Source organism: Lampetra planeri, chromosome 1, assembly GCF_965212315.1.
Source record: "Lampetra planeri chromosome 1, kcLamPlan1.2.h2, whole genome shotgun sequence".
NCBI lineage: Eukaryota > Metazoa > Chordata > Hyperoartia > Petromyzontiformes > Petromyzontidae > Lampetra > Lampetra planeri.
The window spans coordinates 34,011,921-34,084,009 of record NC_136107.1 but is presented as its reverse complement, the minus strand read 5'-3'; the positions used below and the strand labels follow the sequence as shown (position 1 = coordinate 34,084,009).

Genomic DNA, 72,089 nt, shown 5'->3' with positions numbered 1-72,089 from the left:
AGTTTGATGTTGTACATTGTGCTGTCAATAGTGATGTTGTGTACGTGATGATGATTCACATTAATTATACAAGCAGTGTTTAGAGCAGATGAGTATAGGGAGTGGTGGTGCATTGGTTTGCGCGCTGCGCTCCAAATCCAGCCGTCTCAGCTCCATCTCGGCTACAGCGATAATATCCGTAGGCGAGCGATACGATGGACCGGTTCTGGCCCTCCTCTAGCGCCACTTAGCCCTAAATCATGATTCCGATGCGGTGTGCGAACATCAGCATCAGAGTCATTAAAAGATGCTTGCTCACATCACCAAATAGTACGTTTGATCACACGGCGGGAATATTGGCGTGTGCGTGAGCGTTGACTCATCTCAGCCTTGAAAAGAGGACCCGATGCTGCGTGTGAAAAGCAATTGTTGGGAAAACAAAGGTAGCCGGGCGTGGTGCTATCTCCACCGCCAATCTCTCGTGCCCCGTGCCGACTTTCATTGGTGCTTTGCTAATAGTATCTGCCCCAACAGCCCTGTGTAGGCTATGCGGGAGTGTGTGTGTGTGTGTGGGGGGGAGGGTTATTTGTCTTGTGTATGTTAGAGAGAAAGTGAGTGTGTGTGTCTACATTAGCGCTGGGTAGACAAAGCCGGGGGGGGGGGGGGGGGGGTTGCGCCTTCGTCTTTGTGTGTCTGCCGTGTTATTGAATCCGCCGTGACGTGAAGGACGGCCCCGTGTGACTTAACCAGCGATGAATGGGTCTGGTCCGTAACGCTGATACAGACTGGCTTTCAATTAACAGTTCATCTATAGAGGTCGAATGCAACTTCACGCGCGAAGGTCACCGCCGCTGCGCAGGCGAGCGAGCAAATGCAATTGATTCGTCACTCAGAGCAGGCGACGGTTCAGCCGAGGCAATACAATGAAGGGGCATTCCAATACTCTTCGCCCTGGTTACCATTTCATAATCGCGATGCCGTGTGGCGGGTGACGAGCCAATGATCCCGAAGAACAATTTGTGCTCATTAACGCGTGCGCCCGACCTGCTGCCGTGCCACGTGGTTGAGCGTCATCACAGGGCCGTGAACGAAAAATACAGAAGAACAACTGGGAAATGCAGCGTTACCCGTTGTTCAAACGCACAATCCCCAATGGCAATGCCTTAAAAAGAAGAATACATATAATAGGTGACGTTTTGGAGCTATGGCCCTGCCCAGCACGAGTATTTGGAGTTTATTCTGTTTTGTTATTTGTGTGCTGAGCACCATTGCTAACGCACAAGGATCAACGCGTGCATTGTTTAAGCTGTCGCGCCGGGTTGTGAGTCCAGTGAGGTGACCACTACACCGCGACAACCACCCATCATCCCCCGCTGCATAATTCACTCGCGTTGTTGAACTACTTACCGGATTAATAAATCGTTGGATTGAACAAAGAGTTTCCCTCCCACCTCGCCTTGCGTATAACCTACGCGGCATATTGCAAATCTCATTTTCGGAAAGCGATAATGAATCTCAATGGGTCTCTCTCGCCTGCCAGAGGGCGGCAATGATTGATCAATTATTTCAAGGCAGAGGGCAGTTCCTTAACAATGCTATGCGGATTTTGAATGCAATGCCAGTGTACCCACGCTCGCAGTCGCCCTCGGCCAAAAACATATCATTTACTTTATGTACAACCCCCCCCCGCCCACACCAACCCACACCCGTCTTTTAAATGAAACCATTTGCGTAGAAGTGGCTATCGAGTGTGCAGGTGGTGCAACTGCGCCAATGCCCATAGGCGTCGGTCCACAAAGAGAAGGGGGCGAGTGGGGGATGTAATTGGACAGGTGACCCCATATGTAAATACTTGTATCAGGGCCCGTGTCAAGCACACCACGCTATTGCACTCAAACAAAGACCCATGGAATTACACAGAGACCCATAGAGTTGCACAGAGACCCAAGGACTTACACAGGAACCCATGGATTTGAAAAGAGACCCATGGACTTACACAGAGACCCATGGAATTAGACAGGAACCCATGGATTTGGACAGAGACCCAAGGACTTCCACAGAGACCCATGGAATTACACAGAGACCCATGTATTTACACAAAGACCCATGGACCTACGTATAGATACACGTATGATGTGTGTGCGTGATGAGTGGTGAGCGTTTCCATGGCCAATTACGCACACACTCGCCTTCACCACCACCCTCCTTCACAGCCGTACACACACTGCTCACCCTTTAATACGACTCTCCAGCTAAATCTCGAAAGACAAAGATCCAGCCGTATAGCCTTTACAGACTGTTGGGGCAAGTGATGTTAGCGAGCACCACCTATGAAGGCCCGCACTGTACACGAGGGAGGTGGGGTACATAGCACCACACCCGGCCACCTTTGTTTCCCCAATGCTGCGTATTACACGCTGAACCGGATACTCCTTGAAGGCTGTGGCTGAGTCAACACCCACGCACACGTATGCACACAAAATGCGAAGATTCGTCCGCGTAATCTTGTCGGCTGTTTGGAGCAAGTGATGTTTGCGAGCGTCTATGTCTGATGATCGAAACAGCGCTTGAAAGGGAGATTTCGTCAGCACCGCATTACGCCCGGCCACCTTTGTCTCCCCAAGTGCCGATGCTCACACACCGCATCAGCTATTGTAAAGGCTGAGCATTCTCAGCGAAGTCCAACAACCGGGTCATGGATATCACTCGCCGCTACTGATAGTCGTGGCCGCGAATGAAAACTCGACTCGTTTGATTCCGAGCGAAAGTCCGTGGATAATTGCGTCACCACTCCTTACGCTCGATCGTGTTTCGAACTCCGCTCATCTTCAGCTCCGCACTGCATTGTCATCTCCCAGTTGCACATTCGCGCTCGCATCTCCCTTCCCGTGTACTCTCCGCCCCCTCATCTCCCCTCGCAAGCACTCGTCCACATCTCGCTCCCCACGAACTCTGCTTCCCCAGCTCCCCTTCCACGTCAATCTCCCTCCGTCACAACTCACCGATCCCAGATTATTTTTCACAACAACGCTCACAGTTCAGCTGCTCCTCCCCGACACCTCGCCCATCTATCTCCCCGTTCGCTGCTCTCTCTCTCCTCTCTCCTCAGCTCTTCTTCCAACCTGCTCACTCCACACCGTCTGTCTCTCTCTTCCTCTCCCCACAACACACCTCACGCACCGCTCTTCCCCACCACCTTCGTTGGGACATTTTACATTGAACGCGTGGGGTCGAGGGAGTCCAGTAATGAGACGGAGCACGTGGCTCCCCTCCCTCACTCGCTCGCACACGGGGACGTCTTCACGTCTGACCCGTCAGGACTTCGTGGTGCGACACACAGACCTGGTAGATTTACACAAACGAGAGTACAGGCAAAATAAATACAATAAAGATGAATCGCAGGCAGCCCAGCATTGCGATTTCTTACAAAATGGGGAGGTCTCCCATCCAGCAGTGGATCAACCACAGGGTTGTACAGTATGTGTGCATGTGTGTTGAACTTCTTTGGTGCCGTACGTAGCCAACCGTGCTAACCGAAGATGCACGCACTTGGAGCATGGTTACTGTTCTCGCGAACTTTCACTCGCGGATGCCTCCACCCGTGGTGAGGATTCGGTCTGCCAGACGGTAGCTCACAACAATTCACCCACCCACCCACCCACGCACTCACCCCACTCACTCACCCCACTGCAGGTCACGACAATTCACCCACCCACTCACCCACTCACTCACCACACTCACTCACAATATCGCTGATCACCTAAGTTCACCCACGCACTCACCACACTAAATCACCACACTGCAGCTCACAACAATTCACCCACTCACTCACCCACTCACTCATCCCACTGCAGCTCACAACATTCACCCACCCACCCACGCACTCACCCCACTCACTCACCCCACTGCAGGTCACGACAATTCACCCACCCACTCACCCACTCACTCACCACACTCACTCACAATATCGCTGATCACCTAAGTTCACCCACGCACTCACCACACTAAATCACCACACTGCAGCTCACAACAATTCACCCACTCACTCACCCACTCACTCATCCCACTGCAGCTCACAACATTCACCCACCCACTCACGCACTCACCCCATTCACTCATCCCACTGTAGGTCACGACATTCACCCACCCACTCACGCACTCACCCACTCACTCACCACACTGCAGGTCACGACAATTCACCCACCCACTCACGCACTCACCCACTCACTCACCACACTGCAGGTCACAACATTCACCCACCCACTCACGCATTCACTGCCCACAATCACTCACCCCACTGTAGGTCACGACAATTCATCCACTCACTCACCACACTCATTCACCATAACGCAGATCACCTCAGTCCACCCACTCACTCACCAAACTCACTCACCACAGTGCAGCTCACAACAATTCACCCACTCACTCACCACACTCAATCACCATAACACAGATCACCTCAGTTCACCCACTCACTCACCACACTGCAGCTCACAACAATTCACCCACAAACTCACCACACTCAATCACCATAACACAGATCACCTCAGTTCACCCACTCACTCACCACACTGCAGCTCACAACAATTCACCCACTCACTCACCAAACTCACTCACCACACTGCAGCTCACAACAATTCACCCACAAACTCACCACACGCACTCACCACACTGCAGCTCACAACAATTCACCCACTCACTCACCACACTCACTCACCACACTGCAGCTCACAACAATTCACCCACTCACTCACCACACTCACTCACCACACTGCAGCTCACAACAATTCACCCACTCACTCACCACACGCACTCACCACACTGCAGCTCACAACAATTCACCCACTCACTCACCACACTCACTCACCACACTGCAGCTCACAACAATTCACCCACTCACTCACCACACTCACTCACCACACTGCAGCTCACAACAATTCACCCACTCACTCACCACACTCACTCACCACATTGCAGCTCACAACAATTCACCCACTCACTCACCACACTCACTCACCACACTGCAGCTCACAACAATTCACCCACTCACTCACCACACTCACTCACCACACTGCAGCTCACAACAATTCACCCACTCACTCACCACACTCACTCACCACACTGCAGCTCACAACAATTCACCCACTCACTCACCACACGCACTCACCACACTGCAGCTCACAACAATTCACCCACTCACTCACCACACTCACTCACCACACTGCAGCTCACAACAATTCACCCACTCACTCACCACACTCACTCACCACACTGCAGCTCACAACAATTCACCCACTCACACACCACACTCATTCACCATAACACAGATCACCTCAGTTCACCCACTCACTCACCACACTGCAGCTCACAACAATTCACCCACTCACTCACCACACTCACTCACCACACTGCAGCTCACAACAATTCACCCACTCACTCACCACACGCACTCACCACACTGCAGCTCACAACAATTCACCCACTCACTCACCACACTCACTCACCACACTGCAGCTCACAACAATTCACCCACTCACTCACCACACTCACTCACCACACTGCAGCTCACAACAATTCACCCACTCACTCACCACACTCACTCACCACACTCACTCACCACACTGCAGCTCACAACAATTCACCCACTCACTCACCACACTCACTCACCACACTCACTCACCACACTGCAGCTCACAACAATTCACCCACTCACTCACCACACTCACTCACCACACTGCAGCTCACAACAATTCACCCACTCACTCACCACACTCACTCACCACACTGCAGCTCACAACAATTCATCCACTCACTCACCACACTCACTCACCACAGTGCAGCTCACAAAAATTCACCCACTCACTCACCACACTCACTCACCACACTGCAGCTCACAACAATTCACCCACTCACTCACCACACTCACCACACGCACTCATCCCACTGCGAGTCATCTCACGTCTCATTCTGCGTCTCCTCTCGCATCGCTCCCACGTTGGAACTCCGACACGTTGTCTCACCCCCCCACTCCCCAAGCTCGAACCTTGCGAAATTCAACAACCCAATTAACCCTTATATATGCCAACATGTAAACACCCTCTTCTTGGTTCTTTCGGTAAAGTCACGTAGAAGGGAAGTAATACAATAATAAAAATAAAACATAATAAAATCAAATAATTCTCACGACGTTTCGGCTACAACGCAAGCAGCCGTCTTCAGGTGAAGAATGAGACACTGCCAAGCTAGGAGCTTATATATAAGCTGAGTTGGAGGTGGAAGAAGAAGAGAGCCTTAACAAAAGAATGTGCATATCAAGAGGAATTTAGCATATTCATGGGAAATGCGTAGGAGGTGGGCGAGGGGGTTTCAAAGTCATATTATGCCCATGCATTATGCAGGATCAGCAGCACCAAAGGGAGGGGGGGTAGCATTAACAAAGGGAGGGCATGTTAATAGTATGTAGAAGCAATGAAACATGTGAATGGGAAAACGGTGGCAGGGGATCCGCAGCGGAGCAAATAATGCCTTCCCTGTGGAGAACACAAGATACACAGTTAATGCCAGTGAGTGGACTGCGGTCTGAAAGTCACCATAAACGTGAACAACAATCAGTTAAGATCCGAAGTGGTTTATTACGTCCTTCCAATGATTGCTGAGCCAGAATCCATCTTCTCGGTTGAAATTGTCTCTGTGTTTGTATATGTGGATCGCCTCATGAACGAATCCCTCATGGTAGCCAGATGGCTTGCAGAGAACCTCTGTCTTGGAGAAGGCAATGTCATGTGAGCCCACTGAATTGTAACAGTGATCTGCCACGGCTGAGGTGTTTGTCCTATCGTGTTTCAGGTCAGCTTTATGCTCACGGATGCGGTCCGAGACATGTCGTTTGGTTTCTCCAATGTAACTGCTACCACAGAGGCAACTTAGTTTGTAGACCCCAGGGTACTGTATGTATGGAACCACGTCTTTTACAGACGGAACCAGATCACGGATTTTATGTACTGTGTTGAATCGTACCTGAATCTTGTGTTTAATCAGGATTTTGGAGATATTTTTTGTGACCCCAGCAATGTAGGGTAAGGGGATGGTTTTGAAAGGCTCCTCAGCAGGGTCCTTCTTGACGGTTGGAGTGATGGCCTTGCGGATTGTGTAGTCGGAGTAACCATTAGCCTTATGAGCTTGGCGTACGTGTTTGAGTTCACTGGCAATGTGTTCCTGGTCGAAGATGCATTGGGCTCTATGGTATAGAGTCTTGATGAAGGAGTTCTTCTGGGATGGATGGTGGTGGGAATCCGGTTTTAGGTAGGCATCCGTATGGGTGGCTTTCCTGTAGACAGAATGGCTCATTGAACCATCAGGTCTCCTTTTAATTAGGACATCCAAAAAGGGTAGCTTGCCATCTTTTTCGACTTCCATGGTGAATCTGATGGCTGGGTGTATGGAGTTGATGTGGTCGAGAAATTGGTCTAGAGCAGGCCGGCCATGTGGCCAGATGACAAAAGTGTCATCTACGTACCTCTTCCATAAGGTCAATTAAAAAAGAGGGATGACATTGTCATCCTCTCAGCCAACAAAGGCAATGCCACTGTCATCATGGACAAAACAGAATACAACACCAAAATCCAAGAACTACTCAACGATGGCAGCTATACAAAAATAAAAAGAGACCCCACCAACAGCCTCGTCACCAAAACCAACAAAATCATTTCTGCTTCAACCGCATTAATTGATCAGACCAAACAGTTCTCGTTGAAACCTTCTGCAGCCAGGCCACCAATATTGTACGGCTTGCCAAATATACATAAAGAAGATACACCTTTTCGTCCCATTGTCTCTACTATCAACTCCCCCACTTACAAACTGGCTCGTTTTTTGTCTGAAATCCTACGGCCTTTCACTGGAAAAACCACCTCTGCGGTACAAAACTCTACTGACCTGGTATTGACAATCAAGGGGATTTCCCTGTCCCCAGACGACCTGCTTGTCAGTTTTGATGTGGTTTCCTTGTTCACCAAGGTTCCTGTGCCTGACACCATCGCAATCATTGAAGACTTGGTTCATCAAGGACTGAATACTGGGGTACCCCCCCCTGGTGAGACACTGCTTAACCAATACATACTTCACCTGGAATGGAACCTTCTACAAGCAAACTGAGGGCACCCCAATGGGCTCCCACCTATCTCCGGTTGTAGCCAACATTTTCATGGAGAAATTTGAGACTGACGCCATCCAGACTGCCACTCTACACCCGACCTTATGGAAGAGGTACGTAGATGACACTTTGTCATCTGGCCACATGGCCGGCCTGCTCTAGACCAATTTCTCGACCACATGAACTCCATACACCCAGCCATCAGATTCACCATGGAAGTCGAAAAAGATTGCAAGCTACCCTTTTTGGATGTCCTAATTAAAAGGAGACCTGATGGTTCAATGAGCCATTCTGTCTACAGGAAAGCCACCCATACGGATGCCTACCTAAAACCGGATTCCCACCACCATCCATCCCAGAAGAACTCCCTCATCAAGACTCTATACTATAGAGCCCAATGCATCTCCGACCAGGAACACATTGCCAGTGAACTCAAACACGTACGCCAAGCTCTTAAGGCTAATGGTTACTCCGACTACACAATCCGCAAGGCCATCACTCCAACCGTCAAGAAGGACCCTGCTGAGGAGCCTTTCAAAACCATCACCTTACCCTACATTGCTGGGGTCACAAAAAAGATCTCCAAAATCCTGATTAAACACAAGATACAGGTACGATTCAACACGGTACATAAAATCCGTTATCTGGTTCCGTCTGTAAAAGACGTGGTTCCAGACATACAGTACCCTGGCGTCTACAAACTAAGTTGCCTCTGTGGTAGCAGTTGCATTGGAGAAACCAAACGACATGTCTCGGACCGCATCCGTGAGCATAAAGCAGACCTGAAACACGGTAGGACAAACACCTCAGCCGTGGCAGATCACTGTTACAATTCAGTGGGCTCACATGACATTGACTTCTCCAAGACAGAGGTTCTCTGCAAGCCATCTGGCTACCATGAGAGATTCGTTCATGAGGCGATCCACATATACAAACACAGAGACAATTTCAACCGAGAAGATGGATTCAGGCTCAGCAATCATTGGAAGGACGTAATAAACCACTTCGGATCTTAACTGATTGTTGTTCACGTTTATGGTGACTTTCAGACCGCAGTCCACTCACTGGCATTAACTGTGTATCTTGTGTTCTCCACATGGAATGCTTTATTTGCTCCGCTGCGGATCCCCTGCCACCGTTTTCCCATTCACATGTTTCATTGCTTCTACATACTATTAACATGCCCTCCCTTTGTTAATGCTACCCCCTCCCTTTGGTGCTGCTGATCCTGCATAATGCATGGGCATAATATGACTTTGAAACCCCCCCCCCCGCCCACCTCCTACGCATTTCCCATGAATATGCTAAATTCCTCTTGATATGCACATTCTTTTGTTAAGGCTCTCTTCTTCTTCCACCTCCAACTCAGCTTATATATAAGCTCCTAGCTTGGCAGTGTCTCATTCTTCACCTGAAGACGGCTGCTTGCGTTGTAGCCGAAACGTCTTGAGAATTATTTGATTTTATTATGTTTTATTTTTATTATTTTATTACTTCCCTTCTACGTGACTTTACCGAAAGAACCAAGAAGATGAATTCCTGCAGTCACGAAAGCTTTAAATCGAAATGTAAACACCCTGTTTCTTGCTCGCCGCTTGCCATATCTGCCCTTTGGGCATGCGCTTCACAGCAACCGTCATGTAAGATACAAACACCCGGGCAGCTCTGGGGCTCGTGTTGGAATTTCCTACTCGGGCAGAAGACTCCCCAAGGCTCCGTTCCCTGGTCTTGTTGACCCAACGGTTCGGAGCAGCAGGACTCTGCAGCCAATGTTGACCGTGGACGTCCTCGCATCTGGACTATAAACGCAGAGGGTTTTAGAAGAAATCTACGACGGAAAAATACACACCGCTTCGCCAACTCGCACTGATCGGCGTGATGAAGTATGGCCTCAAACAAACTCTCCATGTCGGGCTGTACGCCATTACGTGCCTTAGGCAGCGAACTGGAGCCTGGCGCTTGATGATGACGTGAATAATAATTATATCTTGACTTAAAGCTTTCGTGACTGCAGGGATTCATATTATTGGGTCTTTCGGTAAAGTCAAGTAAGATAGGTTCAAAGAAAATAATACAAATTAAATTGTATTTTCTACCTACGTGATTTTACCGAAAGAACCAAAGAATATGGATTCCTGCAGTCACGAAAGCTTCAAATCTAGATTAAAATTATAACAAAATAATTGTATTAAAGACCCAATAATATAATAATATAAACGACATCGATTCGTAACGCCCCTCCGCACTGTTCGCTTCTGGCTCTCGTAGAGAGAGACAGAGAGAGGACGACTCAGAGGCGCGGGGGGGGGGGGAGGAACCGCAGACGAGTGGCAGCGGGGAGGCAGCAGCAGCCACGCGATAAGCCGGCGCTACCCACAATTTCCCGATCTCTGCGGTCCTCTATGTATTCGGGTGTCATCGGCCAAAAATTGGAGCGCGCAGAGAACACCCACGCGTGCGAGGGGGAAACATTCTATCCCATACGGACCGAGCAGGTGGAGCCCGCATTTTTGCTGTACCGCCGTCACCGGACGAGCCAGGGAGCCCGGCTCCTCCTCGACGCACGCGGGAATGGAGATGCACCCCATCTGTGTGCGGTCCGCCAACCATCGCTGCCTCCACAGTGCTGGATTACAGACCACCTGCAGAGCCACCACCGTCACGGTCGTTAAGCTGATGGTCAATATTGCATCAAAGGAAGACCGTGGAAAAGGTTGAGACTAAAGAGTTCCGAGGTCACTTACCGACCGAGAGCCATGACAGGCAGTGGTTGAGAGCAATTGGGGAGGCATTCTGTTCGACCTACAGGCTCACAGCTGCCAAATAGAATCAATGACGATTGCGTTTCAGGTAAATGCACTGCCAAACTGTGACCGAGGAAATATCTGGTGAGCATCTCGACACGTGAATCGTTTCTGCATCGCGAGCATCACGGCGACTTAGAATCGAGGAGGAACATCGCAATTCTAAGAGCGGAGCGCGGAGGGTCACGTGTCCCCTTCTCAACAACGGCATCGAGTAGAAGTGGTCAGGAAGAGATGACCGTGTGTGTGGCATTGACTGTGCTCACCTCTTGACCTTGACCCTGATACATCAGAAGATGTGAATATATATTACGAGCCAATGAGCGTTGTTACAGTTTTTTCAACGTTTCCCACAATGGGTGGCTGATGTGATGTGCAATCCCCTCTCTCTCTCTCTTTTCCCCTTGTCCAAACACGACCTGTTTCCCAATCTGTGGTATTCGCTCATATTCCATCACTCGGGGATTTGCAGATGGCTGAGAGGCATTACGCAGTTTCGTCGGTGTTTCAGGTCAAGTGACAACCTCTCAAAACGGGCTGCATTCGAACGCATTTGGAGTGGGGAGCGTCTCTTTGTTGCGGACTGATGTTGCATCACTCATTCATGTTCCCACGTTCGGTTCTGGAGTTCTAGGCGGAACGACGGAGGTCCACCCGTTCAATAAATCGGTAGGGAGGTGGCCCGGTGGCACAGAGGTCACAGAAAATAGCCTGTACCTTGTGGAAACATAGGTTCGAATCCAGGCAGCCGCCTGTGACTAAACCGGAGGTAAAAATTTAAATAAATTAAATCACGACGTTTCGGAGGCAACACAAGCTTCCGTCTTCAGGTGGAACCGTCACAGCAAAATTACTGAGTCAAGTAATTTTTTTTTATTTTCTCGTAAGTTTATGGTATCAGCCCCGATCAACAATGACTGCACACACACACACAACACGCACAAAACAACGCAGACAATTAGGTGGTGATATTAGTTTGACTTAATTCCGCTTAGGAGAATAAACATTGCTTTTGGTGGCAGATCAGATGCAAACGTGCTTCTACGCCACTTGCCGTGCAGGTCCGCTAAATGGGTCTCGCGAGTAAACACGCAGAGTGGGGCCAACGTTAGAAGTCGTTCATCAACTTTTGCATGTTTACTGAATCAGAGGTCAGCCCTGTGATACCCGCTTCCCGTGGGCCGTTTTCTAACAAGCAGTTGGTTGTTGTTGTTGTTGCTTCGCCGCTTGCGAAAGATCTGGCCGGATTCTTCATCCCATGACGGAACACGCATACAGCGTCACGACGCATTAGTGAAAGAGAGAGAGAACACGAACAAAGGGGGAGGGGGGTGGGGGAGGGAATCAGCGCCGAGAAATACACAGCGGTGCGCTGTACAGTATTGTTTCCGCTCCGTAAATACAGATCACAGGCGGGAGACAAATGTTGATCTCACGACTTCGGTATCGTGCGCGCGCGCGTGTCCGTGCGTTGCTTGTTTGGCATGCCGGCTTCGGTGCTGGTCAACCCACCCGCTCGTGTGCCGCGTCCACTCAACGTCAGTGCTACGGGGACGTCCATAAGTGACGTCACGCACCTAGGGGGGGGGGGGGGGGGTTCAGATATTTGTGACAATGTGTGACGAGGGGGGCTGGGTTGAGAAATGTGACGTCACGTCAAAATGCGCAACTTTAAATAAATATAGACAACACGTTCTACTTAATTAAATATGCTTTTTAATAAATGTTTTCTCCGACATCATCATAGTGCAGCGGCACATTAAATACGCACTACAATGACAATTGCTTAAAGCGATTTGAAGCATGTTTTATTTTGACGTCTAATTTGAGGGGGGGGTCTGACTTTTTGTGACTCCGAGTAACGAGGGGGGGGGGTCAAAAATCGTCCAAAATCGCGTGACGTCATTTATGGACGGCCCCTACTCGCCAACATCACTTACCCCGTAAGTCTGTTGGGGCTATAGGCGGGACCTGCGTCTTTGTGCGTGTTCGTGCGTGTGTCAATATTCCGAGAGGGAAAGCCTGTTTGCACGACCTTATCTCTCGCGCCCTTGTGGGTTTAGCCCAATTCACCCGATTGGGTGCGTCCACGGTTACTGTGCGCGTGCCGTGCGTGTGATGGTTTCGTTCGTGCAGAGAATCGGGGCGCCTAACGCGAACCCTGCCGTGTTCCGTGTTGACCTTCGCAGGTGCTCGCTGACAGCGCTTGCCGCGGATCTTTGTCGATACAAGAACGCGTGCGCGTTTGCGTACGTGTACATAACTGTGTGAAACTGACACGAAGCAATAGTACGGTGATATGAATGGTAATGATGATGATTTAAGGCTTTCGTGACTGCAGGGATTAATATTCTTGGTTCTTTGGGTAAAGTCACGTAGAAGGTAAATAATAAAATAATATTTATATAAAACAATATAAATTCTCACGACGTTTCGACTGCAACACAAGCAATCATCACCAGGTGTGAAATCCACAGCAAGAAAATAAATAAAATTAAATGTTCTTGCTGTGGATTTCACACCTGATGATGATTGCTTGTGTTGCAGTCGAAACGTCGTGAGAATTTATATTGTTTTATGTTTTTATTATTTTATTATTTCCCTTCTACGTGACTTTACCGAAAGAACCAAGAATATGGTAATGATGATGATGATTATTATCATCATCATCATCATCAGCATCGTTATCGTCGGACTCCTTTAACCCCTTCCCAATCCCTGCAGGCAGCAGCCGCGATGGCCTCGGCGCTCGTCGAGAGGGGCCCCGTGGACGCAGCGCTCCTCTCCTTCGCCTTCAACCTCACGCCGTGCAACTCGAGCGGCCGCGACCTCGGCTCGGCCGCGGTCGGCTTCGGCGTCGCGACGTCCGCCGGCGGAGCCCACGGCGGCTCGGGCGAGCGCTGCGTCGCCGGGCGGGGTGACCGCCCGGCCTCGTGCGGGAACCCAGCCGCGGGCGTCGTGGGTGTCGGTGACGACGACGACGACTCGGCCGCCGCCGCCGGTCACCGCCACGACCCCCTCCACGCCGCCAGCCTGGCCCTCTCGTGCCTCTACGCGGTGTTTCTATTCCCGGTGGGCGTCCTGGGCAACTCGCTCATCATGGCCGTGAACGTGCGCGCACGCGAGCGCGGCCGCCTGCGCCGCAAGCTCAGCGTGCCCGACCTCTACTTCGTGAACCTGGCCGCCGCCGACCTCATCCTGGTGCTCGGCTCGCCCATCGAGGTGTTCAACGTGCACACGGGCTACTACGACGCGCCGCTGCTGTGCGCCGGCGTCGCGCTGTGCCTGCAGGTGAGCCTCTACAGCAGCGTCTTCTTCCTCACCTGGATGAGCGTCGACAGGTGCGTGGCGCTCTCGGCGTGCGGGGGCCGCGCGGGACGCGCCCCGATGCGCCGCTCGCAGACGGCGCGCGTGGCGTGCGCGCTCATCTGGGTCGCGTCGGTGCTCGCCACCTTCCTGCCGCTCGCCGCGTCGCAGCTGCGATGGCGTCAGGACAGCGACGCCAACGACGGCGGCGGCGGCGGTGGCGGCAACGACAGCGCCGCCAGCGGCAGCAGCAGCAGCGAGCCGAGGTTCTGCTTCGCCGAGAGTTCCGCGTCGCGCTGGCTCGAGGTGACCCTCGGCTTCGCGGTGCCCTTCGCGATCATGGCCGCGTGCTACGCGCTCATCGCTCGCGCCCTGCGCGGCGCACGCGACCCGATCCTGCAGGGCGGGCGCCCCTCGCTGCCGCGCAGGAGGCACCGCAAGGCGCTGCGCATGATCGTCGCCGTCGTGGTGGTCTTCTTCGTGTGCTGGCTGCCCGAGAACGCCGTGGTGTTCGTGTCACTCCTGGACGAGACGGGAGTGACGGCCACGGGTCGCGACCCGCGGTACGCGCGCTACTACCCGCTGCTGCGGCACGCCGTCAACCTCATGGCCTTCTCCAACAGCTGTCTCAACCCCGTGGTGTACGGCTTCCTCGGGGAGACCTTCCGGCACAAGCTGCGCGAGAGGAAGAAGCTGCTCGTGGACACGTGCTCGTCTAAGAGGAGGAGGATGGGCGCAGGAGGAGGAGGAAGAGGTGGTGGGGGACACCTCGTCGGGCACATCTCCCGCTCGGAGCGGCAACTGTACACTGTGCAGGCGGGGCAAGACCAGCTGGGTCACCAGCAGCAGCATCAGCAGCTGAAACTCCAGCAATGTCTCGTAGCTCCATCGGAGACCCTGGGAGCACCCTCCGTCATCGCGATCCCGTTGCGAATCGGTGCCATGGATGTCGATAAAGGATGAGCGTCCCTCGAGAGGAGATGGCCAATGTCAGCTGCGCTCAGATGCGCCGCTTGCAATCGAAGCGTCATTATCATCTGCGGCAATGACAGCGATGAGCGGCGTCTATCCGGGCTTGACAGATGCTGCTGCTGCTACAAGCTACTGCTGTTGGGCTGTCCTCGAGAGACGAAAGTGAACTGGTCGATTCAAAATAAAGAGGGCTTCTAATGCTGGCATTTCTTTCCTGAAGGAGCCCAGTCGGCCAAAACGCCGAGATCTTCATTAATGCCGAGTGACAGTATTAGACGCCAGCTATTATTCTTGTTTCGGCTGTTACCTAATTTACGAGTTCATTAGAGTGGCAATTTGATAATGTACTCAAAAGACACGCCGACACAATCGCGTGAAGCGTATGAAAAACAATTATCTCGCGGATTGAATTTGTTAATTTATTCATTAATTCATTGATTCGCACGCGCGTAATGTCATGCATTATCTTACTATGTGGGATGTTGTGCTCGGCCTATATGGCGATTCAGAAATCCCTATACACAGTCATCACCGATTACCTACCACCACCACCTCGTCAATGCATCGTTCCTATATTACGATCTTTATACAGCATGAGCACAACTCCTGTTTGTGTCCGCACATATGAATAACGTCAACGTTTAGTCCATTGGTCTCGTAGATTTTCCGACCAGTGCTTATTTATATGGCAGCATTTGTATAAGTAAACGGACGGTTTCGACATGTTGGGTTTCATCAGCAGTCAGTCGTGTTCATCAGGCACTGCTGTAACCAGGGATGTAACAATTCAATGAATTGTCATGATTCGGGCGGTGATTCGACTTGAGAATCAATAAGTGTGTTGTTTAACAACACAACATTGTGGTGGATTGTAGTAACGCCTCTAGTGGTTGCGGACTAACTGCATACAAACATATACGAATATAAAATACTCTACTGTAATCAATTTGCACGTGTGGAATTTGATGGATTTATATTCAGCGTAAGAATATGGTTTCATCAATGCATGACTACATCCTTATTCTTTCCCGCAAACAATAATAACGGCAATATTCTACGCAGGAGAGCATCAATCAGGCTAAACACCCTTTTTTCTTCTTGCAAGAGTGTCGCTGATGCATTGGGCTGTTTGGCCCATTCCATTAGTAACGAGAGCGTGGCATCGTGTGGGAGGAAACTGGAGCACGGGGAGAAACCCCACTGCGCATAAAGACCACGGGTGACACGAAGCACCAACTATCGCCTGTCCACCTCCCAGGCTAACGCCTACAACAGCTGGACATATTCTTAGGTTTTTTTCGGCAAAGTCACGTGGGTAAAAATTTGTAACTAATAAAAGTAAAATAAAAATAAAATAAAAATCACGACGTTTCGGAGGCAACACAAGCCTCCGTCTTCAGGTGGAACCGTCACAGCACGATAGCTGTATCAAGTAAGAAAAATTCCAAGAAAACAGTCGTTGTATATATACTGGTTGAGGGTGGGAGGAGCCAAGGTAGGCCCTGGATATTATTATTGAGGTTCGGTGCGGCTGAAGCACGCTGCTAGGAATGAGCCTTTGTTGTGTAGACTGATTGAAAAAAGTTATTAATGTGAGGCTGATGTAAAGGTGCGTGTCAGCCTGCTGTGACGGTTCCACCTGAAGACGGAGGCTTGTGTTGCCTCCGAAACGTCGTGATTTTTATTTTATTTTACTTTCATTAATTTAAATTTTTACCTACGTGACTTTACCGAAAAAACCTAAGAATATGAATCCTTGCAGTCACGAAAGCTTCACATCTAGAAACAGCTGGCAAGCCCTGGTGGTTCAACTCATGCGAGAACTATTACCAGGCTCACTAACCTCTGCTTAACCTGGTCGACAGCCGACGAGTTCGTGTTGATTGTGGCTGAATTGATCACAGTCAATATCAATAACCATTGCTTGTCACTTAAATCCGACGTCTTATCTATGCGACGAACACGTGCAAGGCTGATATGAGTTTATAATCCCCAAATAATTAAAACTTTCCGTCGCTGTCAATAATGGTGGTTTGGAGGGGTTACGCCATCGCATCGAATATGGTGATGACGATGGTTTGTGTGTGTGTGCCTGTGTGTGTGTGCCTGTGTGTGTGTGCCTGTGTGTGTGTGTCTGTGTGTGTCTGTGTGTGTGTGTCTGTGTGTGTGTGCCTGTGTGTGTGCCTGTGTGCGCCTGTGTGTGTGTGTGCCTGTGTGTGTGTGTGTGCCTGTGTGTGTGTGCCTGTGTGTGTGCGTGTGTGTGTGTGCCTGTGTGTGTGTGTGCCTGTGTGTGTGTGTCTGTGTGTGTGTGCGTGGGTGTGTGTGCCTGTGCGTGTGTGTGTGGGGAGCGGGAGTGTAGCGGTTAGCGCGTTGCGCTATGAACCAGGCGACCCGGGTTCGATTCCCACTCACGGCCAACACCAGTGACAATTATCTGAACCGGTCCTGGGCCTCCCCTAGGTCGACTCAGCCTCAAATGAGTACCTTGTGCGGTGTGTTAACATCGCCACTAGGGAGAGAAAGGCTGCCGGGCGTGGTGCTGGCCACCCACCCCCTCTTGTACCGTTCCGGCCTTCATAGGTCCTCGCGAACAGCACTTGCCCCTACAGTCTATTAAGGCTATACGGGGGATCTTTGTGGCGGCGCACGCCTGTTATTCAGTGGCCAGGCATTGGCAGTACGGCAAGTGCGTTCGTGAACCCGTTTGACTCTCAGCCATGAGTCAGCCACGGTGACGGGATGTTAACTACCTTTCCTGATATGCAGGAGGTCGTAGGTTCGACCCTGACGCCTATATATCTTGATTTTGGATGTTTTCCCCGTGGTCGTGTGGATTTTTCACCGGGGTCATCTGGGTTTCCCTCCACATTTGTAAACACGCGTTTGGAGTATTTGGCTGCTGCTATAAATGTCCACGTGACAAGCCACTTGGTTGAGATTTCATTTGTGACCAGGTCGCTTCTGAAAAATATATATATAGCTCGGTGGGCCTGACCTGGTAAAATAAAAAATAAAATTTAGTTTTATATAGCTTAGTTTGTGCGATAAACCCTCGTATGTGTTATGGAATAATCTCCAGGTGCCCTGATTTCCCCAAAGGCGTGTATAAAACGCTCCAAAATGTAAAACAAACAAGTAAATAATGAATTGCCCATACTTCCCAATGCAGCAAGAGGTAAAGGTGCAGCCACTGCAATTGCTTCGTCACGCCACTGCTGGCGAAGTATACGCCTCGACGGGAGGTAATTCCATGGAGCCCCTTTCGAGGGTGCTTGGCCTACTCTTCCACACTGGAGGGACATCTCGGAAGAAGGTAGGTGTACCCACACTTTACCCCACCGCACGCGACCTGCCAATCGACTTACCGCGTTGTGCCCATTTGTACTGCGAATCAGACAGAGTCGGTGGGGGGTGGGGGGGTTTCAAGAAACTCGCTTCAACTGCCGCGCAGCGAGAGAGAATCCAAGTCCAGTTCGCTCACCATCGCAACTACGCCGGCATCCCCATATGCAGTACCCTCCGGCAGCAAATGAGCATCGATATTCAACGAGACTCATTTGCATAAAAAAATTTATTGCACGATTTATATTATAATTGTTGTTATTATTATTCACTGTAAGTCGTCACCAGGACCGGAGGAATGGAAGCACTGCCCTTGATGTTGTAATTGTTGTTGTATTATGTAAAATAAATATAATGGACTGGCTTGGCAGTGATGCACAGGCGGAGATGATTTAAAAAAAAAACTGCACATTTGTCATCAGCACTGCCTTATAACAGAGAGATGCATAACGATGGGGTGATATTGTTGGCAGTGACCGTTATTCAGAGCGGAGAGAGTGTGCAGACATTGGCTCACTCGTGCCAATCAATCGGTCTGCTCTCTCTCTCTCGGCTCGACAGAAGGGCAATTGCTCAAACTCTAACCCAAGGTTTTCCAAACACAATTTCTCACGATCCTCCATCGTTCGCCTTTCAACGCTGTACCAATCGTCTGTCTCCAAATACTAAATAAACATGATTTACATGCTATATGCACCCGATGATTGGTGAACAATAACTCCAAGTAATACACAGGGTGCTGATTAACATTAAGGATAGAGATCGTTTGTGTGTGTGTATAGACGGTAGTGTAGCAGGTAGCGTGCTGCGCTACTCGAGTTCGATTCCCGCTTACGGCCACCAACACCATTGGTGATTATCTGAACTGGTTCTGGGCCTCCCCTAGGTCGACTCAACCGTAAATTAGTAACTGGTGCGGTGTGAAAACATCAGCATTGGGGATACAAAGGTGTCAACGCATAGTTCTGGCTACAACACCCCCTCGTGCGCTGTTCCGACCTTAATAGGTGCTCGCTAACAGCACTTGCCCCAACAGCTTGTTCAAGGTTATAAGGGGGATCTCTGTCTGTCTACGCGTGCCAGCGGTCTCGGGTTAAATCATTGCTCCCGACGTCACGCCGGGTGGTCAGCAAACACCAAGCGTGTGTACGGACCTCATTTGAATTTCATCATCAGCCACATTGAATCCACTGCTGGATGAAAGCCTCCCCCGTGCTGTCACGATTCTCTCACGATTCCGTGATATAACAATCCCCGATACGCGAGCTGATTTCATCACTCCACCTTTATCGGTGGATGTCATCTCGGACGCGTTCCATTCCCTGGCTGCCGTTCCGTCATTATCCTTGACCAATCAGCCATCGTCCCTTCTCGCCTTGACCGTGTCCTGCCCACGAGTCTGAATCGTCACTCTTCTGCGTACGTTCTCTGATCTGCGTGTTCCCCTTTGCTCATCCGAGTTGACTTTAAAGCCACACTTCTCTGCGCAATTCTTCAGGTTTTTTGTTCCATTTGTATTGCTTGTTTAGCGAGCATGCTCCTTCTGAACCACGTCTCAGCAGGCAGCATGACATGCCTTATAGTTTTATTGGACACTTTTGTCAAGGCGCATGGGAATTGTTACTTTTGTCGACGATCAAGTTCAGCTTTCCAAAAGCACCGCTGTGAGTTTGAAAGGAGGCATCTTTGTTGTGACCTCGGAGTGACAGCACCAGGGCGGGTCGCGCCGACTCCAGTTCGGAAATCGCAGGCGCGCGCAGAGGTGCGAGTTCAACGCTTGCGAAACGCAACTCAAAAGCAAAATAAATAAAATAGTTGTGGAAAATGTATGACTAAAAAAAAAGCACCCAACGCGAAATACAAACTATTGCCCTTGGGATCCATACACATTTGAAGCACGGCTGGACGTGCTTGACATTCGCTGGAAGATGATTTATTTATTTTATTTACCAAAAAGAAAATCTCCAATTCGACTTCATAAATCGCAGCTCCACTGACACGCGGGTGAATTAGTCATCGAGTGCGAGAAGGCACGAATAGGGCACAGGAGAAGCGGGAGGTAGGAAAGTTCGACAGATGAGTTAACATCACGCAACGTTCTACACAAATGGGGCGGCTCCCCCCCCCCCCGCCCCACGCCGAATGTCTCACTCGCCAGTACCAACTGCAACATCAAGGCTCGTTATTTTTGTTTGTTTGTTTGTTTAAATCTCAACGCAAAAAACAACGCAACGTGAGATGCGTTCGCATTTAGCTTCAGATGATATATACACATAGCGTTGCGTTTATACGCGTGTGCAAGCGGTGCAACTACACCAGGGCACGGGCCACATGGACCCATGCACCGCGCTGTTAAGAGGAGGGAATTTGACCGGGGGGGGGGGGTGGACCCCCAATTGATTCCTTGGACCCGGGCCCACGTGCCAACCATGCTCGACCACTGGCTGTGTAAATCCAAATTCCAATGTATTGCTAGTCTTCTTTAGAAAAACAAAAACGTGATTTAAATAACGTATATTTTTATTAGAAATATCAATAATTAGAAACCACTGAAATGTTGACATATCAGTTGGTAGCAAATCATGGCACCTTTATGCCAGTGTCAAAGTATGAAAAATAAAATAGCTCTTACCCCTTCTGGCAATAAAACAGGTGTTTAGATGTTCTAACGCCAAATAGATACATTTTGCAAGGAATTCAGTCTGCATTAACCACACTTATTTGTACACTTTCAAAGACAATGCATATATTATCAGAGTCTTCTTGGTTCTTTCGGTAAAGTCACGTAGAAGGGAAGTAATAAAATAATAAAAATGAAACATAATAAAATCAAATAATTCTCACGACGTTTCGGCTACAACGCAAGCAGCCGTCTTCAGGTGAAGAATGAGACACTGCCAAGCTAGGAGCTTATATATAAGCTGAGTTGGAGGTGGAAGAAGAAGAGAGCCTTAACAAAAGAATGTGCATATCAAGAGGAATTTAGCATATTCATGGGAAATGCGTAGGAGGTGGGCGGGGGGGTTTCAAAGTCATATTATGCCCATGCATTATGCAGGATCAGCAGCACCAAAGGGAGGGGGGGGGGGTAGCATTAACAAAGGGAGGGCATGTTAATAGTATGTAGAAGCAATGACACATGTGAATGGGAAAACGGTGGCAGGAGATCCGCAGCGGAGCAAATAATGCCTTCCCTGTGGAGAACACAAGATACACAGTTGATGCAGGTGAGTCGACTTATCAGAGTGTTTGTTTGCATGTTCGCGACAAATACGTGTGATTAATGGAGACGTATTCCTTGCAAAAGGTATCTTTTTGGTGTTTGAACACCTTCACACCTGCATTATTTCCATAAAGGATAAAAACTATTCTTATTTTTCAGGCGATAGCAATTTGTCCTACAGCCTACAAACTAAAATGCACAATGGTCGCCGCTGCATGGGTGATGTCACGCGGTAAACTTGTTTTTACGTGTTGTTGTCATTTCATAATTTGTATTCAAACTCTGCTCTCTTAGTGTCGTGTCAATAACCATTTTGAATCCTCGCAGGTCATGGCCCAATGTGTGTGGGAATGGCTCGCGGAAGGGAACATCACAGAGATACTTCTGAGATCCCTTAAAAGTGGAGAGAATTGTTCGTCGCATGGCAGTCAACCCAATGCTCTCTTGTGTAATTCCCACAGCAGGAATTTAGCCAATATCAGTCGCACGCCAAATAATATGCTGCTGTTTTTTGTTCAGTCACCAGAGACCGAACTGAGCCCGTCAGCTCACTGCAACTTGAGAACGCGGTTTAATTGCTGGCAGCTGAAACCTAGACACAAACCAGAACATCTCAGCGGTGCACCCGCGATGTCCTAACCTACGATTCCCCTGACCGACCCTCCTCCTAATAAGAGCGTCTTCAAAACATTACTGCGCGAGGTCACAGACCGTCGGGCACATGGCGTGACGATGATGATTTTAGATTGTGACGATGATGATGATGATGGAATGTTTCCTTTACCTCTGTGTGCCCTGCCTAATTAGGGGCAGCGTGTCTGTGTGTGCTGTTTGCGTGAGATGGGATCGAGTGTGGGCGTAGAACGCCTCTCGCACTAAACTCGCCGGCGTATTTAATTAACGAAGCATGGCCCTCACTTTAATGAAACTGCCTGCCATTCGCAGCGCCGCTTTTATGCGCGCACACTGGAAAGCGGGCAGTAAATACCCGCGTGTGTGTGTGTACATACATATTTATATTATAGTGTGTGAAACCTGTGCCCGATTTCCCGTAGGTCCAATTAAACGGGTGTTGCGCTTGATGCCCGGTCTGCACGTGAGTGATGGACGGTTGATGTTTAACGAGACTGGGATCTCAAAGAGAGTGGCGTGCAGTGACAAGTGTGGGGAGAGGGGTGGGAAACTGCCCCCCTTGAGACCCCTAAAATGAATGCTTAAATGTACGTTCGTCAGAGAAAATGAATACGATGCATATGTTTTTTGTTAACGTAAGATGCCACCTTCCCCTCACTTGGAGTTTTGTTTTAGCTCTACCCCTGGGGAGTGATGGGGTTGCAGGGTCAGTTACATTTGAGGGGCGTTGATTTGAAGTGGGAGTGAGGAGTTAAGCGGTGGTGTAGTGGTTAGCGCCAACATCGGTAACGAATATCTGAAACCGCTCCGAGAATTAACTGATTTAGTTGCATCGTCAGGTGGAGGAGGGTGTACGGCACAACATTGGCGTTGCACTCACTTAGCGATCTGACCTAAAAGTCAATTGTGAATCCATAATAATAACAATAAAACATTACACGTACCCACGTACCCCCCTCCCACCTCTTCACCCACCTCGCCGGATCCACCACTGTTTCAGTACAAGTGTAGTGACATTGAATGAGTCACTGGAGCGCGTGGCGCTGGGAGATTGGTAGCCAATGGGATTGGGGGTAGCAGCCCGTTCTACCAGTTGGACCCGTGGGCCAAGCACCGAGCATTCTGGGGGATCCAGAAGGGGGCGTGGCCGAGGGCGGTGCCTGGCCACACTGGGGAGAATAAAAGGCGAGGTCCGACTCACAGTCGGTGCTGCTGGCAATGGAACTTGTCATGCTGCTGTCGTCGTGGTCTTCGCCACTTCAAGCTGTGGGTCTGGCAGCATGTTGGCTGTCCCGACCCGGTATGGAGTTATCCCCTATGGCTGTGAGAGCCGGAATTAACAAGAGGGATAACGCCTCCTACTAGTGTTTCTGAATTAGTACACTTCACATGCAGTGAGTTGAACAATTTAAATTCTTGTTTGCTCTATTTTCTACAGATATCCTAGCTGCATTGGAATATGAAATGCGGGAAGGAATCCTTATTCAGATTTGCATGTCAAAAATATGCGTATCAGTATTGTACAGATATAAATATCATACTCAAACGATATTATATATATACTTAAGAAAATGGTTTACTGTCTTGGAGGGGGGGGTTAACTTTACTTAAATGTTTGCTATTTATTAAATCTCGTTATTAATATCACATTGTAATCATAATACTTTACATATGCAAGGCACACTTTCAGCTGCAGTACAGCGTTACACATGCACCACACTCAATTCCTATAATCTATTACATTACACACGTTATCAACAAATGACAATTTTTTTTATGTTGAAAGGCATGGCTGTCAACATATAAATATAAGGGAAGTAAAGATTCCTCCCACACAAAGAAACACAGCAATATAATTTAACGAGATTCGCGGGATAACGATTGGACTCGATAATCGATTATATATGTTTTACCATCATGATTAATGTAGCGGCCTCTAGTGGCTGCAGGGCTCACGATGCGTTGGAATAAAAAACATCGATATTTAGGCATCCCCATAAAAACCATAGATTAATACGCGCTCGATTTGTGTATAATTACATGCACAATTAATAAGTATAAATTACACACGGTAAAGGTGCAGCCCTGCAATAACGTGTTCACGCCACTGCTGACAGGAAGGCCCGTTTATAATTAAACCGTTCGTGAAATTGCACATATCTATTCACCATCGGTGGGAATCGTTGCACTATGAAACGCACAGCGTGTGGGGATGATGCGAATGTGTGAATTGATGAAGCTATCGTGGTTTGGTGAAGTGTTTATTAGCCCTCTAAGCCATTGGCCCAGATATGGCTTAATTGGTGAGCGCTCAGTTGGGATGCGCTTCGGAAATGCCCTAAAAACAACTAAAACATCTGACCTGGTTATGACTTTTTAGACGATCCGAATGTTTTTGTTGTCCACGTTTCGAATAGATTCTAAAACCGGATGTGACGTCACTGATTACGACTCAATGTTTCGAGGTGAGCTTGCGCAAGTAAAGTGTGTCGTATACATGCTCCACCCGACACAGCCACCTATTTAAAGCCAAAGACTGGAGGACATTGTCATATGCTTTGACAACTGTCCAATTGATGCTGGTTGCAACTATCAGTGAACGTCCGTACCCGTTAAATGTGCGTGGATTAGTCTCCGACACACCTGTGTGCTGAGGCACGCTTGTTCACGGGACAACTTCATTAGTTGGCTGTGTCGGGTGGAGGAGGGTGTTTTGACACACATTTTACTCATGCGATCTGATCTAAAAGTCAATTATGAATCATAATATTTGTCGCGAAAGCTCACTATGATGTCGCATCCGTGCCTTTTCCCACCAAAAGTGGAGTCACGTGGCATCGGTTCACGTCACGGTTGTTAGCACGGGATCCTATTTGCATGAGTGAGTCGTGTAAAGCGATTCAGAAACCTGAAAAATATTCCAAATTGTCCTTTAAAATATCTGAAATCCCCCTCAAACGACCTTTTCGAAACTTATCTCTCTTACTCCAGGGTGAAAAATGCTAATTATATATTTGGAGCATTTTTTCTTTCGATCAAAACAAGTTACATAACAACCGTCTCTGTGATGGCTGCTTTCTGTGAGAAAAAGGTAACTCAAGAAGAGCACTGTAGTACGTTTCACCATTTCAGAAAGAAAAAAACACACCTGTGAAATGAAACAGCTACGGAATGTTATAATGCATATTGAGTGTTTATGCAACATGCGGTACATATGCCAAGTGTTCTCTGCCCATGTTGGATAATGGTAGCATTTGCCATTCCGAGTGGAACTGCCCCAACCCCCTTGGCACCAGGCCTAATTGTGTGTAGTCATGCAATGGATCGTTGTCGTCTCAGGCCGTCAGTATTTGCCCGTGGAGTTTAACTGCTCGTTCGTTCTTTGCGGCGGAGAGGTGGGACAGTGATTAACGCACTGCGCCACGAACCTTGGCGACCTCGGTTTGAATCTCAATCAATGCGTAGATCGGTGGCATTGCGCTAAACCACTTTCCCGCAACTCCACCCCCATGAAATGTATGAAACGTATAACAAAAAATACCTTCAAATGACAAGGGTATGATGAAGAACCCTTAGAGTAATGCTTGCCCCGAACAATCAAATGAATAAAGTAAATAAATGCGGAACGATCTGAACGTGTGCCACTTCATTGTCGGTGCAGACCGGCTGTATTACCGTCCTTGGCGCGAGAAATGAGCCGCAATGATTGACGACCAGTGCGCTCCCGGTGCACATCTCGTGTCGGAACAACGCAAAACCATCGCCGTGATGTCCTCGAGGGTTCGCATACACCGGGACCATTGCTTAGGGTTCCGCTGGAAGTACGAATGCCTGTGGATCGGTGCACACACGGCCTCAATGAGATCTGACCTCTGCCCTCCTCATCCCGCCCTCCCCACCACCGGACCCTCCAGCGGAGGTTCTAAGACACGGTTTCAATAAAGGTGATCTGCACGTATGTATGGTGAACTACGGTACGCAGCCAACCGTGCTCATTGGAGGTGCGGGTAGATCTGAGAAGCTAAGCGTGCTTTGAGCCTGGCTCGTGTGCTTGGATTGATGACCATCTTGAACGCCAAGTTGCCGTGGGCAGCTGTGGCACGTTGCTAGATGGTGGCGCAGCAAACTAAGCTACAACACGAGACTTTTTTTCAAACAATCAGTTGTATTGGACTTCCATGAACTCACTTATACGCTCCCAACCTTCACCAGCGTGCACTGACAGTGCGATTGTCTGGTGAATTGACCCCACACAACCTGCATAGCGTGGCGAGGCCTTCATTCAGCAGTGGACCATCACACCCAACTCCCTGCCAACTTTGCCCCAACACAGAGACAAGACCCCCCTAGCAAGCTTACATCGCTATCAGGTGAGCACCAACGGAGAACCGCAAATGACAATAGGAGGCGCATGTGACCACCATAACGCCTGACCACCTTTGTTTCCACCATAGGTGGTATTCTCACTCTGCACCAGGTACAATATTCAGGACGGCAGAGAGAAGGGGGAGGGGTTAAGGGCGGGTGGGGTGGGAGGCCTTTTGGCTCCGAGGTCTCGGATCAGAGGAGGCCTCGAAGAGCCTCGTCTAGTATTTGTGTCCCGGGTCTCCAAAACTACGTTTGAGAATCAATCTCGTGTCACTGGGTTCACATCGCAATGCGGAAACCGCTGCACCACTTTTCTCCCCCATCCTCAAAAACCCCCACACACACGCACGCACACAAAGACAAAGATTCCCCGGGTAAGCTTAACAGACTTTTGTGATAAGTGCTGTAAAGCGAGCACCTATCCAGGCCGGCACAGCACACGAGAGAATGGGTGGCCAGCACCACGCCGGGCCGCCTTTATCTCTCTCTCCCTCGTAGCGATATTTTCACACCACACCAGGGTACTCAATTGAGGCTGAGTCGACCTAAGGGAAGGCCAGGACCGGTTCAGATAACCGTCACTGGTGTTGGTCGTGGACGGGACTCGAACTCACGTGGTCGGGTTCGTAGCACAATGCGCTAACTGCTGGGCCACAGCTCCCCCATGCACACACATAGGGATGCCACCTAATCGTGTTTTACCAGGACAGTCCAGGACTTGGTATCTGTTTTTGGGGTGGCAGGAATTGATTTGTACCGAGGTCTGGTACCGGCGATGCGTTGAATTTCATTACACGATACTGCAGCATTCGGATAGATTTAGGCTGACTGAAAAATATGTCCCGGGTTTAGTCTGCGCAAAAATGTGGAGACCCTCCACGCTCAGTGGGGCATACGTTAGTGGAACAACCGCACTGGGAAGGGCAGCCCTTATCTGACCCGGTCTTATCACGGGTAGGCAGTAGGCTGCAACGGCACTACCCAATTAAATTGTCCGCACAACCTACGGGAGCTGCAAATTGCGAATTCCTTCCACGAAACGACTCCGTTGATAGAGCACGGCGCACCCCCCCACCCCCCTGCTCCTCCTCCCCACCCTCCCAGACATTGGGAACTCCACGCACTGTGGCTCATGTGAAGCGCGCCTTCAATTCTCAGACAACAGCTCGGTCTGAGTCATCAGCCGTGTTCACAGGGTGTGAAGTCAGGGGTCGTGTGAGCGGCCAGAATTATTACTCGAGGGATGGCAGCGAGGAAGACGGGGTGAGTTGTTTATTTTGTGGGGCCGTGTGTGTGTCTCTCTTTCTCTTGCACACTGTGTGCGTCTCTCACATCGGCTTTCCGTTTGTCGTTCTGTGTGTGTGTGTCTCTCTCTCTCTGTGTAGGTCTATGTGTATTTACACATGTGTTTCTCCGTCTCTCTCATTATGTCTCTCTACTTCGGTGAACATGTTTCCGTGTCTCTTTCTCTGGGTCTGTCTGTCTATATTTATTGATAGCCCTGCATTTCCTCAATTACTCTCTCCATGCATGTCTCTCTCTCCATGCATGTCTCTCTCTGTGTCTCTCTATATGTGTTTCTTTGTCTTTATCAATGGCCCTGGATGTGTGTGTATGCTTCTACGGCTCTCTCTTTCTCTTTGTCTCTCTTTTTGGTGTCTGCCTCTCTCCATGATGTCTCTGTTTGTCTTTAGGACCTCACCGCGGAGATCTTTGCCCATAATTCTAGAGGAATTCCACAAGTTAATTAAAGTTCATGATGTTCTGTGAATAGAACAATTTACTGGTAAATGGAGTTGCTTAACGTTGCACGTACAACGACACTGGGCATGTTGCGGTCGTGTAGTTTCGCCCTCTTATGATCCCAGTGTGAATGCAATCAACAGCATAATTGCTATTATGATGTTTGTTTTTGTCAAATCTGTAATTGTGACATGCGTTGATGTTGTTTGCCAGCCGAGTCGCCCTTGACAAGGAGCTTTATAGCTCAATGGGCTCTTACTTGGGAAATCAACTTCTGATTCTGATTCTGCACGTGGAGCAAAACGTCGAACATTATTACTACCACTACGCTGTTTGTTTACCCAGGAAAGCCTCCCTCAGTCTCACGACTCTTTTTATACAGGAAGCTATTGCAGGAGGCTGCGACGATTGCCCATCTATGTTTGCAACGGAGTAACTTGCAGGTATTTTTTCAAAGTGCGGAATATTCTGACTGCGACGTCGGCGCACAATGGATTTACTATTCTTGGTTCTTTCGGTAAAGTCACGTAGAAGGGAAATAATAAAATAATACAAATATAAAACAATACAATTCTCACGACGTTTCGATTGCAACACAAGCAATCATCAGGTGTGAAACCCACAGCAAGAAAATTATATGGCGGTTTTTCTAATTTTATTGCCGTGGTTTTCACACCTGATGATGATTGCTTGTGTTGCAATCAAAACTTCGTGAGAATTTATTGTTTTCTTTTCATTATTTTATTATTTCCCTTCTACGTGACTTTGCCGAAAGAACCAAGAATATGAATCCCTGCAGTCACGAAAGCGTTCAATCGAAAAATGGATGTACGCTTTGCAAACGACGCCACGTGCTCTTTCGCGTCCACCGTGAAGCAGACAGCGCGTAGTAGTGTTTGCGGTTAATACACCCGCAAGTATTGATCAGGGCGGCCGCTTGGATTCAAACCGTGATCTTCTGCGACAAGCGGCAAACGCGTGACCCACCAGGCCGCGTGGCGTCGTGCCGAACAGCTCGCGCGGTTCAACCGCAAAAAGCTCATCGGAGAGCTTAACAGCAGCCCGCTTCAATCTTCTGAGCACTGCTGCTTGTAATTTCTCGCCTCCCTTCCTCCCTGCCTACCTGCCTACCTGCTTGTAATTTCTCCCCTCCCCTCCCTCCCTCCCTCGTGTACGTGTGTACTCAACCGCGAATAAATGTCCTCGTAAATACTGTGAGAGTTTCGATTATGCGCGAGCGAGGTTATGAATGGGCGGCGCGCTCCAGCGATTTTGGAGCAGGGAGTTCACGGAGGAGGCGCGCGAGCCGTCACGTATCCATCACGCGGCATCGACTGCGCGCCCGTCGCGCGGTCTCTCTGGTGCGGCTCAGAAAAAGCCTCGCGCCACCAAATCAATAGAACGCGCGTCGCGTGCGCTGGCGGCATCAAATTCATTTTTTGTTGTTAAACCGGGATGAGTCTCATTGGCGAGAGTCTTCTCGTCCGTGCTGCGGGCTGATGTTGATGGAGAGCAGCGGCTATAATGTGACATCGAGGTTTTTTCGGGACTTCTCTCCACTTGATACAGATTGTTTTGCTGTGACAGTTTCACCTGAAGACGGAAGCTTGTGTTGCCTCCGAAACGTCGTGATTTTATTGTTTTAATTTTTTTTAATTTTAATTTCATTTTTTACCTACGTGACTTTACCGAAAGAACTAAGAGTGTGAATCCTTGCAGTCACGAAAGCTTCAAATCTAGACATCGAGGTGGTTTGCCCAGCCAGACGATTGCGTTAGGAGCGGTAGGGGATGGTGCATCATCGCTACGATGACACCTCCTCCTTCGTATTTGTGAATCGACCTCCCATGGTTTTGTTCTGGGTGGTGACCACAGTTGAATTTTAAATGTTCCATTTGTGCATCATATTCACCATAATCACGTATCCGCATCTGCTGCTGCCATGTTTTACGCGGACGTGGTTTGTGGCCGTAGCCCACAAGCATCGCGAAAGATCTCTCTCTCTCTCGTTCCATATCTGCCTCTCTCTCCCCGGTAACTTCTCTCGTTTATCGCTCCCCCCTTTACACGCATGGCGCTCTGAGATCCACGAATTGATTGCACCTCATAACGTCTACATTATAATGTTTTGCATCAAAATGACAAAAGCTAAATAAATACAACGAAGTGCAGCAATCAAGTAAGGTAATCGGAACGAAAACAATTCCAAACAAGAGTATCACGCGAGGAATCTAAAATATTTCAAAAACATTTGATCAATGTTGCATCAAAGCGAAGTATTACATTCCTTGCAGCTGCGTCCGATCTCGTATCATCTCAGAAACTACTCCAAGTAGAATTAACATGATGTATTATTCGTGATAGTTTTTTTGGGGGGGGGGGTTAAGGGTCCCGTATCGACGTGGCCAAATGTCCACTGTGAATATTTCCACCACCTGACGGAGCAAAACAAACTTGATTGTCACTTCGCACAAAGCACTTAACGTGCTGTTATTTCAGCTCGCCGGTAAATCGAATCATAATTCCCACGACCATATTGAGTAAACAGATACGACGTTGCACTTGAAACTGCAACAAAGTTTCTTCGGATCGGAAGCATGGGCAATGTAATATTTGGCTATGCAGAGTCGTGGAAGGTTTCACTACAATAATTCGGCCAGTTTAGTACGTGATCGCGTTACCAAAAAAAAGTAATCCTAAAATTGTCTGCGAAAACCTATGTACCAATTTCGTTATGCTCTTAATCAGAACCAAAATATGTATTTCTACTAAATAAATCCGATTAGCTATAAAGTTCTTTGTCACAGATGTCCGGTAGATGGACATCTAGATGGATATCCAGTTGATGCAATGTGCTTCTCGCCCACATCACATTTCATTTGATTTGGGTGTGGTGGCAAGCATTGGAGGTTCATGTGGAAATTTGTGAAAATCCCAAAGTCGCTGACCTGGCCCGGACAGGCTTGGTGAACCCGTCTGTATGGCCCTAATAGTGTCATCCCTACGTATGCCTGGCGAGTTTTCTATCGGTACTCGCGTTGTCATCTGCATGAGTAAAAGTCGCTTAAACACGAATTGCTGAAACATGCCACTGGAACACTCTGCTTGACATAGGGCATTGAGACTCGGTGAGGTTTTCCCCGAATAAATACATTCAAGGCTGACTATAGACACCGTTTAATGAGACATTTTATACAAACGGCACTGAGAACGTAATGACCGTCTCTGTAAAATATGACATTGATGTGTGTTAATCAACGCACGACGTGACTAGAATTTAAATCGTGGGGTCCAATTTGCGCGTCTCGGTCAATGTTCACGTTCTCGCGCAATTTTCTTGAAACCTGCCGATGCCGTCATCGTCAACAATCAGGTGCAGCACTGCGGATAGCCAAGGCAATGTGTAGTGTGTGTGGTTTACGCCGCTTGTTTGCCCAGGAAAACCTCGCCACACGTCTCTCGACATTGTCACGATCGTCCTGCTAAACTTTCGCAGCGGGGGGGTACGGGACAAAACGACGATTGCTGTGCGGTTTGCCGATTGAGTAATTTGCAGAGGCGTTCGTCTAATTTCACACAAATGTGGACACTGACGGCGACACGTAATGGCCTATTCTTTTTTCAATGGCGTCACGAAATCTTTGGCATCCGCTGTGAAGCAGAGCGGGTTGCGTATTTGATGGTTGTACGTACGCATTTTGAACTTCTTCCACACCGTACGTAGCCAACCATGCTCGTCGGAGGTGGTTAACACATCCGCGGTGTTAACCAGAGCGGCCTGCCGGATTCGAACGGCGAACCTCTGCCACAAGTGACCAACACGCATCCGCTCGGTCGCGTCTCCAACGTGGGATGAGTTTCAGCCATTTAATCGAAATGCGAATCCAGCCTTTGTCGATTCCCACCTCAACGAAAATAAATAAATACATATATGCGTGTGTTGTCGCCCAGTTGCTCAATTTCTCATTCCACGGACTTCTGCCGCGATCAAGCAAGCGTGCCTTTATCATCGTAGTCACGCAGTGCATCGTATGTTGGGCTTCTTTCACACCGTACCGAGCCAACCGTGTTAATCGCTGGTGCTTGGGAAGGACAACCAACTAAGATTCCACGTCCATTTTTACCCCGTGACTGTGCCAGTTGTTTTGTTTAAAACACCGTGTTTATTTTCCATCACACCCACTCCTTCACTCCAATTACTCACAACAACAACAACATCATCATCATCAGCCATGGTCAATCCACTGCTGGACGAATGCCTCCCCTAGCCGCTGCCATCAATCACGATCCTGTGACCTAACAGTTGCATACGGGGTCAGATATAATCGGGACGTCGCGTGAGGATCTTCTTGTACAGCTGGCCAACACAGGGGTGTGTGTGTGTTGTTAACAGCCCGCAAATAAGAATAGCTCCATCGATCGTCCTAACAATAGCCGAGCCACTTACAGCCATTACGACAGTCGGCTTTTAATCGTTAGCTCCCTTTTTCGGACGTGCGGTTTTGGAAAAATGATTAAGGCGAACGCATCACGTTGCCATAAGCGAGACGGGCCTCTGGGCTCACAAAACGGTAACGGTATCAGCCGTGGGACCTCATCTCACGGGGAGGGCTTTCAAAGACTTGGCACAGTCCATGACTTGCTAATCATTTAGAAAGGGGCTTGGGAGTGGGTGAGGGAGGTGCTACAGCCGCCCCTCCCCCCACGCCATGCTTCGGGGCTATACCCTTCACAGCCAAGCGGAACACAAATTCCGCTCAGGTGGGCGTGGAGGACGAATCGGAAGAAGAGAGGGACCCCCACATCGGAAGACGAAGGTGATGAACATGGAAGCGCCATTGGTGAAGACCAAGAGGCAGAGCCTATGGAGCGCTGGTTCCACGTGGTGAGCCAGCAAGTGAAGGAATGTGGAGTGGACGTGGAGGTGATGGCCCCGGACGGGAACGAGGGGAGAAACATGAGAACAGGAGGCCTGACCCCACGCGAGGGGGGTAAATGCCAGGAAGACGAATCATAATAATGAGATCACGTTGCATGCGCGTCGCTGTCCGGTGTTGGTCGTGTCTCGAGCGAGACGCGGATCGGTGCCGCTGGAGCTCGCGTGGAGCAGAGGCGTCGTGAGCCGGACACGCAGAGGCGGAGACGGAGAGGCGGACACGCGGTGCGTGCCGACCTCGTGTCCCCGTCTCTCGCACTCGGCAGACGCTTTACCAGCGGACGCGAAAAACAATACTTGGCGGTTACGATTGTTTGTGTGAATGCACGTGCCACGTATCAGCGTGTACACGCACGTATACTATCTACTGCTGGATGGAAAACCTCGCTGCGGGGGGCGGGGGGCTATTTAACCATACTTCACCGCGCTGGTCAGTGCGAGTTGGAGAAAGTGGGTGGCATAGACATTTGGCAATCGTACAGTACAGATGTTGGCAACCCACCCTCGCGTGTGCCGTGCCGGCATTCATAGGTGCTACATCGCTCAGAGCACTTGCCCCGACAGTCCGTTAAAGGCTTTACGGGGGATTTTGTCTTCGTGCATCACGTTCAATGTGCGTGCATGTCTGCGAGATGGCATTATAGCCGCTGCATACCATAGCTTCTCACACGCACAGACACAGACGCTTGTAATCCAAGGTGCCCGGTGACGGAGCGGCATTACAATTTATGTCAGCCCGTGTCGCTTTGTTAACCACTTATCTGCCCGGCCCAGGAGGGCGATGGGAAGAAAGTGGTCTCTGCGTGGATATCGAATCTTTGATTTGCCGCGCTCCAGTGGCTTCAGGGTAAGATCCATAGAGATGACCCGAGGTTGTCAAGATACAGACGAAAGCATCGACGGATTTGGCTAACTGACGTCACAGCAGCGATTGTGTTCCACGCCCGCGTTTTCGGTGTTTCCGATGCGGGTTTGGTGGACCGCTCATACATGTGCACATGCGTTGACGTGACTGCAGGGGTCGTGTCCGATTACTTCGGTAATTGATCACTCTATCGATCATAAACGTGTTCGATTGCTCGGCTAAATGGATAATACGAACGGAAATGGTTGGGAATAAACCTCTCACCGATGTTCCCACGTGTGTGCCGCCGGACGGGAGGTGATGTGAGCAGCGGCTTGAATTTGGGTGCCTCCCAAGCTTCATGACAAGATGTATTAATTTTAATTTATTTTCATGCCGGGGGTTTTGAAGGTGTTCATTTATTTAGCATTGCTACATTATTACTACGATTTATTTATTTTTTACGGAAGGTTTGAAAGGTTCGTTAGGGATTCCCATAACTCTCTCACCAGGATCTGACTTCGGCGTTCACGTAACTGCTCATTTGCTCGGTCAATTAGCCGGTCGTCTGGCCAGCCATCTGCATGGTCATTTGCGCGCTCATTTGCCCAGTACAATGGCGCTGGAGCTGCATCGTCACACACTGGGCGCAACTGAAGTCATCGCCCGGCTGAATGAAGTCGAATGGAATTGAGATGTCATTTGGGCTGAGTGTGCGGTGGCTGAGCTCCAGAATGGATTTCTGAGCAGGTGTGTTGTCACCGTGCATTTTCAGAGTAACCGTGACCTTCATCCACTGCCTTTCTTATGCAATCAAGTGCCTCATTGTCATGGGTGGGTCTGCCCTTCTACGCCTTTGTCTCTTTGCCATTGGATCCAACGGATGCATTTTAAGTTACAGATGTTCAAGCATGATGCCGTGTCATCACCACCACCTTCAGAATCTATCCACTGCTGGATGGAGGCCTCCGCAAGCTGTTACCGTCTCGTGATGCAAAACATCCCTCTAGCTACACCAGAGCAGATTTCATTGCTCCATCTCCACAGTGGACATCCTCTCGGGCATGCCACCTCTCCTGGTTGCCATTCCATCGTTAATATCGACCACTGGCTATTGCGATACAGAGTATCCTAAATGCATTGATGTGTCTTTGCCTTTTTGGGTGGCCTTCTCCATGTGTTGGTATTTTTTATTTATTTTTAACAAAAGCCGAAAAGTGATCAAAGGAGGGTAGAGAGATGCCCGCTCAAAAATTGCACCGAGAGACAGGAAGAGGAGCACGTGATTCGGCGACAGAGTGGAAATATGAGACATCACATTTATTCTCTTTGGTTTTGTCGGTAAAGTCACGTAGGTAAACAATCAAATAAAATGAATGAAAACTAAATTAAATCACGACATTTCGGGCGCAACACAAGCGTCCTTCTTCAGGTGGGGACAACATAGCGAAAGCACAACCGCTTAAGTGTGTAAGTGTGTCACACTCAAGCGGTTGTGCTTTCGCTACGTTGTCCCCACCTGAAGAAGGACGCTTGTATTGCGCCCGAAACGTCGTGCTTTAATTTAGTTGTTTTCATTTTTTTTCTTTTCTTTTTTACCTACGTGACTTTACCGAAAAAACCAAAGAGTATGAATCGTTGCAGTCACGAAAGCTTCAACTCTAGAATCACATCCATTGGTTAAACAAAGTAAGTGGGCTTGGGAAGAACACCTCGTCGCGAGAGTGGATGACGGACAATGGACAAGACGAGTCAATGGAAGCCGATAGAGGGAACACATCCTGGTGACGGAGCGATTAAACCAATTCATGCAACAGAAGCGAGATGGAGTGCCAGTGGCGTTACATGACCGCGACATGTGGTAATGGCGTGGGGAGGCCTTCATCAGTAGACAGATAACGACTGACGACGATGACGACGATCTTCTTGGTTCTTTCAGTAAAGTCACGTAGAAGGAAAGTAATAAAATAATGAAAATAAAACATAATAAAATAATTCTCACGACGTTTCGGCCACAACGCAAGCAGCCGTCCTCAGGTGAAGACCAGGTCTGTCGGGGAGACAGCGTCTGAATGACGCTAAATGACGCTGTCTCCCCGACAGACCTGGTCTTCACCTGATGACGGCTGCTTGCGTTGTGGCGGAAACGTCGTGAGAATTATTTTATTATGTTTATTTTTATTATTTTATTACTTCCCTTCTACGTGACTTTACCGAAAGAACCAAGAAGATGAATCCTTGCAGTCACGAAAGCTTTAAATCGAAAGATGACGACGATGTTGTTGTTTTTTGGGAGTAGTAGGAGTGAAGGAGTGCGTGTGATGGAAAATAAACACGATTTCGATTTAAAGCTTTCGTGACTGCAGGGATTCATCTTCTTGGTTCTTTCGGTAAAGTCACGTAGAAGGAAAATAATAAAATAATAAAAATAGAACATAATAAAATAATTCTCACGACGTTTCGGCCACAAGGCAAGCAGCCGTCCTCAGGTGAAGACCAGGTCTTTCTGACAGACCTGTTCTTCACCTGAGGACGGCTGCTTGCGTTGTGGCCGAAACGTCGTGAGAATTATTTTATTATTTTTATTATTTCCCTTCTACGTGACTTTACCGAAAGAACCAAGAAAATAAACACGATGCTTAAATAAAGACTGGCACCGTCACGGCTACAAATGGACATCGCATCTCGGGGTTGTCTTTCCCACGACGAGCACGGTCGGCTACGTGCGGTGTGAAAGAAGTCCAGCGCACGTGCGAACGATGCACTGCGTGCACAGCGAGACTCTCCGCTGCATCACGGTCTCGACGTGGCCAAGGCAAGCGAGAAGTCTGCAGGCAACGTGAATAGCCATGCTCGCTAGGATAGCAGCACCGACGGCCAGTCTGCTACTCGGTGAGACCGATACGTTTTCCCTTCAGTCTGCACTCAATCAGAATTTACGCATAGGGGCCTTGGTTTTTATAAAGGTGCCCATACATAAATCAAGTTTTGATGGATTGATTGACTCGTGATGGATTATTTGGGTGGTGTTCTTCACGGAGGCAACACACTTTTATTACACAGCCCCAACAGGGCTAACTACATAAACGTACAGGGGCCGTCCATAAATGACGTCACGCACCTAGGGGGGGGGGGGGTCAGACATTTGTGACGATGTGTGACGAGGGGGGGGGGGTTGAGAAATGTGACGTCACGAAAAAATGCGCAACTTTAAATAAATATAGACAACACGTTCTACTTAATTGAATAGACTTTTTAATAAATGTTTTCTCCTACAACATCAGAGTGCAGCGCCGCATTAAATACGCACTACAATAGTTGAAAGCGATTTGAAATTTGAAGCATGTTTAATTTGTTTGGGGAGGGGGGGGACAGAGCTATGTGACGTCATATTTGACGGGGGGGTCTGACTTTTTGTGACTCCGTGTGACGAGGGGGGGGGTCCAAAATCGCGTGACGTCATTTATGGACGACCCCACACACGCTAACTAGACCCCAACAGGGTAACTACATAACCGGGTCAGTCAGTAACCTCCTGACTGACCCACGATGCCGAGCGGAGACCGAATATGGGATAGATGTAGCGCCGAGGGTTTATTCCAGAGAACATCCCCGATCGGGACTCGGCCTTATTCGGCCGCAGCGTGGCCAGGCTCTGCCCTTGGCCACGCCCCCTTCCAGATCCTTCCCGAAGACTCTGGCCCCTACGTCACGTGTCCCGCTCTCCCCATTTTTGGCCCCTCTTGCCACCTCATCTGGTCACGTGCCCTCTAGGGGTCACCCAGACTGTCCTGTCCTCAACTCTCTCTCTCACTGTCACCAGGACTAAGCCCCCTAGGGCCCGCTTCCATGGCATGCCCACTCTGGTGCCCGAGAGAGGCCCAAGACGCACAGCTCCACTCTTGTGACGGTCGCTGGCGCTAAACGCCATAGTGACCCCATTTATGTCACTATATTTGTATTGTGGAAAGCTGCTGTTGATAGTGGTGGTGGTCCCGGTGGTAATCATGATGCTGATGGTAGAAGTGGTTAGCATTTAGTGGTATGATAACAATGATAGCGATGGTGATTGTGATGGAGATAATCATAACGACGATAATTATGATGGTGGTGATGCGGTGGTGATGATATAATTACGATGATTGTGGTGATCTGTAATGATAATGATGATGATGGAAGAAATTATCTCAGTTTGCAAAGTCATGATGATTGATGGTGGTGGTGAGATAGTGGTAGCAAAGATGACGGTGGCATGTGTTGGCGGAATTTACGATGATATGGAGTGGTGGGGGTCGTAATATTGATATTTTGATGATGGTGGTGGCGGTGATGACGATCACAATTAATTATGGTGATACTAATGAGGACCATCACCACTGCAGAGAGACTAGGGGTAGGGAATGATAAGAGGGATGAGTGGAGGCAAAAGAGAAGCAGGGATGGGATCTAAGGGAAAGGAGGTGGGGTGGAGAGTTCGGATCGTGATGTGAGAGAGAAAGCAGTGAAGAGAGCCATTACCCCGTGGAAGGGTAATTGCCCAATTACATTCATCATCTCAACAGCCACTACTACTACTACAACAGTACATGGTCAAGGATGCGAACGTGAATTTTATTCCACATGAACTCCATACGCTGCAGGGTCATTTGCCGCATTAACCATTTACTCCCGTCGCACATATCTGCAAGCAGCGAGCTTGCAGATATGTTACGCAGTGGACCTTCATGGCACACAATCCTCAAGCCAGACTGATGGCCCGATTGAGCGACGATTTCCCGCTCTATGACCTTTCACCGACGTCCAAAAAAAGGCCACCACTGCCATTTCCTGCGGATGAATCGTGTTAATCTTACCCGGATGTGGGATGACGAAAGGGCTGTACATGCACAGGTGTACGTTTGCGAGTGTACCTGCACCGCCTACACATTGGGTATTAATAAAAGGAGTTTTCCCATTTTTTTCTGGCAACAAAACTGAAACCTTTTTACGAAGATCCATGTCTGCATTAACCACAATACTTGCAGTCAAAATGCAAACAAATTGCATTTTGACTGCGAGTATTGATTGGCCGTATTGGGTGGTGGAGGGTTGCGAAACATTTATAAATAACGCGATCTAACCCAAAAACCCTTATTATGAATAAAGAAAGGTCCCGGCCGCACACCCTGTGGTTTTTTGTTGATTTATTTCCACAGGTTTCATGAGCATGATCTCCCAGGATCGGCGCAAACCTATCAATATCACACGTAAAAAATGTATCAATGAAAACACGATCATGTGAGCAAAGCAGGAAACCCAATCAATCAGCCCCACATGGGGTGGGATTTTTTTTACCAGAATGCACCATTAGCAGAAACCTTCGCGTACATAACGTCTGCTTTATAGACACACTTCATATTTATGGACTGTGGTTGTCTCGTAATTATACAGTTATATTCTCTGTTAAACATAGTATACAGTAAATATATACCACCCTGATATCGCTATCATACATATTTGAAGTCGAGAATTAAATGCTCCAAGAAACAATCTTAATAGTATTCACCCGGGGTGCTACCGATATTATTTTTTAGGTCAATAGTTCAAGGAAGGGAAGAAATACGTCCAAGCCTCAACCCTCATTTGGAAAAATTAACTCCTGTCAGCGCGAATTTCCTCTGCATTCAAACAAAAACACATCTTAAACTAAAATTATTCCAGCGGCAACAAAAAAAAATCGACAAAAGAAAGAAACGTGGCTTGCCATGTGGAAATTTATAGCAGCCGAAGCATCTAAATCATCTAAACGCGCGTTTCTAAATGGTTACATTTGCGATTAAACGAAAAGAGAGAGACAAAAACCCGCTTCACCGCAAAACATCCATGGCAACCGAAACTATAGGCTTTAACGGCAAAGCAAGGCCACCCTTTGAAGCAAAAATAGACCTCCTCGCTCAGGGTTCTTCACGTGTTCTGAATACCAGAGGTGTGGACTCGAGTCATGTGACTTGGACTCGAGTCAGACTCGAGTCATGAATTTGATGACTTGCGACTCGACTTGGACTTGCATAACAATGACTTTGTCCCACCTCTGCTGAATACACACTCCGATTGAAGAGTTCCGAGGATGACAGCAAGCAGCGACATCAGCGCACTGGAGGCGATGGTCGATCAGAAGCCGCGACTGCAACCAAATGGCCGTGAATGTGCCCGATCAAGGAGCGATTTTGCCGGATTGTTGGGGGCAGTGTTTTTTTCTAAGGATGTATTTATTCAGCATGCATTGCTTTAATAAAAAGGTACAATTATTCGTGATGCAGTATACTTTTTGAAGGATGTTCTCTCTCTCTCTTCAGGATGTTACTTCTAGATTTGAAGTTTCACACGCCGGCTTAACTCAGCTTAACCCCGACTCCACACGGCGCCCCTACCCCCCCTACCTTGGCTCCTCCCCCCCCTCTTACCCTATATAATCGCGTATCTCTATTAGCTCTCTTCACTTGCTACAGTGATTTTGGTCGTAACAGTTCCACCTGAAGACGGAAGTTGCCTCCGAAACGTCGTGATTTAATTTAGTTGTTTTTCATTTTTATTTTATTTTCACCTACGTGACTTTACCGAAAAAACCAAAGAGGATGTTAGTTGTCAGTGTTACATTTCTGCAGGCTCCCTGAATGGGTACGTTTTAGATGCGGAGGCATCTGCCAGCTGTTCTCCGAATCGAGAACACGGCTTGGCAGGGTCGCGCCGCAATTTGTTTTCGTCTGCAGCGTCTTGAGAAGCTTTCGCATTTGCACGACCTGTAACTCAAGATTGCATGCGAATTGTACTCGTGTGGGTGACCAACGCCGAGGCTTGCCAGATGTTGCAGGAGTGCCTGGTGAGAGGTGTGGCGAGGAGATGGTGGTGCTGAGTGGTAACCCCTCCTGCTCGTGTTGTGCTGGATCTGTGGGGGTTTTTTCCTCTGGTTCTGGGTTTTTCGTCCCAAACTAAGCCAAGCTCTCATTCATTTTACAGTTACAGGTCAAACATCTTCATGAAGCAGGACCCTCCTGAAACGACTTTACCGAATCATGTATTCGCGTTGACATTGATTACAAAATACAGTTTTAGCAACGGCAAGACAAGTTGCATCAAAGTTAATGTGTGTTTTTTATCAACAACACAAGAGGCTATTGAAAACGCATGTCTTTAGAACAGTGTTTCTGTGTTTAGTTTGTTGTCCTTCCCCCGCACCTCCGATTATGTTGGACTATTTTTCTCTCCGTACGTAGCCAACCGTGCGAATCGCAGGTGGCGTTGGCTACTCACGGTGCGAACTAAGTTGAAGATGCACACAAAAAGTCGCCGTGGTGCCATGGTCAGCACTAAGGACATCACACTGCGCGACAGCTGAATCAGTGGGCAGGTTTTGTTTTTGTTTAAATTCCTCTGCCTATGTCCACCCATCGCAAGAATAAATGGGTACATGCCAGTTAGCCGATCGGTAGGTCACGCGTGGTGAGGTCAAGTTGTGTTGCAACCACCTCTTTCAAGACGAGTGGCGAGTGTGGAAGAGTAGGCCAAATAAATACCCCGCCTCTTGAGTGGCTCTAGAACTCCCTGTAGAGGAGGCCCTTTTCGCCAGCAGTGGCACGAGGCAGCAATTGGAGGGCTGTACTTTTATATTTTGCATGTTAAAGTCAAACTCTCTTCCTGCGCGAACGAGCGTTAAAACGATGTCCCACCTCCGATGACGGCTTTGTTCCAGTGGTGGAAATTTCACATTCACGTGGCAAGAGGCAGTGAGTCCATTCGACAGGAAGATCCTGATACATTTCCCACAGAAGAGTAATGTTAAACTTACCAAAAAATACGCGTGCTTACAGTTGCTAAAGCAACATGGCGTAGTGTTGCTGTTTTCATTTCAAGTGTATTTGCGTTGGGGTAGAATTACGCAGATGTATTTTTGCGTGCAAGTGGGGGTCTGGGATAAGGGAACTGAGAGAAGGTTGCGGGATCGTTGGCCTGGGTGCATCCTTGTCTTGTCCAAGCTTAATTCCCATCGCTTCCCGTGGGGCTTGTGAGCAAACAAAAATATATTGACATAAAGCTTCCGGGACTGCAGGAATTCATATTTGACCGGGTATCAAATGTTCAAAAAATGACACGCATGTCCCAGCGAATGCTGCTCTTGGCATGCAATCTCATCGGACCTCCTCGAGTCGTTCAGTAACTTGTGTTGGGTTGTGCGTCACTCCACCGCGTATCGCCAGATAATTCAAAGCAGCACAAGGGTGAGCAATGCCTCCAAACACAAAGCTACAAAAACAACTTCCCCCCTCCAACTCCATTCGAATGCGAATTTGTATTGGCGAGAGGCCCGCACCTGACCCCGCAGTGCGGGCACAACAACAAGCTTGGTGACCACCGCCTCACTGCCATTTGCGAATCGCGAATGGACGTTTGGGAGAATTTCCATAGAGCACGCCACGTCACGTGGTTGGACTAGGCGAAGACGGGGATAGTGAAGATGGCACGCCACGCATGACGCCACGCATGACGCCACGCCAGGGCTTTCGGCTTTGGAGGCTTCATATTTTGAGGGGCTGCGCCCCCCCCCCCGCGCCCCCCCGCCCACCCCCAAAAAGGTACTGTTTCATATCAGTTTAAAATATACAACAGTAGCACTATGACACATCCTATATGTAATTTGGTAATTAAATCCATGCCTCCACTATGTGCAACACAATCAGTTGGGTGCCGACAACACTCGTTTTGTTTATTTCACCTTTGAATCGGATTTCCAAGTTCGTGTATCACGTTCAAAAACAGAACTGCAATCTCGAAAGCAAATAGCGATGGAGTGTTTGGCATCGGGCGTGGATGTTCGTAATTCAGTCCAGGGAAGGAGTACAAAGGAGCCCCCCCCCCTCACCCAAAACTCTATAATAGCCTCGGGCCCCCCATTAAACCTAATCCGGCCTAGATGTTAATTGTGAGCTGCAGCTGCATACACGCAATGAAAGACAATCCATCAATTTGCTCAATGGAGCGCCCCTCAACCCGTACGGGATCTGCGAGGCAATTACGCGCGCACACGCGCATTTGAAACCTGCAGCTGTGCAGATAATTCCATGCGGTGAGAAATTAAGCACAATAGTTCATCAGGCTCATGTGCGATTGAAATTGCCGCCTGGCGCGTCAATTACAGATTGGTTTCTTATTCCACGTAGCGTCTAATTCGGCAGGGAAGCGACATCGGGGAAAGTGATGAATGCAACAAATTATAATACTCTATTCTTCTTCGTGTGTCCGATGTTGCTTGTATAGCAACAACTATCGTATTACATTGAGGGGATTGAGCCAGATGATTTCGTCAGGAGTGTCAAGATGGGAGCACGGTGGCGAGATGTTAACTACCTCGCCTGGTATACAGGAGGTCGTGGGTTCGATTCTGACCCTGACACCAGTATATTTGGAGTTTGCGTGTCTGTCTACCCGTGGTCGCGTGGATTTTTCTCTGGGTTTTCCCTCCGCAATTATAAACATGTTTTAAGAGTATTTAGCTCCGATAAATGTCCACATGATAAGCAACTTCGTTAAGCTATCATTTGTGGCCAGGTCGCTTCTGGAAAAAAAGAGCTATATGGCTCAGTTGGCCTTACCTAGTGAATAAAATTGGTTTAGTCTGTTATTGATCATGAGTGTTTTGTTTAGATCCATTGCCGGGTGAAGATCCATTCCCCACCTCTGTAAGTCATTGCGGTTGTTTGACCAGAGTGCATCGTGGCGATCAGGGTGGGTTTGTGACACGGCTCGACGCTGCTGTAAGCTGTGGTTAGGCGTCCAGTGCAGGTCGCCGAGTTAGATAATAACAATAATGAATCCGGTTTTAAATCACGAAATTCGCCCAAGAATATCTCAGGTTTTTTTTTTACCAAAATCCTAAGTTACGGAGAACGTCTGTTGTAAAAGCAGCTGAGTTATAAGACGAGATTTAAAAAAGCGTTACAGACTCAAACTCCACAATGGACCGAGAACGAGAATGTCCATAAACGCGGAGCCAGGCTGCGAAAAGCTCCGCCTCCCATAGAACACAGGCTGCCCTTTAGAATAATGCATAGGCATTTCATAATGCATCGTTATTATTCCAAAGAACAGCCCCCATACTGTGAGCTGCAACACCTTGCAAGCCCTCGTGGTCACCCACCCAAATGATATCAACAGCAAACTCAAAACATTCGTCAAGAACACTGCTTTAATATCAAATGTCATATATATAATGCGCATGTCCTATGAAGGAGGGTCATTGCCAGAAACGTCGCCTATTATTTCTAGATTTGAAGCTTTCGTGACTGCAAGGATTCATATTCTTAGGTTTTTTCGGTAAATTCACGTAGGTAAAACATTAAAATTAATCAAAGTAAAATAAAATAAAAATCACGACGTTTCGGAGGCAACACAAGCTTCCGTCTTCAGGTGGAACCGTCACAGCCACGACAGCTTACTTGATACAGCTGTCGTGGCTGTGACGGTTCCACCTGAAGACGGAAGCTTGTGTTGCCTCCGAAACGTCGTGATTTTTATTTTATTTTACTTTGATTAATTTTTATGTTTTACCTACGTGACTTTACCGAAAAAACCTAAGAATATGTCGCCTATTATATTTGTTTATTTTAAGGCCACAGTGTTATTCATGTATGTGTCGAGTTTAGTTTTGTGTTAGTTCTGCTTGTACACCACTGTCAACGCAACAGCAGCATCAAATAAAAGTGATAACCAGGCTCAACTTTCTTTACTTGCCAAGCTCCAACGCGGTGGGGCAGATTGGTGGAGATTTAATCGGAGCTGACCCAAGTGGCCATCCCTGGGGGTACGTAGGGGCTGTACAGGGACACAATCCACAGATTCCATCGGACAGGTCTGTGCACGTTTTGTGTTGGGGTGGAGTTGACACACAGACAGACATACTCTCTCCTCTCGCCTATCCCACACTCTCCTCCCTACCCACCCTCCTCCCCACACACCCTCCTCCCCACACACCCAGGAGAGCCACAAGGAAAGTCATCGCTCCCACCGCCACACGGCCAAGAAAGTCTGGGAAAAAGAACGCGGTCGCAAGGAGGAACAGACTGCGCTCCGAACATCTGCGTGAGCGCGCGTGATATCCACCGAGTCTGTTTGTTTTCTCTTTCTAGCCTCCTCCCCTGGTGTTTGCGTTGGACGCACTTGCGAGCGGGCCTCACGATTTCCGTTCAACTCGCGCGCCGAGAGTGGAAACGTTGCGGAGAGCGGCGGGGGGGGTGAACGTATTTCGTTGGGTCGCGTCGCTTGTTGTTTTATTTTGCCTCCAGGGGTGAGCAGTTTCCAGAAGAGGAATGTCGCTCTACAGCCTGCAACTGGAGCCCATCACGTGCTATGCATGGAACGGAGACCGCTCACGTACGTACACACACACAGACAAAGGTCCCCCGTGTAGAATCATAATATTTATTCATACTGGAAGAATCCGATGAGCTATAAAGCTCTTTACTCTTTGGTTCTTTCGGTAAAGTCACATAGGTATAAAATACAATAAATTAAATCACGACGTTTCGATTACAACACAAGCAATCATCATCAGGTGGGAAAACCAGAGCAAGAAAAAATGTTGCCATGGTTTTTCAGCAAAAAAAATGTTCTTGCTGTGGTTGCTTGTGTTGCAATCGAAACGTCGTGATTTAATTTATTTTATTTTTCACCTACGTGACTTTACCGAAAGAACCAAAGAGTATGGATCCCTGCGGTCACGAAAACTTCAAATCTAGATTATAAAGCTCTTTTTCACAGACGTCCAGTAGCGGCGGGTCAGAACGATACAACAACAAACAATACAAACACACGATATGAGTGGAAAGTATAAGAAAGGTAGACAAATAACTTTACAAAATATATAGAAATCAAACTAAACAATGTTGTTTTATCTTACCAGGTAAAGCCCACTGAGCTATTAGCTTCTTTTTCAGAAGCAACCTGGCCACAAACTGTAGCCCAGCGAAGTGGCTTATCACGTACAAATGTAAAGCAGTAAAATAATCTAAACGCACGTTTCTAAATGTGGAGGGAAAACCCTGAGGACGAGGACCAGAGAGACACACAAATCCCAAATATACAGCAGGCGTCAGGGTTGGGATCGAACTCCCGACCTCCTGCATACCAGGCAAGGAAGATAACATCACAATGTTGGGGCAAGTGCTGTCAGCGAGCACCGATGAAGGCCAACACGGCACACGAGGAGGTGGGTTGGTCACAACCACCTGTGTCTCTCTCGTTCTTGTGTTTCACCCATCGCACCAGACACGCGTGTTCAGGTTGAGTCGATCTAGGGGAGGCCGAGGAGCGATTCAAATTTTCGCCACTTTAACTGTGAGCGGAGTGGTCGAACTCGGTTCGCCGGATGCGTAGCGCAGTGCACGAACCACTGCGCCACTGCTCTACAAACATCGAGCCATGCAGAGTGTTGAGACGTCAGGTGGCGATTGCTTGCGAGCAGCCTTATGGGAGGCCCACGACCTGTTCAAATGTCCGTTGCTGATATTGACCGTGAACGCCACTCAAACTCCCGTCACCACGTTCATAACGCAGCGCGCCAACGACGACACGAACTACTCTCGCAAGACAAATATTCACCTATGGGACCGTCCCTAAATGACGTCACGCACCTAGGGGGGGGGGTGTCAGACATTTGTGACGATGTGTTACGACGGGGGGGGGGGGGGGGGGGTGAGAAATGTGACGTCACATCGAAATGCGCAACTTTAGATAAATATAGACAACACGTTCTACTTAATTCAATCGACTTTTTAATAAATGTTTTCTCCTACAACATCAGAGTGCAGCGCCACATTAAATACGCACTATAATAGTTTAAAGCGATTTGACATTTTAGGCATGTTTTTTTTTGGGGGGGGGGGGGCAGAGCTTTGTGACGTCATATTTGAGGGGGGATCTGACTTTTTGTGACGCCGTGTGACTAGGGGGGGGGGGGTCAAAATTCGTCCAAAATCGCGTGACGTCATTTATGGACGGCCCCTATAGTATGACCAGACTGTTGGGGCAAGTGCTGTTGGCGAGCACCTAAGAAAGGACAACCACCACTACCACCTCCATCATCATCATCGTTTCTTCTCACATCATCATCATCATCATCGTACATCTTGATACTGGCGAAAGGCCTCCAAATCCATCATCATTGCACTGCGGCTGTTGTCATCATTGCTGCCGTCCCCGGTTAACCCCCCGACCCACCCACCTGTCCCCCCAACTGCCCCCCACCCGGCCCCCCTCACACAGAGGTGGCGTTGAGTCCCAACAGCGAGAGTGTGCACATCTACCAGCGCAGCGGCGGCACGGGCTGGATCAAGGTGGACGAGCTCACAGAGCACAGCGGCCGCGTCACGGGTACCGCTCGCATGATGCACCCCGCGGGAGGGGGGGGGGCAGCTTCGCTGAGGCTCAACAATTCGGCTCTGACCAATCTTCGTCTAATAATTAATTAGTTAAAGTAATAACTTCTTCTTGGTTCTTTCGGTAAAGTCACGTAGAAGGGAAGTAATAAAATAATAAAAATAAACATAATAAAACAATTCTCACAATAGTGAGAATTGTTTTATTATGTTTTATTTTTATTAACATAATAAAACAATTCTCACAATAGTGAGAATTGTTTTATTATGTTTTATTTTTATTATTTTATTACTTCCCTTCTACGTGACTTTACCGAAAGAACCAAGAAGATGAATCCCTGCAGTCACGAAAGCTTTAAATCGAAATTTAAAGTAATAACTCTCCCTCTCTCTAAAAATCTCTTGCCACGGCAGCTTTCTCGACGACTTCGGCATTTTCTTGCTGTGGTTGTCCCACCTGATGAAGATCGCTTGTGTTGCGATCGAAACGTCGTGATTTGTTTTGATTTTATTTCTAGCTACGTGACTTTACCGAAAGAACCAAAGAGTATAAAGTAATGACTTCTTGCAATAGATGGCGCTAGCATTTCATGGTCACAGAATATTAGCGGGTTAACTCCGGCTAATCGCTGCGGTGGATCGCTTAGCCCCTTTGAGGCTATCGGAATGCGTCGTATTGGCCTGACGCTGCTTCGGAATGACAACACAACACGGCAAAAACGCCAATAGCACTGCCCGCAAAGGAAACGTGCAGTAGTAGCTGAGCGACCGCGTCGAGCAAGTGAACCCTTCTGCATTCCACATCGTTCAGATGAGGCCAATTCAGTTGTTAACGCTTCGGGACCCAGCTTAACAACGCGAATTGCAATCAACTCTGCCTCGTCCGTTCCTTCGTCGGTCTCAAAACGGGGGGGGGGGGGGCGCAATGGCGATTGCCCATAAAGATGATCGAACGTGAACGAAAGATTGCCATTAATTTAAAGTCTTGCCACATACAACACCAGCAGGATTCCTCAGAGAGTCACGCAAAAGCTTGGACGCACCAACCTGTGCTAAAAGAACGACACGCCCACCAGTGCTAAAAGAACGACACGCCCACCAGTGCTAAAAGAACGACACGCCCACCAGTGCTAAAAGAACGACACGCCCACCAGTGCTAAAAGAACGACACGCCCACCAGTGCTAAAAGAACGACACGCCCACCAGTGCTAAAAGAACGACACGCCCACCAGTGCTAAAAGAACGACACGCCCACCAGTGCTAAAAGAACGACACGCCCACCAGTGCTAAAAGAACGACACACCCACCAGTGCTAAAAGAACGACACACCCACCAGTGCTAAAAGAACGACACACCCACCAGTGCTAAAAGAACGACACGCCCACCTGCGCCAAAAGGGGGTCAACGAGGCGTCCTGACCCTGCCGGACGAGGCGCGCCCCCCCTGGCGGTGCCGCTCTCCGATGGCCCCACGGTCGTGACGCGTCCTGCGGTTATTACCGATTGCGCACTTTTCAAGATGCTGCTGCTGTTGTGATGATAATGGTCAGCACACGTGACTCGCAATCCCAGAAGTCACCGGTTCAATCTCGGGTCGCAGCAGTTGAAACAAGAGGCGCAAGTTTCTTAAGTGTCTCTGCACCTGTCCACGCAGCAGTATAAATGGGCACAACCACAGTCGACGGGGCAGGTTGCATGCGGTGAGATAAAGTGTGGGGTTACCCCTAATTCTTCCCAAGACGTCTGGCCAGCGTGAATTAGTTGGCAATTTTATTTTTATTTAATGATGAGGGGCTCTCTTTAGTGGAGGAACTCCCCTTTTGTGGAGCCCGCGTCACTAACAAGAGTTCCCACGACGGATTCGTCCGCAGGGATCGACTGGGCACCGGGCACGGACCGCATTGTGACCTGCGGCTCCGACCGCAACGCGTACGTGTGGACGAGGCGCGGGGCGCAGCAGCAGCAGGGCTCTGCGTCCGCAGCAGGGGTCACCAGCGGCTGGGGACCCACACTCGTGCTGCTGCGTTTTAACCGCGCCGCGACGTGCGTGCGTTGGTCACCCCGAGAGGACAAGTTTGCCGTGGGAAGCGGAGCTCGGCTCGTGTCCGTGTGCTACTTCGAGAAGGAAAACAATTGGTGCGGATTCAATCTCCTTCCCCCCGTCTTCTCTTGTGCTTTACCCCCCCACCCCTGCCAATATCATCGGACATGAACTTCTGGATTCAAGCCCAGTATCGGATGCCTTCCTGTGTGGAGTCTGCATTGTTTGTTCTCACCCTGTTCTTCATTGGCTTTATCGGTTCCTTCCTATCGATAACGGAAAAAAGATGATTTGACTGGCATTGGACAAACATCGCATTGCTGAAAAATTATCTGCAAATTACTCATTTAGGATTACACATCGCAGCATCGCCCCCTTTTGGGTAAAACTTGGCAGTGCATTATTGTAACAGAGTTGAGACTCACTGAGGCTTCCCTGGGTAAACAAGCAACATTATTAATCAACAGCAGCCATGGTCAATCCACTGTTGGATGAAGGCCTCCCTAAGTCACCGCCACCTGTTATGATCCTGCGATGCTACAATCCACCCAAGCACCCACACACGAACTGATTTCATCGCTCCATCTCCTCGGTATACGTCCCTCTCGGACGCGTTCAATTCCTTGGCCTACGCTCCATCATCCCTTACATCTACAGGTGTGTCCTACGCAAACACACTCACTGATGATCTCAGTAACCTACGTGTGTCCTCTAATCCGTGTTTTCCTCTCTGTCTCTCTCACTGAAATTCCATACTCTTTTGTTCTTTCGGTAAAGTCACGTAGGTATAAAATAAAATAAATCGTGATTTATTTTATTTTACCTACGTGACTTTACCGAAAGAACCAAAGAGTATGGATTCCTCCAGTCACGAAAGCTTCGAATCAAGATTGAAATTCCATGCAATGCAGTGAGGCGCTTCCCTGGTTTAATTGAAGAACCCTGAACTTGGTAATGTTGTGCATGAAGAGCATGTAGCTATCACGAAGTAAGCCTTGGACTAAACCACCTGGGATGTACCCAATTTCATCAGATCTCGGAAGCTAAGCAGGCAGAGCCTGGATAGTGTTTGGAAAGACGACCACAATGAACAATCCACAGGCGTTGCAGACCACAGTGAGGTCACATTGTCCGCATTTAGTATGTTGAATCTGAGGTGCAGAGGGCGATACAGCAAATTCCATTGTTGTGCTATACTATGCTCTCACGTCCAATGTCCCGTGCCTTCGCATTTACCAGCGTAGTGAAGTATGGTCAAATAGCCCCCACGCGCCGCGCGGCGAGGCCCCCCCCATCCAGCAGTAGATAGTACACGTGCGTGTACACGCTGGTACGTGGCACGTGCATTCACACAAACAATCGTAACCGCCAAGTATTCGTTTTCGTGTCCGCTGGTAAAGCGTCTGCCGAGTGCGAGAGACGGGCACGAGGTCGGCACGCACCGCGTGTCCGCCTCTCCGTCTCCGCCTCTCCGTGTTCGGCTCACGACGCCTCTGCTCCACGCGAGTTCCAGCGGCACCGATCCGCATCTCGCTCGAGACACGACCAACACCGGACAGCGACGCGCATGCAACGTGATCTTATTATTATGATTCGTCTTCCTGGCATTTACCCCACTCGCGTGGAGTCAGGCCTCCTGTTCTCATGTTCCTCCGCTCGCTCTTATCCGCAGCCACCGTCTCCACGTCCACTTCAGAGTCCTTCACATCCCGGTTCACCACGTGAACCACCGCTCTCTCGGCCCTACCTCTCGATTTTCACTCCTGGTTTTTCCACGTTCGTCTCATTTCTAGTTCATCACTTTGCACGCATTCATAAGTGCTCGTTAACACCACTTTCCCTAACAGTCTATGGAGGCTATGTGGGCGATATATGTCTGTGCACGCGTGTGTGTGTGTGTCCCACTCACACAACGAGCGGAGCACCTGGTGGCTGAAACAACAAGTTGGCACAGTAGAGGGCACAGGTGGTGCATCGGCCAGTCATCTCAGTCATTCGACCCTGCCAACGGGCATTCGACACTTCACGTGGCCTCAACGTGCACCTAGCCTGGCACTAGTGCCACTTAGTAGCGAATGGCGGTTGTTGTTGTTGTCCTAGGTGGGTAAGCAAGCACATCAAGAAGCCCATCAGCTCCACCGTGCTGAGCCTGGACTGGCATCCCAACAACGTCCTCCTTGCCGCCGGATCCTGTGACTTCAAGTGCAGGTGGGCCGAGTGTGACAGCAGCCCAGCAGCGGCGATTCTCTCTCTCTCTCTCTCGACTCTCTCTCGACCTGACAGACCTGGTCTTCACCTGAGGACGGCTGCTTGCGTTGTGGCCGAAACGTCGTGAGAATTATTTTATTATGTTTTATTTGTATTATTTTATTACTTCCCTTCTACGTGACTTTACCGAAAGAACCAAGAAGATACTTCCCGCTATTCGTCACGTGCCACGTCCCAGCCTGCTAGAATATTATTAATCACAGTTGCTGGAATGCAGACCCAAAAAACATGCTAAGCGCCCGTCAACTTACAACACTATTTAAATGTAAACAGACAGAGTTAATATGGGTTATGACAGCTTGGGAAATTAAAACGATGGGAGGGAATTCGAACGTTGAGCAGTGCGAGGGAAGAACAGATGGTGAGTGTGTTGTTGTTGTTGTTGTGACCTTGAGTGTGGTTAGTTGAACACAGTGTGCAAATGTAGATTAGATAAAACAGTCAGTCTGGTAGATCATTGCCTTTCCAGGACACATTACTCAAAGTGTCATCACTGTTGGGCACAGGCACTGGAGTAGCTACCAAGTGGTGTGTGTGTGTGTGGTTGGTTAGCGCGCTGCGCTACGAACCTGGCGACCCGGGTTCGATTCCCGCTCACGGCCATCACCAGTGACGATTATCTGAACCGGTCCTGGGCCTCCTCTAGGTCGATTCGGCCTCAAATGAGTACCTGGTGCGATGTGTAAACATCGCCACTAGGGAGACAAAGGTGGCCGAGCGTGGTGTTGGCCACCCACCCCCTCGTGTGCCGTGCCGTCCGTTATAGGTGATCGCTAACAGCACTTGCCCCTACAGTTTGTTAAGGCTATACGGGGGATCTTTGTTTTTGTTTTAACTGCACCGTGGTCAACGGACCAGACAGGCCCAGTTCCAGGCCTATGCTGAGCAGCGATATTGGATATGCCTCTTCTTGTACGGGGCCCATGCTAACGACATGAAGCCACTGAGCTATGCGCTTTGCACTCTGACATGAGACCATGCGCTCTGCCACATTAGCCAAAAGCCGAGACACCAGATGACCTGGATATCACCCGATCTCATGAGATGTTGGAAGCTAAGCAGGTTTAATCCTGCATCGTGCTGGGATGGGCCTCCACCGTGTGTGTAACAGGTTAGTGTGGGCTACTGCTGGACCACGTGGTGGGCAGCAGAGGGCAATGATTCTATGCTCCTCGTTTGACCAACCCGCAGTGACCAGCGCGGTGAAGCATGGTCAAATAGTCCACCCACGACCCACAATGCACACTGCTAATTTCGTACTCTCCGAAGACAAGGGAATATTGGAACACATTACGCAATCAATAAAGAAGTTGATTATGCGTTGCCGTGAAGCAATATGGGTAAAAGCAAATACAACCCAAAGGTCAGTGTCTCTACATATAAAAATTATATCACTTGTACCGTAGTCCATGGGCCAATTGGCATTCCAGACCAGCATTAGCAGCAGCATTTGCCTAAGAAAACTAATTCTGGACGAGATTCTACTCTCCGGTTCTCAACAGAAGTCAGGCGTAATTAAATGAAGAGCAAATGCTGCCGGATTGCCATATGATATTGGCAAAAGAACTCCATCTAAAACTAAATGAAACGAGCAGATTTTTTTTCTTCCGAATCACGTAATCAACTGAGTATTTCCAGAGCCCGCAATGCACGTGCTGGACACGAGACGGTCGTGCTTTGTAAAGACGTCACTAAGTGGATCCTTAGAGAGCGGCGCACGCGGCTCCAGAGCTGCAGGTTATTGACGCCCCCCCTCCCCCACCTGATCTTAACGATGCTGAATGTAGAAGAACCCCACTTTCTCGACGCGGACGCTCAGCTATAACTACACGTTTTTTTATATTCTTTGGTTCTTTCGGTAAAGTCATGTAGATAAAAAATGAAAATAATAATAAAGTTTTTTTTTTAACTCACGACGTTTCGATCGCAACACAAGCAGTCGTCATCAGGCGGCCGCTTGTGTTGCGATCGAAACGTCGTGAGTTTTTAGTTTACATTTTTTATTTTTTGACTTTATTTTTATAAAAAAAAATATTTTAATTTTAAATTATTCTATTTAATTTAATTTTTTATTTATACTATTTTAAATTTATTTTCTTTCAACGTGACTTTACCGAAAGAACCCAAAGAATATGAATTCCTGCAGTCGCGAAAGTTTTAAGTCTAAACTACACGTTTCCTTTGCGGGCAGTGCTATTGGCGGTTGTGCCGTGTTGTGTTGTTGTCACCCCGAAGCAGCGTCTGGCCAATCCGCCGGACACCGCGACGCATTCCGATAGCCTCAAAGGGGCTCCGCGATCCACCGCCACGATTATCCGGATTTAACCCGCTAATATTCTGCGACCATGAAGTGCTAGCGCCATCTATTGCTAGAAGTTATTACTTTCATTAATAACATTCTTAGACGAGGATTGTAAGCTCATGGTCCACCCTAAAACGCATCGGCACAAACCACAACATGCACGGATACACAAATGGAAAGTTAAAAACTCTCCAGTGTGCGATTGTGGTTCCGACCACCTCATTGTGAAATTTACTTGTTAATTTATCTACCCCCCCCCCCTCTCTCTCTCGGCCCCCCTCTCTCTCTATTTAAGGCCTCGACACAGAAGCGTTGTTTCTCTGTGTGCCTATGTGTGTGTCTCTCTCTGTGTGTCTCTGTGTTGTCTCTCTCTGCTTGTGTGTCTGACTACGTGTCTCCGTGTCTGTGTTTTGTCTCTCTCTCAAATTTAGCAATCTTTGGAAGAACGTAATTAACCAGGTAGGGTGTTCACTGTTATGTCAGCCGACTCTCTTTGTTGCATTGCATTATATTTCTAAGTTTACTAGATTATTTTCTCTTTCATTTGTACCTGATGATGAAACGTCGTATGCTATTATTTAATTTATTTTTCTTTCTACGTGACTTTACCGAAAGAACCAAAGAGAAATTCGACTCGTTGCCCTGCGTCTGCATCGGCCATACGAGAGAAGAAGATTTACCATAGGCCGTAACCAAACTGTCGTTACGTGCTAATGTCGCCGGCGTTTGTTCTGCTTTGTCCTGAGATGCACGACCAACATCTTTTGCTACCCACCCGTGGGTTGCAATTCACGTATCGGGCACCGCTGGTCTAAAAACAACGGTGGCTCTCTCTCTCTCTCTGTGCGTGTGTGGTCCTCCTTCAACTGAGCTCCCACTCGACGCTGTGCCGTGCGCGCGCGCTCACAGGGTGTTCTCGGCGTACATGAAAGAGGTGGACGAAAAGCCCGCGCCCACTCCGTGGGGGTCCCGAATGCCGTTCGGGGAGCTCATGGCAGAGCTCACGGGCTCGCACTCGGCGGGGGGCTGGGTCCACGGCCTGTGCTTCTCCCAGGACGGCAACCGTCTCGCCTGGGTTTCCCACGACAGCACTGTGTGCCTGGCGGACCCGCGCCTCGACAAGGAAGCGCCGTGAGGACACGGGGGGGGGGGGGGGGGGCTGACTCATAGAACCATTGGTGCTATTTGACTGCCCTCTGCTGCCCACCACTTTAGCGCGCAGCCTACAACACCTGCTTTATATTCAAGCACCATCCAGGCTCAACCCAGCTTTGCTTCCGAGAATCTGACGCATTCCTGGTGCGACACGATCAACTGCAATTGATATATGAACCTGTCCTGGATCTCACCTAGGTCAATTTATCCTTAACTTTGTATCCAGTGAAATGCGTCTTCAGCACAAAGCGCACAGATGAAACCGGACATGGCGTTGTCCATGCCACTCTGTCACGTGCCATGGTGACTGGAATAGGTGCTCGCTAACATAAGAGCTTTCATGTCTTGGCAGGGTGGGCGTGCTGAAGACGGACTTCCTTCCACTCCTCGCCATCACTTTCATCTCGGACAACAGTCTGGTGGCTGCGGTGAGTCACAGGCCAACGCCAGACACATTTCTCAGACATTACTCGGTCTAATATCAAAACTGTGCAGTTATTGCTGCCATAGAGTTCAACACAATATCAGCAGATGTCGGCACAAATGAATTCCTGCCATCCGAACACAGATGTCAATTCCCAGACTGCTCGAGTCAAATATTTTTGATCTTTGCCCCCCAACTAAGATTGACAGCGTCTATGCATCACCTCCGTCCATCGGTCTGTAAACACGGGGTCACGATCACCCGAGTAAAGGTGATCCAATATGAACGAAACTTCAGTAGAACGTCGTGGTGCTATCTGCGACTTACCACGAAGAAAACGGACCGCGTTGAATTACATCTCGATTTTATTGCAAAGTTTTTTTTTTCTACAGCGCGTAGTACTGTAAAAGTCAATATCTTAGCTGGAATATTCGTTGTCATCTGCGCTCCATCGACGCAGGAGGAACAGCTGAAATACGCGAGCTCTCTTGAAGCCCTCTCGCCGCGGCTGACAGACCTCGGCGTTGAGCCCCTGACCATAATTTCGCCACGCTCAAGGATCGAGTAGACTCAGGCACAGGCCGTTCGCAGTGGTGCACCACTCGAAGCGTTACGCGATCCACGCGTGGTGCGTGACTTTTCTCCCTTTTGGGCACGACTTGACCCCTGCCTCCCGAAGGGTCACGACTGCTACCCGGTGCTGCTCACGAGCGAGGCGAGCGGCGCTCTGCGCGTGGCTGGCAAGCTGGACCGCGGCCGCCAGGGGGCGATGAAGAATCTATCTGCCAGAGACAAGTTCCGTAACATGGACAAGAAGGCGAGCGCAGAGGAGGGCGACAGCGCTTTGGACTCCCTGCACCAGAACAGCATCACGTACGTGTGTGTGTGTGTACGGCGTGTGTGTGTGTGCGGCGTGTGTGTGTGCGGCGTGTGTGTGTGTGCGGCGTGTGTGTGTGCGGCGTGTGTGTGTGCGGCGTGTGTGTGACGTGTGTGTGTGTTTGCGGCGTGTGTGTGTGTGTGTGCGGCGTGTGTGTGCGGCGTGTGTGTGCGGTGTGTGTGTGTGCGGCGTGTGTGTGTGCGACGTGTGTGTGTGTGTGCGGCGTGTGTGTGTGTGCGGCGTGTGTGTGTGCGGCGTGTGTGTGCGGCGTGTGTGTGTGCGTGTGCGGCGTGTGTGTGTGTGTGTGTGCGACGTGTGTGTGTGTGTGTGTGCGGCGTGTGTGTGTGTGTGTGTGCGACGTGTGTGTGTGTGTGTGCGGCGTGTGTGTGTGCGGCGTGTGTGTGTGCGGCGTGTGTGTGTGCGGCGTGTGTGTGTGCGGCGTGTGTGTGTGCGGCGTGTGTGTGTGCGGCGTGTGTGTGTGCGGCGTGTGTGTGCGGCGTGTGTGTGCTGCGTGTGTGTGTGTGCGCACGTTAGTGTGCACCTAATCTGGTGCACACTCGGGGGCGGTGGTGCAGCGGTTAGCACTACGCTGCGCTACGAACCCGGCGACCCGAGTTCGATTCCCGCTCGCGGCCAACACCGGTGACGATTATCTGAACCGGTCCGGGGTCTCCCCTAGGTTGACTTAGCCTCAAATGAATACCGAGTTGCGGTGTGTTAACTTCGGCACTAGGGAGACAAAGGCGGCCGGGGGTGGTATTGGCCACTCACCCATTCGTGTGCCGCCAGTATAAAGTTATTATATTTGTTGCCTGTTGTGTGTCAATGCCTAGGGCGTGTTTGTGTCTGTATGCATGTGTCAGTTGCGGTAGGGGGGGAGTGGTGGCGCAGTGGTTAGCGTAGTGTGCTACAAGCCCGGCATCTCCAGTTTGATTCCCAGTCCTGGTCAACGTCAGTAGCGACTCAGCCTTAAATGGATACTGTATCTGGGTTCAGTGTGTAGCATCAGTACTGAGGAGACAAAGGCGGCCGGGTATTCGTGCGCCGTGCCTGTTAATAAGAGGTGTGTGCTCTAACACCACTTGGCCCCGACAGAGTGTCTATGACTATACGGGAGATACGCGTTTTTCGTCAATGTGTCCGACTTTGCGTTCGTTTGTTTTCAAATAATCACGTACAACCTTGAGCCTCGGGAAAGCTTTCCTCGATGAATAAATGGCATTATTATTATTCAAATGGAATTGGGCAGAATGTCCCTATGCAGGAACCATCCTGTTGCTCAAAATTTCTGACCTGCCCCTGCCGGGCATCTGTGGACAAAAATGTATCCACAGCTCGTGCGATTACTCCAGGATGAATGCAGATTCCGATTCGGAGGAATGTTGTAGATAAATGTAGTTATGAATGTAACCAGAAGTGATGGGAGTAACAACACATGCGATGCTGACAACTACAAACCCCGTCTCGGTAGACTTGAGTTACATTGCATAAACCTGGCCCGAACATCATCTATTCTGTTGAGAATATATACCGCGTCCAAACAGTCCTCTTTCCTTGTTCGATGCTTGCTGTATCTTTTTAAACTCACGGCGAAAACACGTGTTTATTTCACGTATAATAAGTGTCAGGGGAGGGTACGTATGACCTCCTTGCTTGCATTTTACAATGTGCGCCACCACCGCCCAAGCGATTCACGTAAAGTCACAGTTAATTTACTCCGTGACATTTCGATAGCCTCGGCAACATGACGCACATCATTGGCGATAATTTTGTTTCACATTTGACTCATCGTGCACGCGCCCATGGTTTGCCCTCTCGCGTCATGGGTCAGGGTTTGGTTCTTTGAGCTTTTGGGATTATATCGTTCAGAGAATTTGCATTACTTCTCCTTGACATTTATATTTCACAATGACTTGCCGCGGGCAGATGGGTTACGTGCCTCGTTTGATCAATCAATTATGAGGTTCCTCCTGTCTTGAACTCTACATCGGATCGTATGTAAAGACACTGAACGTGTTTTTTTTCTGAAGTTGCAGTGAAGAGCACCGTTGTTTAGCGCGGGTTACATTTACATGCTCATGCCGCTGAGTGTCACAACCGTGATGGATAGTCTGTCGCGTGAGATGATAAGGCCGCAAACACATCATGATTGCCATCATAACCATCATCCATGACTCATATGATCATCCGAGATCGTGTCATCAAATCACAGCATTAATACGTTTTGGTATTCATGCCATTCTTATCTTGCAATGCGGTCCTTTTTTTATTCTTGAAATTTGGACCATAATGCCAGCACACAATGGGCTACTCTGCTCCGAATAACATCGCGGGATCATTCATGTCCACCGTGAAGCAGACTGCACTTTTAGTTACGGTTAAAACACCCGCAGTATGAATCAGTGCAGCCACTGGGCTCAAACCACGAACTTTGTAGCAAGCAGCAAGCACAATACCATTGGGTCGGCCAGGCCACCGACAAATTGAAGTAATAATTTGTCATAATCTTAATCAGCGGTAACCATCATCATCTTGGGTAATAATCGTAATTTTTTATTTAAAATAATCATAATTTAAGAACATGCATTAAGAGTATTTGGCTGATATAAATTTCCACGTGATATTTCCACTTTGTTGAGCTATCATTTATTGCCAGATCGCTTCTGAATAAGACCTATTCATAGGTCAATATCACTCTCCGCGAAATTTGCTATTCGTATATGTATGTTGGACTTCTTTCGCACCGTACACAGCCAACCGTGCTAATCGGAGGTGCGAGGGAATGATAACAAACTGAACACAAAAAGCAGTTCTAAAGAAATGAGTTTTCAATCTAGACAATTCACGAGCATCTCCGGAACGTCTCCCTCGCGAATAAGGAGGGAATATCGTAGTTTTATGTTTATGTACAGCGCTTTGCAATACTTCAACATGAAAGATACTTGAAGAATAGAGATTGTTATGAATCTCTGTGCCCCCCTCCACCCTGTTCTACCAACCATCTCGTTCCCTGCTTTCTCCCTCGCTTCTGCTGTGTCCTCTGCTCGCAACTTCGGGGTCATCTTCAACTCCTCCTTCAACCACATCTCTGACACTACCCACACGCCGCTTTCACCGATTCAACATTCTCAAAATCCGTCCCTCTCATCTCTCTCTTTCTGCCGCTAAACTCCCGGTTCACCTCCCTCGTGTTCGCTCAGCTCGACGATTGCAATTCTCTTCTCCTAGAGACCTAGACCTTCAATGCCCACGCCTCCTCCTCTGCAACGACAGATACAAAATGCCTCGGTCCCAGATCAATTTTAACCTGCGCCACAATTCGCACACTTCTGTTCCACTTTTCCCAACTCCGTTTAACACGTCGTAGGCTGTCGCGACCCATATCATTCACAATAACGATATTTACATGACTTTACCGAAAGAACCAAGAAGATGAATAAGATGATGAATCCCTGCAGTCACGAAAGCTTTAAATCGATATTTACGTGGTCTAACCGAAAAGAACCTGTCTAATTAGTTGCTTATTTATGCACACTAAAACTCATAAGAAACGCTCCACGACTCTTGAGAATAACACCTTTTTTTGGTTACATTTCGGGGGATAGCGCGAACGCAGTCCCCCAGTACCACAAATTATACAGTCGAGTTTCCCGCATTTGGGGAAATCGCAGGGGTCAACCCACCCGCAGTGCAATGGATGAGCCTCGCCCTGGGAGGACCACCTAAGTGATCATGGTGCCTCCCCTGTCAGGTAAGTATGAGTTGGGATGCTTCCACTATCCCTATATGACCCAGAAGCCTGTACGTTTACACTATGGGCACTTCAAAAGCTTTTACATGTCGATAGTTGGAGACGTTTCATGAATAAAAACCATCGCTTTACAACAAGAATGCTATGTTAATGAAACATGTACTATGGTGCAAAGCAAAGTTAACATGCATGCTGTTAGCTGAAATCATTATTTATTAGAGAAATCCCCAATGGCGTTATGGGTAATGTTGGCTGAATCCAAAGATCAGTTACCATATTAGAGGTTTTACCTTCAGTTCTGGAAGTAATTGCAATAATTATCAAGCTAATATGCAGTACTACAACAGTAATCAGTCACTCTAATTGTTATGAGATAAATTAATTAACGAACCCGATAACACGAGGATAGTGGGGAGGTAAATCCCACCTCTTCCCATGCGTACTGCTGGACGGGAGGTTAAACTATGAAAAAATAAGAATAGGTTTTACCCTTTCTGGCAATAAAACTGTTGTGTTAAGATGTTGAAACAGCAAATATAATCATTTTGCAAGGATTCAAGCCTGCATTAACCACACGTACTTGTGTTGAACGTGCATACAAAGATTATCTGATAATTACAGATGCATTGCTTGAAACTGATTGGGCTACACCAGAGGCTGCCAAAACGCATTTTGCCCCGAAAGATGGTGTAGACCAATCAGTTTAAAAAAACAATGCACGTTCAAACATCTTAACACCTGTTTTATTGCCAGAAGGATTAAAACCTATTTTTATTTTTTCATACTTTGATACTTGCAAAAAAGTGCCATTTTGTGGGAGGTAAACTAAAAGCTATTTCACCAGGTAAAGCCCACTCGGCTATATGGCACTTTTTTAGACGCTACCTGGCCACAAATGATAGCCCAACGAAGTGGCTTATCATGTGGGAATTGATAACAGCCAAAGTACTCTAAACGAACGTTTCTAAATGTGTCGAGAAAAACCGGAGGACCCGGAGAAAATGCCACGCGACCACAGGGAGAGAGACACGCAAACTCCAAATATACAGCAGCAGGCGTCCGAGTCGGGATCGAACCCATGACCTCCTGTATACCAGGCGAGGTAGTTAACATCTTGCCACCGCGGCACCCAAGCCTCACGCTGTCTTGTGTATTCTGGCTTGGTCGGGGGTTTTCCCCACCTTCAACGAGGCACAATGTGGGTTCGGCCGTAAATTGTTTTTTTTTTAAGGGGGGCGGGGGGGGGGCAAAGTAATTGTCAACAATAAAAAAACATTTTTTTTCATCAATTAATCGACCCAAAACGACTATATCCTTGCTAGCTCCGCTAATTCATCATCCTCATCACCTGCGGTCAAAATCATCGGGCCTATATCAAAATCGGCGTCGCATCCATCCACGCACGGTGCGCTGTCAATCCACCCGTGGGCACGGCCCTGTGACGAGTCAGTGACGCGTCACGTGCTTCCCAGCAGCAGCAGCGCATGACCCGGGGCGAACAAAAGAATGGAAGAGGCAGTGACCGGGGCCTGGGGTCGGTTCTCTCAACCAGATTTCTGAGATGAAAACGACAAGAAACAACCCCAACGATATAAAGAAATAAGCCAAACCACGACCCAAAATGCCTCTGTTCACTGAAAGGAGTTTTATTGCCGGTGTTACACTCGGCAGGGTTTTTTTTTTACAACAAAACATTGGTTGGGAATTCTTTTGTTTCTATGCTGTAAAGAATGCACCCTGTCTCTGGAATTGAAGTGACACGTCGGGGGAGGGGTTGGTGTCATGGGTGGCTTTGGTTGCCCTTCTTTCAATGCAAACTTTCTTGAAGAAGTTTAACACGTCGGCTTTAGCGACCAATATCATCCATGAGAGGGTTAGATCGCATAAATATGTGTCGTTAAACCCCACCACCACCCGACACAGCCAATTCGTCAGTTTAGTACAGCACACCGGTGTGTTGGAGAGCCAAGCCACAACATTTACAATCTGAGTACGACGTTTCGCCAGTAATTACAACTAGCTTCATCAGGCGACCGCCAGATTTGTGGAGAAGTCCACCTGTTTGTTGAAGAGAGCTTAAACTGGGAAAGTGGGAAAGACAAACAACGGGAAAAAAATACCAGGGTGTGGAGGGTGTGCTACACGTGGCAGGCGATGGCTGAACCGCAGCCAACCTCTCCACGTTTCTCAACAAAAGCCCCAACGTAACGTAATTTTCATCGTTATCATAATTCGATTTCCAGCACTTTCGCGACTTGCTCTCCAATATTGGTTCGGGTCTTTTCGCGCGCAATCTATTATCAGCAGTATGATGAACTGAGCTAGGTATTTTTTTGTACACTGGTATATGCGTGTCTACCGATGCATAGATGAATTGATTTACATCGGTACGAGCGAATAAAGTGCGTGAGATCACTGCTGCCACGTAGAGGCACTTCTTGCACAAGACATGTGTTAAGTTATGACTGTATGTGATATCTTGAATCGCCCTTCCTAAACAATGATGCCTTTGGTTGTCCTGTGGGGGGAGGCAAGTCTTTACAGGTCTAACACACAGTCACTTGTATACTTGACACCACATACCTATATATAGCTGCTGTATAGCTGCTGTTCGCCGAACAAATATATTTACCAAATACGCTCTAAATGAATGACATGTTCTCTGATGTCACTGCTGGAAATGCCATTCGTCACAATGAATACGCCTTGATGTGCAAGACCTAGCAGTTGCCACGGAAAAAAACATGAACACCCCTTCGCGTGTGCCACAATTGTAAATCTGCGTGTCGTGTTGGTTACCCACGTCCGTGAGTGAGTGTGGCTGGCCACCCACTCCCTCGTGCGGTGTGTAAACGTCGCTACTATAGGGAGACGAAGGCGGCCGGGCGTGGTGCCAGCCACCCACCCCCTCGTTCCTCGTGTGGACCTTGATAGATGCTACTCGCTAACAGCACTTGCCCCAACAGTCTGGTAAAGCCTATACGGGGGATATTTGTCTGTGTACCCAGGGCTTAGTTCCAGCAGGTTCTTTTCAGGCTCGCGAGACAGAAATGATTCCCATGCCAGGCACACCACCACATCCAGTATGCTTGTTACTATTGCTGTGGCTACCAGCGAGGTGTCACCTCCTGGCCTCATTTAGTGTTGTAATAATATTTGTCACGTTTGCACAGCACAGGCCCCAAAAGCCCCCAAATTGCCAAGTGTCCAACGACACTCGGAACGGTTGAAGGTGCAGTGGAGCAGATGTAATGGGTTTCTGGAATTGAGTAACGAGGGCGCAATGTAAGTTGGGGAAAATTGATGATGGGGAGGGAAATTCAATGGTTGAGCAAGTGCAAGGGAATATGGTCGTTGATCGAGAGTGGATCCAGAATTATTCCGGCTATGACCGTGCGTTGCTAGTCACGTAGCACATCCCAGCCGACTAGCCCCGTCTCTTTTATTTACGATGGGTTGCCAAGCACAAGCCCAAAAGGCTAAGCAAAGAGCAACAAGTAGCACTAGATATGAGTTACTAAGAGTTACTACAGTTCTTGAATTAAGCAAGGTTACAAAGAACGTCGGGGGGAAAGGGGGATGAGACGATGAGATGGAATTCCAAACTTGAGCAGTGTGCGGGAAGACTCAGCAAAGAGTCGTGTTTTTGACCTGCAGCGTGGTGGTCAAACACCGTACGGATGACACGACAGTCAGCCTGGAAGACGGGAATGTCATTTACAGATCTGCGAGCGACCGCTCCCCCAATAAAAAAACAATTCAGTGAATAATGCATGCTTGTGTGTGTGTGTGTCATCCCTGCGTCTTCTGTGGGGAGTGGCAGCGTTGTGGTTAGGGCACTGCGCTACTAACCCCGCGATTCACTCTCGCAGCCAACATCGGTGACAAATATATGAACCCCTTCTCGGCCTCCCCGAGTTTCACCTGCCTTAAAATGGGTACTGGACCTGGTGTGATGCGTAAACGTCGCCATTGGGGAGACAAAGGCGGCCGGGCGTGGTGCTGTTCCACCCACGCCTTCATGTGCCGTGCCGGCCTTCATATGTGCTCGCTAACAGCACTTGCCCCCAACAGCTACACAATGGGAGATCTGTGTGTGTCTCGGTGTGTCTTCTCCCTACAGGCAGCTGTCCGTGTTGGAGGGAGACAAGGCAAAATGCAGGGTCCTGTGCAGCTCAGGCATGGACGGCTCCTTTGTCATCTGGAACCTGGAGGTGATGACCTTGTGCCAAAAATCACGGGCAGCATCAACTGCCAAAGTGCCCTCTCCTCCCACGCTGCTCGCATTGCAGGGAGGGTTTTTTTCTCTTTCCTCCTAAACGTTATGAATATGCTGCTCGTGTCACGACGGAAAGAAATTTGCATTGCAAACCTCTTGCAGTTAGAGAATGTTACATAACTTCTTTTGAAGCCACATTTCAGCGTCAGGTATGCGGAAAGAGGGTTTTTTTTTTTTAAGCATTACAAAAAATTTTGAAAAGAAAATAGCAGCCTACACACATTGGTAGAAAAACCTCACATTTTCATTTGTTTGCTTTGTGCTGTGAATAGGAGCCATTATTTTTTTATTTGAAGGCTACAGTGTTGTTGGCAAGTGTGTTAAAGTTTGTTTTGCTATTTGTGCATTCACCGCCAAAGTGGCAGCATCACCACATCATTTGTTGTTTTCGCGTACAGTTGACAAGAAAGAAGCTATAAACGTTCACGTAACAAGCCGCTTCGTTGAGCTATTATTTTCGGCCAGGTCGCTTTTGAAAAAGAACTGCAGTGCCGAGAAAAAAAGTTTGTGAACCCCCTTAGGATTTTCACATGATATCCATATTTCAAACCTCAAATGTTATTAGATCTTAAGCGGAGTCATAATAATAGATAAAGATAACCGGATTAAAAAAAATTACACGAAAACATGATACTCTTTCAATATTTATTCATCCTCAAATGATTCTACATTCAATAACCACGTGTGACGAAATATGTGAACCTTTAGATTCAGTAACTAGTAACCATTGGTCAGTCTCTCATATCGGATTTGAGCATTCTTGGCCCATTCCTCATGACAAAATTCCTTCAATTGGGTGACATTTGAGGGTTGCCTTGCATGGGACAGCTCACTCGGCCATTGTAAAACGTGGAATTTCTTCTTCTGCAGCCATTCTTTTGTCGATCTGCTTGTATGTTTAGGATGATTGCCTTGCTGCAAGACCCACCTTCGGTTCAGCTTCAGCTCACGGACGGATGGCCTGACATTCTCCTCTAGCATCTTCTGATACAATGCAGAATTCATGGTTGTGTCAATGATGGCAAATACGCACAGGTCCTGAGACAGCCCTAAACTATCACATTCACACCATCAGGCTCGACTGTAGGGATGAGGTTCTTCTGTTCGAAAGCAGTGTTTGGTTTCGCCAAACATAACATTCATCATCGTGGCCAAAAAAGTTCTACCTTTGACTTGTCTGTCCAGAGATCATTGTTCCAGAATTCGTGTGGATCATCGATGTGCTCTTTGACGAATTTCAGACAGGCAGCAATGTTCTTTTTGGAGAGAAGTTGTTTTCACCTTGATATCCTTCCATGAACACCACTCTTGTTCAGTCCTTCTCTGATAGTTGAGTCATGGATACTCACATTAGCCAAGGTCAGTGGCCTGCAGATCTTTCGATGTTTCTCTGGGGTTCTTTGTAACCTCATTGATGATTTTCCAGTTTGTTCTTGGAGAGATTTTGATAAGACGACTGCTCCTGGGTAGAGTGACTGTGGTTTTGAACTTTCTGCATTTGTAGACGATCTGTGTGACAGTGGATTGGTGGAGCCCCAGATCCTTATAAGTGGTTTTGTCATCCTTTCCATACTGATGAGCATCAATAACTCTTTTTCCGAGGTCCTCAGAGATATATTTTGATCGGGGCATGGCTTGTTTCCACACAGCTTTATGGTGAAGACCAAACTCACAAAGTGTCTTATCTTTATATAGGGTTGCGCCTCTCAAACTCACCCATGAAGATCTACCTAATTATTTAAACACCCGATTCTAATTATTCCATAATGAGCTAATGAAACCAGAGATTCACTTGTTCACATACCCTGCACCTTAATTCCTAATCCTTTATTTAATCCATGCATCATTTCGTTCAAAAATACATGGAATTGGTAAGTATAAATCCTATTGGATATTTAAGAAAATGCCGGCTTTGATTCCAGAAGGCTATCATGGTAAAACTATGGAATATCCATCATTATCATTGGGGTTCACACACGTTTTCTCGGCACTCAGTGGGCCTTATCTGGTAAAAAAAATTAAAAATGTTTAAGTATGATCCCGATTTCCCTTGGAAAGTATACCCCCTCAGTGGGCCCTCAACCCAACACAAAGTAACAAAAAGAAAATGTGCGGCTTTTGCCAGAAATAAAAGCGCGGTTAACGCACGACGCCACGTACTCGGCAAATTTGAACTCCATTCGTGGCGGCAACAGCAAAAAAGAAAAACCACCTTGGGATGGCAGGCGACACCTCAGTCAACTCCCACAAGGGCTTCCACAGCGTGGCCCAGATAATCTTGTGACCCCCCCCCCCTTCAATTAATTGACCCCTAACATTGTTGTCCTTTGCGTATTCACTTCTCTTTTAAATGAACCTTACTGGAACACATGTGAAGTTTTAGAGAATTAAATCGGGCTCACAAAACAACTGGACCACTCTGTGCATGGGGCTGTACACTACTAACAGTATGCCACAATATGTTGTTGTGTATTACACACACACCTCATACCAGAGGGTATTTCGTGCGCGCACACACAATCGGGCCTTTATTAGCACACTCGTGTGAGACGGAACCCAATACGTGTCCGTATGAAATGCGAGCAGACAGGTTTGGAGCCAAGCCCTCTTTACTCTTTCAAAACAAGGCGATGCAAAGCTGCGCAGAGCGAGAATAGCTCGGATTCTTGGCCCAAGTAGTCACTCAACATTTTTCAAGTGACCGCATTGGCAACGGTGCACAGACCAAAAACAAAAACCCTTCGCCTCACCTGTGTGTCTTGAAACTTCCGTGCCTCAACACCTGGACTCACAAAGCTGCATTTCTCGCTGCTTGTGATAACACCACTCCCTGTCTCTCTCTGTCGCTTCTCTTTATTTTCCAGCTTGTCTGCATTTGGCCTGTTGTGCCAGGTGTTTGGCTTTCACATTATTGACAGAAGGTGTTGGACTTGAACTTGTTCTCTCCTCTCTCTGCTGCTGATTACAGCTGCCTCTCATGCTGCTTATATAACATCGCCAAAGACAAAAACAGATATTGCACGTATAGCCTTCACATTGTGTTGGGGCAAGTGCTGTTACCGAGCACCGATGAAGGCCGGCACGGCACGCGACAGCGTGGGTGACCAACACCCACGCCCGACCGCCTTTGTCTCCCCAGTGGCGATGTTTACATATCGCACCAGGTACTCATTTGAAGCTGAGTAGACCTAGGGGAGGTCGCAGGTCCGGTTCAGATAATCGTCACTGGTGTCGACCGTGAGCGCAAATCGAACGGCGACGCCACCGCTCCCCAAATAACATCAACACACGCGTACAGACCTAGACCTTGGGAGTGGCCTTAATCAGATGTAATCAAGGTGTTACTTGCGTCATTTGTCTCTCAATTGACGAGGCACGCTTACTCAAGCCAATACAAATAATACGTAATATTTAATTTAAAAAAATGTAAACACGCTTTCATGAAATGTACCGTACTAGTAATGGCAGAAATCCACGACTCCAGGAAATGGCCCCGAAGCTTGCCATAACGTAAGGGGGCCGTGGTGATTTACAGCCAACGTCAGTTGAGCGTGAACAATTAGACCCAAGCCGAAACATAACATATAAAAAAGATAGTTTAAAAATGTTACTTTTTTATTTTTTATGATAGAATATAGTATTGTCACCAGTATGACATAAGTATACCAAGTTTGCAGTCGATACGACATTGGGAAGTGTGTTAAAATTGCGTTACAAGATTTGAGGATACGACAACAGACAGAGTTTATCAAAAGCGTGTAAGAGAATGTTTTAAAATATGTTTTAGATTTTTTATGATAGAATATAGTCGTGTCATCAGTATGACATTAGAACACCACGTTTGCAGTCGATAGCACATTGGGAAGTGGGTAAACATTTAGTTACAAGGTTTTTGAGGATACGACAACAGAGAGAGCAAGTTAAATAAAAGCGTGTAATAATAACAAAAATACATGCGCACATCGTTCCTTCTCTGTGGAGAAGCATGCTTATTCACCTTTAATTTCCCTTCTTTTACAAAAAACTCCCAAAGTTCTCCGCAACTTTAAGCAGCACGAAGAGAGCAATCAATGCCCCTTCTCCATCTCATTCTGGTTGAACCAGTTTGTCCTTATTTCAGTGTTGAAAGTGATTGCGTTTAAAGTCTAGCATAAAATATCAGCTACAGTTTACTTTATTCAGCACATTCCCCATAACTACATTTTCCCATTTTATGTTTAAATTAGATTATGGTCACACCACCTCTTGCTTTGGGATCAAGTTAAAGGAATAATAATGTTTTAAAAATGACAAATTATCCCCAAGTTGGTGATTAAAATATTATCCCCAACCCACGAGGCTACGGCTCAGCTTTGAAGCCAATTTCCTGGTCTGGGCCCGCGTCGCCTTGCGCATTGTACCACTGTGCATAGGGCGGTGGCGACATGTTAACTACCTCGACTGGTATGCAGGAGGTCGTGGGTTCGGTCTCGACCCTGACGCCCGTATATTTGGAGTTTGCGTGTTCTTCCCGTGATCGTGTGGATTTTTCTCCGGGTCCTCTGGTTTTTATCTCCACATTTAGAATCATGCGTTTAGAGTACTGCTATGCATTTCCACATCATAATGCCACTTTGTTGAGCTATTATTAGTGGTCAGGTCCCTTCTGAAAGAGCTATATAGGTCAGCGGGCCTTACCTGGTAAAATACCAAATAGTTTAGTTTATATCTTCTTGGTTCTTTCGGTAAAGTCACGTAGAAGGGAAATAATAAAATAATAAAAATTAAACATAATTAAATAATTCTCACGACGTTTTGGCCAGAAAGACAGCGTCTTTCCGACCGACCTGTTCTTCACCTGAGGACGGCTGCTTGCATTGTGGCCGAAACGTCGTGAGAATTATTTTATTATGTTTAATTTTTATTATTTTATTATTTCCATTCTACGTGACTTTACCGAAAGAAACAAGAAGATGAATAAATGCAGTCACGAAAGCTTTAAATCGAAATTTAGTTTAGTTTATAGTAAAGGAGTTCAAATGAGATAGAAATGATGTGGTCTTTACATTCAGTAAATGTAGGGTGGCCACTTGTAATACGTTTCTCGTGAAGAAAACTGCTATTCTGAGAAACCTGTAGGAGTTCCCAGGACATGAAAAGTTTCTGTTTTGTCAGTTGTATAAGAATAAAACAAAAATAATAGCAGGCCACTCAAGCCTACGTGTAATGTGGGATACCATTCTTCTTATCGTGATGACCCAGTTTACTGGTGGGAACCACGCTGTGCGACCCCATGTGTTCTTTTAAAATAAATGTAGCAATCTTCGTGCCAGATTTTCTACTGATAATGTTCACCTCTTATTGTTTTTCAGACGATGGAGAACATGATGGAAGGCCTCGTCATAGCCTGAACATGATATGCTCTCCGATTTTTTATTCCACGCAACACCTTTAAAAAAATTGTTTGAATTCCCTTTTCCTGGGTGCTTTCCTCTTTTGCAATGAAGCTGCTCATATCAGATATATTGTCCGCTTAATAAAATGACACTGCGATGGGCATTCAGCAAGGGCGCGGTGTGTGCGTGTTCATGAACGCGTTGCGGGCGACACTGGATCACCGTGAGCCAAAGTCCATCCTCTTCTCTCGAAAACCAAATTCTGATCTGTTGCGTGAGGCTCTTTGAGGCACGGGTGGAGAGACGATAACCTTTACCGAGGGTCAGAGGACCTGTAAATACCTTTGGTGGCCCACACAAAGATCACCTGCATATCCTCAACGACTGTTGGGGGGAAGTGCGGTTTGCGAGCACCTATGAAGGCCGGCAAGGCGCACGAGGGGGTGAGTAATCAGCACCACTTCCAGCCGCCTTTGTCTCCCAAGTGGCGATGTTATACATCGCGCCAGGTCCTCGTCTGAGGCTCAGTCGACTTAGGGGAGGCCCAGGACCGCTTCACATAATCATCACTGGTGTTGGCCGTGAGCGGGAAATTGAACTTGGGTGACTGGTTTCATTGCGCAGTGTGCTAACCACTGCGCCACCGCTCCCCATAACACTGATGGCTGATACTCTTAGGTTTTTTTCGGTAAAGTCACGTAGGTAAAAATAAATAATAAAAATAATAGAAATAAAATAATAAAGCACGACGTTTCGGAGGCAACACAAGTCTCCGTCATCAGGTGGGACCGTCACAGCTAGATTCGCTGTATCAAGTGAGGTACAGTAATTACCTCCTGTAATTACTTAAAGTAACTCACTTGATACAGTAAATTTAGCTGTGGCGGTCCCACCTGATGACGGAGACTGGTGTTGCCACCAAAATGTCGTGATTTATTATTTTATTTCCATTATTATTTATATAAGTTTTATTTTTTATTTTTACCTACGTGACTTTACCGAAAAAAAACGAAGAGTAGGAATCCTTGCAGTCACGAAAGCTTCAAATCTAGAACTGACGGCTGAATTCTCGCTGGGCACGCCTCTATTTGGGTCACACCCGAAGGCGCGAACACACACCTTTGCGTTACTCGATACCTCAGCACATTATAAAGCTTGCATGCGGACCCGAGTGTAAAGAGGCCCCTTGCAGTTGTGCTGCAAATGGGAGGTGCGACTTGAATGCCATACAATTAGCAACGCAGGCTGCTTGCTAGGTTTACAATAGTACAGTACTATGAACCTGGTCGCTTAAGTTCGATTCCCGGCCATGGCTAACATCAGTGGCCGGTGTTATCCGAATCGGCCCTGGACACACGCCGTTTTCCTTCAGGCACCTGCACCGACCAGTGTGGCGAAGTATGGTCAAATAACCTCCTGCAATTACTTAAAGTATCGTGGAGGCCTTAAGTCACGGGTGGATTGATAGCAACCTGACAGTTCAGGGAAGTAGTCGTAGCAGCTGTTCGCACACTGCACTCGGAAACCTGCGACCCGAGTTCGACTCCCAACATCAGTGGCGGGCGATAGCAGAACAATCCATTGGCCCTCACAACCCGCACTGACAAACACATTCCTGCGGAGGGATCTGGTAGGAACGTTGGGTTGCTCGGTCAATGGCCAGGGTCAACGGCGGCGTGGTGTATATTCCGCAAATATGCCCGACTGAGGGCGGGCACAAGCCGGCGTGAGTAGGTTAAACGTTGAGTTTTATAAGGGCACCACGGGGTGAGCAGCCCCTCCCCACCCAGCCCCACCCCTCCCACCCCCCACCCAGCCCCTCCCTCCCCACCCAGCCCCTCCCCTCCCTCCGCTCTCCACCTAGCCCCACCCCTCCCATTTTTGGATGCACGACAGACGGACGCACAATA

The 72,089-nt window shown here is 48.3% G+C and overlaps 2 protein-coding genes and 1 non-coding gene across 3 annotated transcripts; 2 read left to right on the top strand and 1 right to left on the bottom strand.

Annotated features, from left to right (window-relative positions):
- Nucleotides 1-13,671: 13,671 nt before the first annotated feature.
- On the top strand, nt 13,672-15,306 carry GPER1 (G protein-coupled estrogen receptor 1). Its single transcript, XM_078593255.1, has 2 exons — nt 13,672-14,420; nt 14,493-15,306. Exons 1-2 carry the CDS (start codon nt 13,672-13,674, stop codon nt 15,202-15,204), a joined length of 1,461 nt encoding a protein of 486 aa, XP_078449381.1. The 3' UTR covers nt 15,205-15,306.
- A 29,981-nt stretch (nt 15,307-45,287) lies between these two features.
- LOC144721576 (actin-related protein 2/3 complex subunit 1A-like) lies at nt 45,288-70,350 on the top strand. The gene is made up of 10 exons (XM_078599303.1): nt 45,288-45,414; nt 45,618-45,705; nt 47,596-47,703; nt 49,579-49,843; nt 51,849-51,956; nt 55,228-55,449; nt 55,826-55,901; nt 56,577-56,770; nt 64,649-64,739; nt 70,156-70,350. Exons 2-10 carry the CDS (start codon nt 45,642-45,644, stop codon nt 70,192-70,194), a joined length of 1,167 nt encoding a protein of 388 aa, XP_078455429.1. The 5' UTR covers nt 45,288-45,414; nt 45,618-45,641; the 3' UTR covers nt 70,195-70,350.
- On the bottom strand, nt 60,370-60,533 carry LOC144723576 (U1 spliceosomal RNA). Its single transcript, XR_013586226.1, has one exon. It is a non-coding gene; the product is annotated as a U1 spliceosomal RNA (small nuclear RNA).
- Nucleotides 70,351-72,089: the final 1,739 nt, after the last annotated feature.

Bases quoted from the DNA above. Each gene is read 5' to 3' on its own strand.
- GPER1 (XM_078593255.1), top strand. From the start codon at position 13,672: ATGGCCTCGGCGCTCGTCGAGAGGGGCCCCGTGGACGCAGCGCTCCTC. The intron at 14,421-14,492 runs GCGTCAGGACAG...CAGCGGCAGCAG, and splicing joins GCCGCGTCGCAGCTGCGATG to CAGCAGCGAGCCGAGGTTCT.
- LOC144721576 (XM_078599303.1), top strand. From the start codon at position 45,642: ATGTCGCTCTACAGCCTGCAACTGGAGCCCATCACGTGCTATGCATGG. The intron at 45,706-47,595 runs GTACGTACACAC...CCCCTCACACAG, and splicing joins ATGGAACGGAGACCGCTCAC to AGGTGGCGTTGAGTCCCAAC. The intron at 64,740-70,155 runs GTGATGACCTTG...ATTGTTTTTCAG, and splicing joins TTGTCATCTGGAACCTGGAG to ACGATGGAGAACATGATGGA.